At 35.1% G+C, this 60,948-nt stretch overlaps 3 protein-coding genes across 4 annotated transcripts; all 3 read left to right on the top strand.

Annotated features, from left to right (window-relative positions):
• Window positions 1-314: 314 nt before the first annotated feature.
• On the top strand, window positions 315-23,196 carry LOC144551422 (callose synthase 3-like). Its single transcript, XM_078299378.1, has 42 exons — window positions 315-696; window positions 4,865-4,965; window positions 6,367-6,491; window positions 6,887-6,980; window positions 7,060-7,170; window positions 7,285-7,401; window positions 7,511-7,603; window positions 7,757-7,848; window positions 8,364-8,490; window positions 9,033-9,170; window positions 9,291-9,367; window positions 9,447-9,534; window positions 9,820-9,939; window positions 10,086-10,200; window positions 10,591-10,925; window positions 13,072-13,124; window positions 13,217-13,277; window positions 13,401-13,482; window positions 13,685-13,734; window positions 13,811-13,897; window positions 14,351-14,491; window positions 14,584-14,681; window positions 14,770-14,854; window positions 15,243-15,403; window positions 15,965-16,088; window positions 16,341-16,438; window positions 16,588-16,735; window positions 16,868-17,019; window positions 17,130-17,233; window positions 17,384-17,512; window positions 18,304-18,372; window positions 18,471-18,660; window positions 18,898-19,036; window positions 19,249-19,368; window positions 19,477-19,592; window positions 19,677-19,760; window positions 20,003-20,115; window positions 20,400-20,629; window positions 20,718-21,512; window positions 21,606-21,656; window positions 22,087-22,272; window positions 22,740-23,196. Exons 1-42 carry the CDS (start codon window positions 489-491, stop codon window positions 22,989-22,991), a joined length of 5,859 nt encoding a protein of 1,952 aa, XP_078155504.1. The 5' UTR covers window positions 315-488; the 3' UTR covers window positions 22,992-23,196.
• A 12,776-nt stretch (window positions 23,197-35,972) lies between these two features.
• Window positions 35,973-56,837, top strand: GSL10 (glucan synthase-like 10). 2 transcript variants are annotated; one of them, XM_078299373.1, is made up of 52 exons: window positions 35,973-36,165; window positions 36,242-36,452; window positions 36,699-36,796; window positions 37,713-37,876; window positions 38,320-38,443; window positions 38,612-38,722; window positions 38,822-38,947; window positions 39,495-39,584; window positions 40,337-40,434; window positions 40,520-40,637; window positions 41,071-41,202; window positions 41,570-41,646; window positions 41,756-41,837; window positions 42,042-42,158; window positions 42,507-42,609; window positions 42,690-42,813; window positions 42,890-43,067; window positions 43,172-43,224; window positions 43,667-43,727; window positions 43,800-43,881; window positions 44,186-44,235; window positions 44,556-44,642; window positions 47,195-47,280; window positions 47,388-47,412; window positions 47,742-47,836; window positions 48,103-48,184; window positions 48,283-48,452; window positions 48,545-48,665; window positions 49,054-49,151; window positions 49,620-49,710; window positions 49,791-49,951; window positions 50,432-50,541; window positions 50,707-50,841; window positions 51,337-51,405; window positions 51,491-51,668; window positions 51,758-51,872; window positions 52,198-52,317; window positions 52,478-52,593; window positions 52,677-52,760; window positions 52,837-52,949; window positions 53,466-53,518; window positions 53,588-53,764; window positions 53,878-53,925; window positions 54,016-54,174; window positions 54,257-54,370; window positions 54,456-54,544; window positions 54,628-54,786; window positions 54,889-54,991; window positions 55,358-55,474; window positions 55,610-55,660; window positions 55,745-55,927; window positions 56,372-56,837. In XM_078299373.1, exons 2-52 carry the CDS (start codon window positions 36,251-36,253, stop codon window positions 56,606-56,608), a joined length of 5,736 nt encoding a protein of 1,911 aa, XP_078155499.1. In that variant the 5' UTR covers window positions 35,973-36,165; window positions 36,242-36,250; the 3' UTR covers window positions 56,609-56,837. The 2 variants fall into 2 exon arrangements, 1 of the variants encoding a protein (XP_078155499.1); XR_013510817.1 differs by lacking the exon at window positions 54,456-54,544.
• A 667-nt stretch (window positions 56,838-57,504) lies between these two features.
• On the top strand, window positions 57,505-59,101 carry LOC144551417 (pentatricopeptide repeat-containing protein At1g05600-like). The gene has a single exon (XM_078299374.1). The coding sequence runs from the start codon at window positions 57,639-57,641 to the stop codon at window positions 59,040-59,042; it is 1,404 nt and encodes a 467-aa protein (XP_078155500.1). The 5' UTR covers window positions 57,505-57,638; the 3' UTR covers window positions 59,043-59,101.
• The last annotated feature ends 1,847 nt before the right edge of the window (window positions 59,102-60,948 follow it).

The raw sequence follows: 60,948 nt of genomic DNA, 5'->3' as shown, positions 1-60,948 counted from the left end.
AATTTAAATAGAACAACATTATGCGTTATGAAACTTTTGACATTTTTTTTTGTATGATATTGTAGTGTATTTATTATATGAAATAATATAATTAACTTTTTAGAGAAAACTAATTTTATTTTCGTAAGACTAGCTGTCATAGTGTCATCCATCTTGTAACTATCATTTAGTCTACCACATCATGTTACGGTGTTTACCATATGCGCTCTCTTACGCACTAGCTACAAGTCTACAAGACTAAACCATTCATGACTCATCACGAACCAATCAGGTGCCCTGGTTGGTATAGATTAACATTTCAATCTTTTTTAATCCTTCTCCACCAGACTTACGCCACTATAGTACCGCCAACTCTGTCTTTCTCCTTCGCATAGTCTTCTGTACTAATTTCTTCTCAATTCAACTGTCTCACTCCAACTCCAACCAATCATCTCCCCTTTATCCCCTTCTAGCTTCTTCCCTAATCCGATTGTATTTCATAATCTCCAATGGCTTCATCCTCTGGTGGCTTATCTCGCACCGGAACGTTGCGGCCTGCTCCTCGAAGGCTGATTCGTACGCAAACCGCCGGCAATTTGGGAGAGTCAACATTTGATGACCTCAGTGAGGTCGTACCTTCTTCTCTCGCTGATATCACACCCATTCTTCGTGTGGCGAATGAGGTTGAGGCTTCTAATCCCAGAGTTGCCTATCTCTGTGAGTTCTTCTTCTTCTTAATTGTTGCTCTTAATTTATTGAGATTAGATTTAGTATAACTTTGTTTAATTGGGGGAGGGGAGTTACGTATTTGGTTTGACTTCGTTGAATTATGCGCCGATCCCTATGGGGAAATAATAATAATTAAGTTTTTAATGATTGTTTCGATGAGTAAAATACGGGGGAAAAAAAAAAACAGAGAGAGATGGTTGCAGCATGCCAGCATGCTTGCTTGGTGACTTGGTGCTGATCTCATTTTGATCAGGCAGTTTAGTAGAGATTGGAAACTGGAAAGGTTGTTACCAGTTCTTCTTTGCACCTTTCCGTGGAACACTTCGTGTAGTGAGCTGAATGATCAATGGTTTTGTGACTCGTTGGATGAAAGACCTTATAAACTCGTAATTGGGAACTTTCAATTTCGTAAAGAGATAGTGCTGCAAAATGCTTGGTGCATAGGGATTCGAGCGATACAAATCAAAGAAAAGTTATGATTTGGGAACTTTTTGGACGTCAAAAAATAATTCTACTATTGCAAAAAGAAAAATATTACAAAGTTATTTTGTGAGCGCTTTTTCGTATTTCTTATGCCCGCTGACTCTCTGTTTACGGTTCATGCTCTGCAAAACTAATTTAAACTTTGTGATTATATGAAAGAACGTAATTAAAATCCTTAAATTATTATCAAATAAATAAATTAACGACATTATACCGGAGATTCCTCCTTATGATGTTCATGTTATTTATTTTTTTAAATAATAATAATAATATTGTTATCATCATCATCATAATCATCACCATTATTTTATTATTATTATTATTATTATTATTATTATTATTATTATTATTATTATTATTATTATTATTATTATTATTAATAAAGTTTCAAAATGTTGACTTATAGGTCAACAGACCACCCTCTTATTCTTTTTCTCGTTGCTTTCTAGTATTGTTGTTAATATTTTCGCTAATGATCACATCATTTTAAATGGGAGTAAATGGCAATTAAAGGAAAATGACTCATTACTCACCAACGGTGAATAATTTATTCATTAGCAATGGTATAGAAAAATGGGTCACCAGCTATCTATTTTCCGTTGCTTTCAAGTATTGTATTAAATACATATTATTTTCCCTAATGATCCCATCTGCTGGAAATTGGTGGAGTAAATACCATTAACGGAAAATGACTCATTACTAGGGGTGTCAACGGGTACGATACGGGTTGGGTGAAGATATTTTCATACCCGTATGCGTTATGATAACGAAACAAAATCTTTACCTTTACCCGTCCTTTCGAATACGGTACGAGTCGGGTAAACAGATAAAAAAATGTCATTAACATTTCGATTTGTACTTTCGATAAAATATTTTTCAAAATAAGAAAAAAATAATGAATACAACTAATTTGTATTATGAAAATTAAATAAAATACAAAATTTTATTGTATCATGTATCATCTTCGTACAAATATATATCTATATATATAACTTTATTTTAAAATTATCCTATACGAAAACGGGTAAAATAACAGAAAAAAATCATTATCCTTACCCGTACCCGATTAGCTAACGGAAAAAAAAATTTACCCTTACCCGTATTTTCGAATACGATACAGATCAAATAAACGAGTAAAGAGGTGCCATTGACACCCCTACTCATTACTTACCCACGATAAATAATATTGTAATCATTAGCAAACGGTAAGAAAAATTAGTCACCAGACACCAACCTATTTATATTTTATAAAAAGGACTAAATTTTAATGCTTCTTTTATCTAAACCGCATCATCATCACCACCACCACCATCATCCATCTGATATCTTCCTTATTTATTATGAATGAAGAGCTCGTATTTTTTTCATTGCTCTATTCTATCCTCATTTAATAGAGAATGTATGTTTGTATTTCTTTGTGTGAATCTCCTTGAGATTAAATCGTGCTGTTTTTTTTTTATTATATATGTTTGTAGAGTTTGTAAAAAACATTTATGTCTAAACTTTTTTTAACTAATTTTTATTATAAAAATATATATTTTATAGATACTGTTCCTTTAAGAGTAAAGTTCGAAGGATAATTCTAATTATAAATAGATTAGGTAAGAGATGGTCAGTGCATGAAAAAAAAAATTAAATTCTTGATAAATGTTGTCACTCTTCCTCTTATTGTTTTTCAATTTTCTCATCAATTTAAAATAAAGAATAAAATAAAGAATAATTATTAGTCTCCACACTCCAATACTCCAAAATTTCTGCAGCAACATTAGAGGAATAATGTACTATAATCCCACTAATTATATGGTCTCTATTTTTTAGTCTCTGCACTCGTCTCTGTGTCAACTTTTATAGGTATAAATACTTGACAAATAATATATTAATAGTTAAAAAAATAAGATATCAATATTCAATACTTTGATACGTAACTTATTATGATCATTCTTTTTTCAATCCTCCAATTGTTCTCGCGTCAACCTCCTTCTAATGAAGTAGTGGAGACCTTGTATCCCCACATCAGCCTTTTCCAATCATCCCGTTAACATTTCTCTAACAAAAATAGTTGACTTCATAGATATAAATACTTGCAATACTTGATATTAATATTTTCAGGCGTCATCCAGCATCATGTGTAAAAAATACTTGCAAATATAGGTATAAATACTTCTACTACAAGTCCGAAAGTACGTCATCATGGATCTCATTTGAAAGAGAAGACGTTCATGATTTTAGATTCGCAAAATTCCTCACAAATAGTCAGTAATATGGACGAGATTGAATGGAGAAAAAAATTCACCTCTAAAAATATATATGGTCCCTACCATGTAGTTTGAGTGGTTCCCCATAAACATTTGTGGTGAGGGTATGTTTGGAAGATTTGGTTGGAGAAAATTATTTACATAAAAATTATTCACCTCATAGGTAAAAAATACTTTCTTGTATTGATATAAATATTTTTGTGCATATATATAAATACTTTAGAAAAAAAAATTAGTGTTGGAATCTTTGCGAACCCCGAATAGTTATAATAGTTATGGTGCATGAATTTTGTTGATAGTTATCAGCTTCCAAAAATAAAATTCTTGTCTATTGAAATATTTTCCAATAATTAATTTATAAGAACAATTCTAACATACAACTAAATTTTATATTATAGTACATTTAAATCTTATTACATATATTTAAGAAATTATTATTCAAATTACTACAATTAATTATAGATGTGTTTCTCTCTTTCAAAAATTATAGATGTGTTTCTCATTATTTAGTTAGGATGCGTATCAAATTTAGATCGATTTGAAGATGTTTAGCTTTCCATCAAATAATTTGAACCTTTCATTGTATCAAATTTATATTGATTTGAAAGATGTTTAACCTTCCATTAAAATAATTTGAATTTTTCAATGTTGGAGTTGGAAATTATTTTATGATGAATGGTCAATCAAATTTCAAATTGATTCAAATTTAATCAAAGGTTTAGCGGACTAACTAAAAAAACAGCACTATGCTCAAATAGCGCCGCTATAGAGCGTAATAGCGCACTATAGCGCTGATAGCACCATAGCTTTTATAGTCTGAAAACGCTGTGGCGCACTATTTAGAACTTTGAATTAATTTAATACATGCTCGATCTAAATAATTGCCATATTTTTTTTTACTTGAAAAAATATTTAAAAAATATATATGTCATAAATTTTAAAATACTATAAAAAATGAACATATGCTAAAATTATCGAACTTATAAATTGTTATTATAGTTTATCTCCTGGCAGTGCCAGTTCCTTTCTACTAGTGTTCATCTGTTTCTACTTCTTTTCTAGCCCTCCATAGTTTTGTTATCTCTTTATCTACTTATTTCTTTTTTAAGACCTGAGTGCTCTACTGATCTGGTATCATGTCATTTTCAATGAATTGCTCTAACCTCATCCTTTAATAAAAGGAAAAGGAAGGTTGTGCATATCCATGTTTTTGCTTTGCGGGACAACTATTATGTTAATTAATTCAATAACCGTTGGTGTTGCTGTTTATTTTCTTCAATAAGACAATAATTGGATTGCTTATTAATAAAAAATCAAGGGCCATTGTATGAAAATAATTTGTATGTTAAATTTACAACATTTTTTTAACAATTCGCTATTAACTCACTTAGCTTATTTTGGGCTTAATGAATAAATAGGTCGATTCTATGCATTTGAGAAGGCTCATAAATTGGACCCAACATCGAGTGGCCGTGGCGTTCGCCAATTTAAAACGGCGCTACTCCAGAGACTTGAAAGGGTTTGTTTGTTATATATACTCTCTGCATTTGCATATATTGAAATAGAATTTTTTTTTTTTCTGTGCAAAAAGAAAAAAACATCATTTTCTATTTCAATTCCATTTTTGTGCACTTGAGGAAGAAAATAGTTCAAATGAAAAATGAGTAACTCCATGTCAAAGACTTTACCTTTTTTTTTTTCTTTGCATTTCATATAAAGGGGTACTTTGCTTACCTTTGTCAACTACAAAAGAAATAATTAATGTAGTCAAATGTAACGAGTTCTGTAATGACTAATGATACACAATTTTAATCAAAAGGAAAATATACAACCATGGTACCCGAATCTTTTTAGTTACCATTAATATTTTAAATTTTGACCTTATCATCAGTTTATGAAAAAAATCCATTTTGACCATCTACACAGCCTTTGTCTACGCAAAGGAAAGGGGCTCTGTGGAGACAATATGTCATGCTTAACCATTGTCTGCGTAGAGCCCTTGCGCAGATAGAGACGGTGTGAAGCGCGTTAATTTTTTTTTTAAAATGGTAAGTTGTAATGCACAAAACTAGACGCTTGAGTTAATCACCTAAAATCTACATTTAATTCATTAAGTTTGCAACGCACAAAACTTCACTAATAAATATTCTGATAGATTAAAAATACATACAAGTGATATGTTCATTCACATGAGAATCCAGTTATATTGTGTTCTAGCTATCCACGATAATTAATAATTTTTCTGGAACAAGGGTAGGTCCAGTGTATGCGACCCATTCACACTGATTACCATACCATGGAATTGTCCATTCCATTTGTTGATGAGGATCGGTCTAGTCTAAATAAATGTTGCACACAGCCTTTGTCTGTGTAGAGGGAAGGGCTCTACACAGACAATGGATGCACAGAGCATAAAAGTTGCGCAATCATTGTCGGCGCATAGCCCCTTCTCTCTGTGAGACAAAGGCTGCGTAGATGATATAAATGGAATTTTTCAGAAACCAATGATAAGGATAAATTTTTTAAATACTAAGATAGTAATTAAAAATAAATCGGCCATGGTACCTCCTTGTTTTGTTTTCATTTGATCTGTCATAATAGCTTTGTTCTCCAATAAAAATAAAAATGTACTTCAGAATTATTTATTCTCGAAATTTTAATGTTAGTTTGTCTGCCTTGGTGATGGAAACTTAAAACTTTCTAATCTTATAATTTATGATTTTGTTCTTTGTTTTTACCTTCCTCTGAGTTTTTAATAAAATTTGTAGACATTGTAACATTTTTTTTTCCATCTTGATGTCATTTTGGACGGGAAAAAACTCTTATATCATAGGAAAACTCTGATTTAACTTCCTCTCTTTTTTTTTTTGATAAAAAAAAACTCTTTGTTATAACCTATTTGATGAATTCCATTTGTCAGGAGCATGATCCCACCTTAAAGGGAAGGGAACAAAAGAATGATGCAAGAGAAATGAAGAACTTTTACCAGTCGTACTACAAAAAATACATCCAAGCACTTCAAACCCCGGGCGAAAAAGCTGACCGGTGGGTCCCTTATAAACTCACCATCTGAATAAATTAGTTTGCGTGTACCCTTTTTTGTTTCTTTAAAATCACTTGGCGATTACCAACTCATAAGTTTTATTTAATAGAAAGTATTTTGACAAAAGTTTATTTAGATAAAATACAGGGAGAAGAATTCGAAAAAAAAAAAAAATACATGTTGCATACCCTAGTTTTTCTCAGCATTTTTGCATCAATTAAGCTCACTGTAATGGCATTTTTGCATCAAATCAGCTTAGAATCCTCATTGTGAATTTGTACTAGGCATTGAAAAGTTCCACTAGTAAAGATAGTTAAGACAACCAAAATGGTGCTTATTCTGATTGCTTTAATAGTGTTACCTTTCCACTAGTTAATTACATGTGTTATTGGTGCAGCCATCAACTAACAAAGGCATATCAAACAGCTACTGTGCTCTTTGAGGTGTTAAAAGCTGTAAATCTTAATCAAGCTGTTGAAGTAGAACAAGAGGTGAGGTACATCAGTTTTTATATTCCTTAATTTTACATTATTTGGACTAAAATGAATTCTTCTTAAAATTTACTTTTAGATATTGGATACAAAGCAAGAATTAGATAAGAAAACAGAGATCTATGCACCATACAACATTCTACCTCTTGATCCCGACAGTGCAAATCAGGCAATCATGCAATATCCAGAGGTTATTCTCAATCTGTACTAATGTAAATCTAAATGCCATAAGTTTTTTGAAAATTCTATATTGACATCTAATTAAGGGTAATTCCTTTTTTTTTTTTTTTTTTCTATTATCAAGATTCAATCTGCTGCAAATGCTCTTCGAAACATGAGAGGTCTCCCATGGCCAAAGGATCATAAACCAAAGCTCAATGAGGACATCCTTGATTGGCTTCAAGCAATGTTTGGGTTTCAGGTAGCACATCTGTATTCTATCGCATTGTTGAATTTAGCACATTTACGGGTAAAATGCATGTCCATTATGGTGTCTTTGAAATCTCATGCATTTTTTTTTTACCTTGCAGAAGGACAATGTTGCCAACCAAAGAGAGCATTTGATCTTGTTGCTTGCGAATGTACATATACGCAATATTCAACGACCTGAGCAACAGTTTAAGGTCAATTTCTTTTTTCTTTTTATTTTCGTTGTGTATCTTCAAAGGGTTGCCACGGTGGGGTGAGTCTTTGCAAGGTATACCTAACAAGCTGTTTTCTCTCTTTTAAAGGGTCATTACAACTTACCAGTTGGTTCCTTTTCATTTTATTCACAGTTACATGATCGCGCATTGGATATAGTCATGAAAAAGTTATTTAAGAACTACAAAGGATGGTGCAAGTACTTAGGTCGTAAAAGCAGCCTTTGGTAAGCTAGCTTATCTGAGCAATTGATCAATACTAGTATCATTTTGTGTGAGATGAGATATGAGAGTCCTCAAATCACTCCCATGTAGTATGTTTCAAATCTACGATCATTCGGAGGGCCCTTTTTTAGTCAACTTCGATACTATTACATTATTACTTATGACATGATTAGTATCTCATTAAATATATCTTCTCTGCATTATGCTGGTTTGTACTTAATTTTACACTCATTTGAGTACCTTTAGATGATGTCATCTTATCTAGTCAGCACAGAGATTTTAGCCGTGTATATATATAAATCAGCCAGCACCAATTTTATCATTTATGTGGAAATAGTGAAACTCCTGCATTACTATATATAATTATCATCCTAAAAAAATAATGTGCTTAAGATATCTTGGCCTTGTGTAATTCAGAAGTTATGTGATTGAATTTGGATTATGTTTTGAGTTGGCCATTCAGAGCGCATTACATAGCAATTTGCATTTTTTTTTAAAAACAAAATTTCAATGTCAGGATGCCAACTATTCAGCAAGACGTACAGCAGCGTAAATTGCTTTACATGGGCCTGTATCTTCTTATATGGGGTGAAGCAGCTAACTTGAGATTTATGCCAGAGTGTCTTTGCTACATTTACCATCATGTATGTTTCTACATCATAGTCTACATGTTATATATTATTCGTATGATATATATATATATATATATATAGAGTTAGGCTGGGGTGCTATGGATAGCATAGTGGCCTCTATGCTACGGCTCAATATTCGAGTTTTCAAAATCCAAACGGTCGATCCGAACCGTTCATCTTATTTTCCATATTAATATCTTCTTGGAGACCAAATTTTACATTTTTCTGAATTTTTTTACTATTTATTAAGTATTTTACAAAATTGTTGATCCAACGGTGGCTGCACAAAACAGTAAAACCGTTGGATTAGCGATTTTCAAAGTGGCTTAATAAATAGTAAAAAAATTCATAAAATTATAAAATTTGGTTTCCAAGCAGATATTAATATGGAGAATAAGATGAACGGTTCGGATCGACCGTTTGGATTTTGAAAACTCGAATATTGAGCCGTAGCATAGAGGCCACTATGCTATCCATAGCACCCCAGCCTAACTCTATATATATATATATATATTTTTTTTTTTTATTTTCATGTTAATTATTGTACATTGTAGATGGCGTTTGAACTCTACGGCATGCTCATTGGCACTGTTAGTGCCATGACAGGAGAAGCTGTAAAACCAGCCTACGGTGGCGATGAAGAAGCCTTTTTAGAAAAAGTAGTTACGCCAATTTACGAAGTTATAGCCAGAGTAAAATTCCTACCACATTTTGTAATTTCCTGCTATTTATATATGTGTGTGTGTGTGTGTGTGTGTGTGTGTGTGCGCTTTTGTATAATTGACCTTAATTATGTATATGTATACACTCAGGAAGCCAGGAAGAGTAAAACGGAGAGGGCAAAGCATTCTCAATGGAGAAACTATGACGACTTGAATGAATACTTTTGGTATTGAATTTTTTTTAATTCTTTCTATCAATATTCTTCAAGTTTCTTATGGTTTATCTTATAATGGTTCAATGCATAGGTCTGTTAATTGCTTTCGCCTGGGTTGGCCAATGCGAGCAGAAGCTGATTTCTTTCAACAAAGAAAAACTGATATTGAAGAAATTGGAGTAAGCTTTTTAGTTATGCACGTGCTCACACCCAAACACAAACTTCTTAACTAAATCATATTGTTCAATAAAAAAATTGAATAATTTATTGTAAAGTTACATATATACTGTCAATGTCACCAGTAATATGCATCGATTTTAATTCCAAAAAAAAAAATCCTTTAATTTTCACTAAGTTATCATCTGTTTTACATGTGTAAATGATAATTCATCATGACATGAATCGACAATCCTGGTAACTTGCCACATTTGCTTTCCAACATGCTAACTTTCAGTTCTTGCCAGGAGAGGCGACCCACTACAGACAGATGGCCAGGGAAAGTAAATTTCGTGGAGATACGCTCATTTTGGCATATTTTTCGTAGTTTTGATAGAATGTGGAGTTTTCTCATATTATCTCTGCAGGTAACATTCTCTTCTCTTCTTAATGAAGGCTAAGACTTTTGGACCTAAATTATTTGCATACTGTGCTAACTTGGATTGTGGAAAAAGTGATAATAGAATATAACGTCAACTTTATCAATGTTTTATTTTTTGATTTTTTTTTCTAGATAATGATAATTCTTTCTTTCAACGGAGGCTCTCTTGGCGATCTGGTTGATCCTACTATTATTCTGAAAATACTGAGCATCTTCATTACTTCCGCAATATTGAATCTCGGACAATGTAAGACAAATTAGCATTGATATATTAAACAATCATGTCAAAATTGTCATCAGTTATGATTGAACCTGTTGATTAAAGTACTCCTTTGATTTTGGAAGGCTGATCATTACTGAAAAAATAGAACCTTCAAAGTAAAAAAGTACATTATGATATTATATACAAGAAAAGTACATTACACCAAACTAGCCATATTGCGCGCATATGTCAAAAAGGTTATGCTGGATAACAAATAGGCCGTAATGTTTGCATTTTGGTAAGCTATTATTGCTTAAATGCATTTATGTGCCTTTACATGTCTTATATTGTCAACCCAAGTTTTTTCCCTCTGGTTATATCTTAATTATTTTGCTAATACTAAACCTTCTATATACTTCTACTAATTCTTTTTAGCCATCCTACATTTGGTGATGAATGTGAAAGCGAGAAAGAGCATGACATTTGCAGTTCAACTCAGATATGTAATGAAGGTAGTAAGTGCTGTTGCATGGGTGATCATATTACCAGTCACATATGCTTACACGTTGAACAACCCTACGGGATTTGCTAGAACAATCAAAGGCTGGTTTGGAGATGGCAAGAGCCATCCATCACTGTACATAGTTGCTGTGCTCATTTACCTATCACCGCATTTTCTCGCTGCTACTTTGTTCCTTATTCCTTACCTCAGAATTGTCCTCGAGAACTCCAATTTTCGGGTGATTATGGTCATGATGTGGTGGGCTCAGGTAATATATCTTCTTATTTTTCAAAATTCTTTATGTGAAATTAATCTGCTAGACAGCACAACAAAAAAATTCACGCTGCTTGCACAATGTAGTACTTGAGCTTATACAAAATCGTCATTCTATTGACAAATTCCATCCAGCTTCCACCTGTAACCATGTTTTCCAATAGTTAAACGAAGACATGGCCTAGTTCCTTTTAGTGGGTCTACAGTCTACTGCTGGAATGAATGAAATTATGGCTGAAAGCTGAAATTTAACAAAGGATAAGTTTCAAAATCAGGTGTATTTTCTAAAAATTTAGAAAAAAAAAAAAAAAAAAGATACTTGCAGAGGCCTGATGATGCATAAACTTGTGTTGGGTTTTATTCCCAACTTGCTCGGCCCAGCAGGGCCCATTCCTTAGGGGCAGCCTGGTTAGAGAGTCTGCATCCTCTGCATTAACGCACTGTTTGAGTTGAGCTCCCGATCGTTCGATCAGAATCCGACCAATCCGGCCAACGCCTGTGACTGTGATGCCTGAATCCCTTCAATATTCGTGTGTATTTAAATTGGACAGTCCAGATCTAAATTCAAAATTTAAGTTAACTCTAGTCAGAGATACGAATTCCTGGTTAGAGGGGTAAGCGGTGAAAAGAGCAGTCTGACCTAGGGGTGCACAAAAAACTCACAGCTTGAAACTCGATTCAGATTCAACTTGAGTTGAAACTGACTCGGTTGATTTATAAATCAAATTCAAATTATTCCCAAGTTGGTTCGGAATCAACTCGGTTGGACTCACACCAAATCCTAATCCATATATTCCTAATTTTTGTCTCTCCAAATCTTTTATCTGTTTTCCACAATCTGTTTTCCACAATCTACTGTATTACTGCTTGAAACTTAAAAAAAAAATTATCGCTTTTCAAACTACTAAACCTTATATGTTTGATAATTTTCAATTATGTATTATTCTAGTATTTTTTTTGTAATATTTAATTATGTATTGGTCATTATCTCATTATGTATTGTCTTTAATTGTATATTATTTTAATAAATTAGGTAATATTTTTTTTTGTTAGAATCAAATTAGAATGTTTCACTATGTACTACATTATGAGTCACAAGTTGACTTGCATCGACTCAAGTTGTTTACGAATTGATTCCAAATTAGAGTTTCTTATTAGGAACTAGATTAGCAACTCGGACTCAATTTGACTTATGAGTTCGCGAGTTAAATCTAAATTGTCCTTAACTCGGCTCATGAGCGGTCCTAGTCTGACCTCTGCCGACTCCACTCTAGAGTAAGAAAAATGATACGACGAAGTTGACTTTATTATGAAACGGTATAGTTATTGTACAAAACAGCACAGCACATATATTGATTACACGACACATGATTACACGAATCATATTTGAACACAGTGTGACCATTTACGTACTGTGATCATCTTTTGACATTTTGATCACAGCACAATATACTTTTTATACTCTACTCCACTTCAGTACGAGTCTGTGTCCCCCAATACCTGAGATGCAATTTAAAAAAACGGACGGTTGAGATTAATGCTAGCCGGATTAAACTCAATTCGGTGCGATTGAATCTATGGAGTACCGGTTCTGTTCTGAGATTCTTGCCAAGTTAAAACAACAGTCCGGATTTATCACTTACATCTCAGTTACCTTCGGTGGTGATATGGATTCCTCCAGTGCTCCAGTGTATGTGTGTGTGTGTTTTGCGGGGAGCCGGGGGAGGGCAACTAGCGATGAGAAAGAAAAGGAAGGGGACAATTTCGGCAAGGTGATCTTGCCTTATGGTGAACCGCTATGCGACAACTGCCATCCTAATTGTGATGGGCAAGGAGTGACAACTACACGGTGAAACCGCCTATGCATAGGATCATGAGCATCAACTTAAACTTATGGATGGCTATTTATTATCTTTTCCTTTGTTGAGGTTGTATTCGGGAATTATGCGTCTGTGGAGGTTGTATTTTGGGTTGGCTGTACCTGTTAAACAAAAGAGGTGTGTCGAACCCTTTATCGATTGTTATAATAGATGTATAGGTTTATTCTATCCAGTGCACATGAGGAGTTTGATGAAAATCCCAAGTGACATATTCATTGGTTTGATTGGAACCTGACAGTTACTTCTTTGTTAAATTTTCAGCCTCGCCTCTACGTTGGCAGGGGAATGCACGAAAGCCCTTTCGCCCTTTTAATGTAAGGATGTACTAAGAACTTTCTTCTGAAAGAGTTCATTAAAACTACCTTGTCCTATCCAAAGATTTGAAACTTGAATTATCTGAGTGCAGGTACACGGTGTTTTGGGTGATGCTTCTGGCATCGAAGATGGCATTCAGTTATTTTGTAGAGGTGCGATTTCTCTACTGTTTATTTGTTTTTAGTTGTGAGGCGAAAGTCAGCAAGGGACTTCACTACTGTAGTTTACTAGTAAATTTTTGTTTTCATTTGCAATAATATTAGTTCCCATTGCAGATCAAACCTCTTGCTGGACCAACGAAAGCTATCATGAAAACTCCTATCAACACATTCCAATGGCATGAGTTTTTCCCTCATGGTAAGACAGTAGACATGTCAATTCCATTTCACTATAACATGCAATGGAAGCATCAGTAACCGTGGTTACTGCAATTGACATTACCAAATCTGCAATTAAGCAAGTGAACAAGGTCTATAACAGTAGATATTACACAATGTTAACAATACAATGTACAATTCGTCGAATCTCTTGTTGACAAACTTTTGTACTTTCATTTCAGCAAAGAACAATATTGGTGTCGTAGTTGCACTGTGGGCTCCGATAATTTTAGTATGTTCTTGGATTTCTCTTATTTAAAGAACTCAATTTACAACCTGTGAGCTAATACATTTATCTCCATTTCCAGGTTTATTTTATGGATGCACAAATTTGGTATGCAATATATACAACTATATATGGAGGAGTTCATGGTGCTTACAAACGTCTTGGAGAGGTTGGTGAAGTGTATTTCTTCATGAATTTTTCAGTGTATCAAATAGCCATTTTGTATTGTTTGGGCAATCATGCTTTACTAACTATAACCAGGTAATACAATGTTTGTCAGATCTGGAATTGGCATTATAGTGGAACATACCTGTACAGCATTTGTTTATGTATATTTTTGTGGTTAGAATTCATTTACACAATGTAGTAAAGTTTAAAAACAATATAAATGGAAGATTTTGAGTAGTTCTCTAAGATAATAATCAATTTGTAGCTCGATGCCCTTTAAGACAAGATAACTCTTGGTCGTGCTTATTGATAAGAGGTCTAGAAAATGCTTTGAAGTTATCAAGTAGTCAAGTCCTGGTCTTACCTTTGGATCATAAGTTTACTGTTATCAGATAAGAGAGTGAATATTAATATCTAACTATCCACTTTATTTGCATGTCTAAAACACAAACAGATTCGAACTTTACAAATGTTACGGTCCCGATTTGAATCTATACCCGGTGCATTTAGTGATCGGTTAGTTCCGGTGGAGAAAACGGGAGCTCACCGAAAGAAAGGGATCAGGGCATATTTAGCCAACAAGAAGCCTGAAGCGGTTTGCAGCTTTCAAATTTCAAAATGCACATTTATTTCTATATTTCGTTCTATATGTGCATTGCTTGTAAAACTATGTAATCTGCTATTTAGGTATCTGAGGAACAAAAGGAGATAATGGAAGCAAGGTTTGCACAGATGTGGAATGAGATAATTACCAGCTTCCGAGAAGAAGATCTTATAAGTAACAGGTAATTTGCCTATTTTTCTTATTACAAATAATTAACATTACATTTCTTACCAAAAAAAAACTATATGAATTTAATTTGTTTGAATCAGGGAAAAGGAATTGCTTCTAGTGCCATACGTTGCAGACCCAGCTATTAAGCTTATACAATGGCCTCCGTTCCTACTTGTTAGCAAGGTAAAACATACTACTATTAGAAATATAATCTTATATGTCAGCTGGTCTGTGAGTTGAGCTTCCAAAGCAATTAATTGTGTAGGATGTCATAGTGCTAAAGGTCCTGAATTCCAATTCTACAGAACTATTAATAACTGTCAGAGACTGCACATTAAAACTCACAAAAGTCACAGTGTTATTTCAAATTAAAAAGAAAAGTATATGAGAACAAAAGGGTATACTTATTTAAAATAAGTAGCTCTCGTGGTTTGGTGATGGATCATCTTGCATAAACATTATATCGATTATTTAATCTGTATCCACATCAACATGTGCGGTGCTGTTTTAAGAGAATGCTGTTAACATTTTCGATCAATTTCAAGTAAACAGATACTTGTTGCTGTGGCAGGTTCCTATAGCAGTTGACATGGCTGAAAAGAGCAATAAAAGTGACTATGAGCTTAAAAAGAGACTGGATTCTGATTATTATATGTTCTGTGCTGTGTGTGAATGCTATAGATCATTTAAAAGCATCGTCACAGACTTGGTGCTAGGAGAACAAGAGAAAAAGTAAGTCATTTGAGTTCTTTGGAAATAAGGTTTTGCTTGGGTGATCTTAGTTTGAGGCTTGTGTAGAAGAATAATCATGTTTTGTTAAACTTCCGCCATGATGAATTGGATACCATACTGTTTTTCGAGTTGATTATCATATTTTTAAGGGTTGGTTTGTCTCAGTTTAGATTCTTGCTCCAGAAATTCCCAGTTCCTGGTTATTTTGGCTTTGTGGCCGACAAGATTGATCTTTTCTGAATTGCATTCATTTTTTTGTTAAAGTATTGTGTTAAATTCGTATTGGATTGGCTGTGCTTTAGGTTATATTGTTAGTTAGGTTATGCATTGGGCTCGGTGTTCAGTTGTTTAGGTTGGTCAGGTGGGGTTTTAGTCCAATCTGATTATGAGCATTAAACTTTACCAGCTCCAGTTTCACTCAAGGAACTTATTCTTCTAATCCCAGTTAACCTGAATGATACTGTACTTAGAGGTAACTTCAATAAACCAGGCTAACACGTGTGTGTACTCATATAACCTTCGGGTATCAGATATGCAATTTTTTTTACCTTCATTTTGCAGGGTTATAAAGGTTATTTTTGACGAAGTGGATGACCTTATAAAGAATGGTAAACTTATCCAAGAGTTAAACATGGATGCGTTGCCTGTTCTCTGTAAGCAGTTTGCCAGGCTAGTCAAGTATTTGGTACGTACTCTTGACTTGACAAGGAATTTTTTTTATTGGAACCTTTGTATTTTTTTATTAGTTGGGTACTGGTTTACATGATTACATATGGTGATCTCAATCTTCTTAATCTAGAAAATTGGTCTTGTTAATAATATTTTGTTTAGCTGAATTAGCTAACCAGATGCACCGGTGGATTTTGATTTTCCTTGGAACTCATTTAATTGCTTTCCTAGTTTTAGCCTTTGATAGAACAGAGGAATAACTATGCAGATTGATAACAAGGATGAAGATAGAGAGGATGTTGTTTTTTTGTTTCAAGGCATGCTAGAAGTTGTCACAAGGGATATGATGGAAGAACAACCCTCGAGGTATTTTAGCTTAAATTATTTTAATCGTAATGAAACATACCGAGTCATCTTACCAATTTTGTCTTGGCCTCCTCAATGTATGGAGACCAAGACAAATTATGGGGCTTTTTTGTTATGATTTTACAATTTCGTGTTTGCTTTTGGGATAGTCTTTTGGAAGCGAGTAATAATGGGAGATCATATGGGACAAAGGAAAGCTTGGCACCCGAAAATATTCAATACCAGTTGTTCTATCCCACTGGAGCTCTCAAGTTTCCTATACCAAAAACTGATTCTTGGGATGCTTGGATGGAAAAGGTAATAAACTTTTTTTTACAGTTCTCGTATTGAACCTTATATTGTCTGTGATCAGTACTACTTGTGAATCTATAGTTTGACTATGGTTCGGTTGGAATAACATGATGGTTAAAACTTATGAATATGTTTCAGATAAGAAGGCTCGATCTGCTTCTTACTGAGAAGGAATCTGCCATGGATGTACCAACCAATTTAGAAGCCAGAAGGCGTATCACTTTCTTTACAAATTCTTTATTTATGGATATGCCTGATGCTCCCAAAGTTCGTAGCATGCTTTCTTTCTCGTAAGTAACCTATGAATATTATTTCTTGGTTCTTTTTTGTTTTATCTTTTGCTATTTGCTCCAAGTTGATCAATTGTTCTTCTTTTCCATTATCATTATTTTCTTTTCAGAGTGTTGACGCCATACTTCACTGAGGATGTTCTACTGCATGATCTTGAGGAAGAAAATGATGATGGAGTTTCCACTCTTTTCTATCTGCAGAAGATCTTTCCAGGTTATCTTGGCTCCTGCCCCTCAACCTGACCCCTTGCAAAAGAAAATAAAAATAAAAATATACAAACTAAGAATTGAAGCTTATTTTGTGCATTAATTTGCTTTGTCAATTTCATTAGTTCTGTGGCTGAAGGTTTCTCTTTTGTTTTAGATGAATGGAAGAACTTCCTCGAAAGGATTGGATGTAAATCAGATGAAGAGTTTCAGGCCAAAATTGACGAACTTGAAGAGGACCTCTGTCGATGGGCATCATACAGAGGGCAAACCTTAGCTCGAACAGGTATAGTATCAGTAGATATCAATTTTTCTTTCTACTTGCAGTCAGTTAATTTAATGGGAATTATAGTTGCAATATATGGTTACTGATAACTTAATGCAGCCTTTATGTAAGTTTTACTTGAAAAAAAAAATATAGCACCGTTAAAAGGTACATTACATACAAAGATGAAACAATTAATGAGAAGAATTGATTTTGAGAAAAGATAATTTCATTAATTCACCCAATAGGTTATATGGAGTACACTTCTTACACATAGGTCCCTAAAATATTACATAACTCTCAACAAGAAACCACAAAAGTTTGAGCGAAGCTAGTATGAGCTTAAGCTTTCCAACCATGGATTGACTTTAAATGATGTCTTTCTACCATTGATCTTGATCTATTTGACCAACCAAGTATTTGTGTATTAAGATTTTCATTTCTTAGTTCATTATGCATAAGATTTTTCAAAAAAGATGAAATATTTTGGTGTGTTCATTTTTGAACCACTTGGTCTTTACCCAAAAAGGGCTGGAAAGATTAAAAGTTTGACATGAAAATGCTTTTGTCAAGTAGATCAAGATTAAACAGTTCAAATTTGTCATTCAAAACCAACCTGATAGTCTTTAAGTTAAGCTCAAAATTACAGAAGTGATGCTTGTAAAAATACTATAGCGGATCATGTAAAGTTAATGAAAGATTGAAAGAGCTGTTAGATAAAACAAAACATATAACAAGCTTTGGTTAATACTTCTGTTTGATACAAGTCTGGCAAAAAAAAAATATCTAACTTGTTGGATTTCCGTTCGTAGTGAGAGGTATGATGTACTATAGGAAAGCTTTGGAGCTTCAAGCATTTCTTGATATGGCCGAAGATAAAGGTACTTGACTTTCATATCCTCGCGACAGTCCTATAATGTGATTTCCTTCCATTGGTATTGCTAGTCCTTATGACCAAGTTCTTCTTTTCACTGGGCAGATCTAATGAAAGGCTACAAAGTAGCTGAGTCAATCTCTGGTGAAAATTCAAAGTCAGAGAGATCTCTAGGGGCTCAATGCCAAGCTGTGGCAGACATGAAGTTCACGTATGTTGTGTCGTGCCAGCAATATGGAAATCAAAAGAGATCTAGTGATATCCGTGCAAAAGATATTCTAAATCTCATGATAAAGTACGTGTTTTAATTGCCAAATTGGTGGCATAGATTTATTTTCTGCATTCTTTTTGAATTTTTCTATCATTTAACCTTTGTGTCTTCTGACAAGTATGGTTGGGGCCCAATCGGCTACTGTGCCAGAAGCCTGGTGCAAGTTAATAATTATTATTTTTATTTTATTTTGTTTTCCCCTTTGATGTTGCCAAGGCATCAATAAAAGTGAAAAGTGTTTTTTTTTTTTCTCTTTCGAAGGTACCCATCATTACGTGTAGCTTACATTGATGAGGTGGAGTTACCGGGGAAGGAAAAGAAGAAGGTTTACTATTCTACTTTGGTAAAGGCTCCTTTAACTAAGGCTGTAAATTCTTCTGGGGAGGTCCTACTTGATCAGGTATATTTTTGTGATGTAAAAATTCTTCAGAACAAAAATTTACAGTTGTTCATGCTGTCGCTAGTATTACTCAACATGCAATATTTTTTATATAATCACTCTCTAAAGAAATGTTGGGGTTAGTTGTCACAACTTTATGGCCATAGAGGAAATTGTTAGGTCATTTGTGATGACACAAATTATAACCTTTGACTATTAATTTTCTTGAACAGATTATCTACCGAATACGGCTTCCAGGTCTAGCTATTCTGGGGGAAGGAAAGCCAGAAAACCAAAATCATGCTATTATATTTACTCGTGGTGAAGGCCTGCAAACAATAGATATGAACCAAGTACTTCTACCAATTTCTTGCATCTTGATTTTTATATATTTCATTCATTTCTTCAAACCAAATGCTGTTTAATTTCATTTGATTAAATCTTGTAGTACTCACCTTTAGGATAATTATTTGGAAGAAGCACTTAAAATGAGAAACCTGTTGCAAGAGTTTCTGAAAAAACGGGGTGCCAGATACCCATCGATTCTTGGAGTTAGGGAACATATTTTCACAGGAAGGTACTGTACTTTTTGTACTTCAAACACAGTTTTCATGCATTAATAATTTGATCTTGTACATATTAATTTTTTTTTCCTCTGTAGTGTTTCTTCTCTTGCATGGTTTATGTCAAACCAAGAGACGAGTTTCGTTACTATTGGGCAAAGAGTGCTAGCGTACCCTTTGAAGTAAGTTCGTGTATTTTGATTTCTTCCTTTTTTTCCTACTCTTTTTGAAATGATTTTGGCATTAAAAGAAAGCAAACCAATTTCTTCTATTTCTCATGATGGAAGTATACTACCTTTTTTTGACATTTTATTTTTTGCAATATGTTGGTAACTTTAGTATGCTTTGGCAAAATTTTAATCATTTTTTAGTTCTAGGGTTGTGTCATCTTTATCTTTTCACAAGCTTTGGATCATCTTTCCAGGGTTCGATTTCACTATGGTCATCCAGATGTCTTCGACAGACTTTTCCATATAACAAGAGGAGGAGTCAGTAAAGCATCAAAGACCATTCATCTAAGCGAGGACATTTTCGCAGGTTTGACTGTACATTCTCATGGTTATTTTTTTAAAGGTCTGCTGTCTAATGTTCAAAATAATATATTCAAAAGTTTCTCCTAAACATAAGCACACCTTGCATGAATAGACAGCTTTATATCCCCAAAGAGACTGCATCACTTAAATTAAAAAAAATTCAAGTTTTTTAGAAGTAACAGGCGGTTAAAACCTACCTTATTTACCTGAGCGTCGCTGCCTTTTTAATGTTGCTTTAGTGTTCATCTTGTTTTAAGGACTCGCATCCTAAATTGAATTCTCATACAGGCTTTAATTCGACTCTTCGTCAAGGAAGTGTCACACATCACGAGTACGTTCAGGTTGGCAAGGGACGAGATGTTGGGCTAAACCAGATATCCCAATTTGAGGCCAAAGTAGCAAATGGTAATGGAGAGCAAACCCTTAGCCGTGACATATACCGGCTTGGGCACCGTTTTGATTTCTTTCGTATGCTCTCTTGTTACTACACCACAATAGGTTTCTACTTTAGCAATCTGGTATGCCTATTTATTTCCTCTTGAGTTGTAAATTTTTTTCATTAGTGTGATTGTCTCTACTAATGAGTTGTCGGTTTTCTATTCACAGTTGACAGTCCTAACAGTGTATATGTTTCTCTATGGTCGGGTATATCTGGTTCTTAGTGGGCTTGAGGAAGGCCTTACCAGTAAAAAATTTGCTCACAACCGTCCCCTTCAAGTTGCACTTGCTTCACAATCTTTTGTGCAACTAGGGTTTCTCATGGCTCTACCAATGCTCATGGAAATTGGATTAGAGAAAGGATTTGGCAATGCACTCAGCGAGTTCTTGCTAATGAACCTACAACTATCCACTGTCTTTTTTACCTTCTCTCTTGGGACTAAAACTCACTACTATGGCAGAACACTTCTCCATGGAGGGGCCAAGTACAGAAGTACTGGGCGTGGCTTTGTGGTATTTCATGCGAAGTTTGCTGATAATTACAGGCTCTATTCACGCAGTCACTTTGTCAAGGGACTTGAATTGCTGATATTGCTTGTGATATACCAAATTTTTGGGTCATCCTATCAGTCATCAGTCGGGTACCTTTTTATCACTTTCTCCATGTGGTTTATGGTTTTCACATGGCTTTTTTCGCCATTTCTGTTTAACCCGTCAGGGTTTGAGTGGCAAAAGATATCTGATGATTGGAGTGATTGGAATAAGTGGATTAACAACCGTGGTGGTATTGGTGTTCCGGATGAGAAAAGCTGGGAGTCTTGGTGGGAGAGTGAGCATGAACACCTTAGCTACTCAGGTTTTCGTGGGACAGTGGCTGAGATTTTATTATCGCTTAGGTTTTTTCTCTACCAATATGGACTTGTTTATCACCTGAGTTTTACCAAGCACAATCAAAGCATCCTGGTATATTTATTTTTCCCTCATCCTCGAATATTAAATTTTTTAATTGATTTAATTGCTAAAGGTGTGACTAAATTAGTATTTTGTGTTTTCCAGGTTTATTGCATTTCCATTCTTATACTGTTGCTGGTGCTTTTAGCTGTGAAGGTACATAAATTAGAATTTATATATGTCCCCTTCCTTGCGTGTTAAGAATAATTACCTATCTATTGAGTGAAACTGCATTATTGTTAATGATTATTGTACACATTTCTGTAGATTTTGTAACATCATGTATTTTCATTCAACAGAGGTCGTTATCGTCAAATGTGGGTTCATATTAGGGGTGGACACATGAAGTTTTCCTTTCTATATAGAAAATGTAGGATTAATACTAGATAAGAAATAGTAGATTATTATAAGAACTTTGTTTTGATCAATTTAGTATTATTCCAGGCAAACTGATCCAAATATTTTTAGTACACTACTCAATCAGATAACACTCGAGCATTATTTTGTACATTAATTCAACTTTCCAAATATGATGCTAAAATGGCATCGTTTCTGGTTTTCTTTCTTAATTTTTTTTATTTTTCAGATTGTGTCTTTAGGGAGGCGAAGACTTGGAGCCCAAGTACAGCTAGTTTTTCGGTTGATCAAGTTCTTGGTCTTTGTGACCTTGCTTTCCATCTTGATTGTTTTATTTATTGTGGTTCACATAACTGTTTTGGATATTTTTGTGACCTGCTTAGCATTCATTCCGACTGGTTGGGGACTTCTACAGGTTTGCTTGCTGCAATAATTTGATTTCATTAACCTAGCTCTCATTTATAGAGAGCACTGTGTTTTTCTGTTTGACAATAATTCTCTCCCAGTAGTAGGATAAATTCTTGGTTGGCAAAACTAGCTGAAATAAACTGATCAATGACTTTGTAAAATCAATATACCTGTGGTCACCACACCAAACTTGATGAATCAAGATATTTGGACAGAAGAAATTGTCAGAAGCAATAAGAAACTTAATTTGTACTTACATTTACCTAATTTCAACACACCCTTCGTAACCCCCCCCCACCCAAAACCCACCCCACCCCCACCACCGAACTCACCCAACCCGCACACACAAAAGGAAAAAAAAAAAAAAAAATTAGCTTCTTGAGATTCTGCCAACTAGAAAACCTTAAAATGAATATTGAACAGCAGAAATGAGTGGCCTTGTTGCTAAGCACTATGAACTTGTTTTTTTTTTAGATTGCAATAGCTTGTAAGCCACTTGTGAAGAAGAGCCCTAGCCTCTGGAGCTGGATCCGGTCACTTGCGCGTGGCTACGAAATAGTGATAGGAGTTCTTCTATATGTTCCGGTTACGATCTTAGCTTGGTTTCCCTTTGTGTCAGAATTCCAGACACGCATGTTATTCAATCAAGCCTTCAGTAGAGGTTTGCAAATTTCTCGCATTCTTGGTGGTCACCGACGTGATAAGTTGTCTCGGACCAAGGATTAACCTTCTTTTGTGGCGGTATTTGTTTTCTTATTTATAAGCTGATATAATGATAATTTTTAAATTGATTAAATTATATTTTGTTCATGAATGGCTGGATAATAATTATGTGCTTCTTGTTGTCTGTTTTTCCCCTTTTTTAAACTGTTTGTACAAATGTCTACAGAAAACCTTTTGTATATGATCAGATCATAGTTTGTAGTTGACAGGGGAGTTCAGTTGTTGTTTTTTTTTTTTTTTTTTTTACTTTCCGAAATCCAACTTCCAAAGAAGTGCCCAGTTAGTCCTTTCATCAGGATGTTTCACTTGCAAATTGCTTTTGTTGATGTGTCCTCCCTGAATTGTCACTGCATATGTGATATGGGATTTCTCTATGGCAAAGTTTCAATTAGGTTGGGATGGATAAGAAATGTTAATTTAGCAGGTGAAAAGGAAAACTAAAGAAACTTTTTCTTGGTTTAATAATACTTTACATGGGGTTAAGAGTTTTTACCTTTTTGCCTTTCTGGTGTGCCATGCATATAACAATGCTGACAGAGACACAAGCTGACTTCATTTTCTTTTTTGTTTTTCAAGTTACTGCAAATTATGAAATGAGTTCATGAAAAATTTGGCCCTGAATTTAATATGAAGTTTTATCAATTAATGTGACTTCTTTGTATATAATTGGCGACATCTCAAGCATATATTATTAAATTACTAGATTATTTGGATTGTATTGTGCATATTAAAGTTCCAAATAGTAAGGTGATCAACTGAATTAGAACAGATAATGCACAGCATAGCTCTGCCGGAATTTGACCTATTTTATGAATTCTTATTCATTGGCCAAGTGCTTAGATTTTTGTGTATAATTGACGATTTTTTTACCAAATCTCTTGAATTTGCCCTTACTGATCCCAGGTGAAAAATTCCAAGCAGTGTACAGCGTACTATAAAGTAAGCTTACCAACATGTTTTCCTGAAACTGCATGTAAATCAATGTAATGTGGATGTACATGTCAAAGTAAACATTTTCAAATATATCTGTTAATTGTATTGTTAGACACGTATATCTAGCCATAAACTGATTAAAAGCTCCAAAAATGTGAACATTAAATGTTTGTAATTTATAAATTTCCAGGAGGTACGGATAGCTGTCCACACATGTCAAGTGTAAATTTAGGGCATGTTTGGCTGCAGCAACAAAATTACTGACAGGATCGGTCTTGAAGATTTTGGGGCCCGGGGCGGAAGAAATTTTTGAATCCTTTATATATACCCGTGTTGTAAAAAACAGACTTAACGGTCTATTATATGCCTGTTTAATTGTTAATTGTTGTCAAACAGTTATGAATACACTTATCAAAGGTCTATTAGTGAATTTTTTCGATTAATTGGTCGATTATTCCCAATTATTTTGTTTATTCTCATTTGATCGTCCGTTTTTTCCGTTTATTCCCATTTATTTTCGTTTATTCCAGTGATTATTTATTTTTACATTGTTTTTTTTCCTATAACTGTATAATAATAAATTTTATAAACATGTATTGCAATTTTATTTGTGCTTGGCTATACATTCAATTTTTTTATATATGTTTTTTCTTCTTACTTATTTTGAATTAATTGATTAATTCCTTTATTATATATATATCATATATTTTTCTTACTTACTGATGTAATTTTTTCAATTAGTACATCATGTTCATATATTAAATTAAGTTGTTATTACAAACTAACATTAATGATTTTATGTTGGAATGTTTTATGTCTTTCAAATAATATATTGTTAGTGTTTGAAAATGCTTAATTCTCGAATTTATTTTTTAATTAAATAAATGTGTTACTTACACATGTAAAGTGCGTGTGTATTGTTAAGCGTAGTTTCATGTTATAATAATAGAACTAAGTTAAATTAAGTTTATTTGATAAGTTTGATGAGTTAAATAAATTATTTTTTTAATAAATTGTGAATATATACACATAATTTTAATGAAAATACAAAATTGTCCGCATAATTGCTTGACAGTATCCCGTTCATTCGACAAACGCATACCGTTATTTACAATACTGATATACACAATTTTTTATTGATATATAAATAGATCATACCTATTATAGAAAAGTTTGAACCCTTTGAATATTCAAAGTTTGGGCTCTAATATTTTATTTATTTTTATAATATACAGATTAATTTTTTTTAATATATGCAAAATATTTTTGTTTCTTTTGGGGCCCGGGGCGGTCGCCCTGGCTGCCCAGCACCAGGGCCGGCCTTATTACTGTTCACGTGGGGAAAAAAAATTCACTCAGATTGAATTTTTTTTTTCCCACATAAACAGTAATTTTCAGTTCAAAAGTTTTGAAATCTTGTATCCATTCCCTTTCCCCTCATACCGTCGAACAGGCCCTTAATATGTGCCTGTATACAAACTTCTCCATATATATAAACATTGAAATCTAGATGCAAATTAGGAACACTGTGCACTTTGTAAACTCTGCAAGTCTCCTTTGTAAAATCACCCAAGCGATATTGAAGGGGATTCAAGGGCTGCCGTTTTGAGAGTCGCAATATCAGTTCGGCTGCTCCACTCCTCCTCGCCTCCATCACAGAGCATAACTAACGATATTCATGAATGACTCTGTTTAAGGGTTTTGCTGCCCGGTGTCTCGCCCGTCCATCTCTACTTTTCGGGTTCGACTGAGAGTGTTGTATATTCGCTTCCATCGTCGTAGTATCTACTATAACTATATATGTGAATAAGGTACGTGTTTTATAGTTGTTGATGATGACGAAATTGCAAAGAGTTGCCTCCTTCCTCCTCTCTTTCTTCTTCTTCTTTTCCTTCTTCTTCTTCCACCTCTTTGAGTGGTGACTGTCATGAGCCGATTAATTCAGTTCTCAGTCCGGTTTGATTCAGTGCTTCTCGGCTACGAATTCCTCTGGGTGGCGTCAATTTTGGAAAGAAGAAGACGTTTTGTCCTTAAGGAAGGGCTCGATATGGCGTACTCCGCCAACCATGCAACTCGAAAAATTACTGTTGTGTCTACATTCCCAGAGAAGAAAATCAAAAGGCTCACCTACTTACTAATCGGGTGCGAATAGACCAATTCACATTCTTTGGCTTCACGTATTTATTATTTTCTAACATAGCAAATTAGATGATTTTACATGTAACTCAATGTATAGATTTTCATATTTTTTATTTTAATCACAAGAAACCTATGTAATAGCCATCTTGTATATTGTTGGATCAATGCAATCGTCTACGGGCTTTCAACCAAAAAAAAAATCTAGATGCAAATCTGTGGAGCAGGGGTTAAAAAAAAGATACCATGCAAGACATGAGAAGTTTAGTGGAGTTAGGACGTGTTCGTTTGTCATGAGATTACACGGGATGTGATTTGACGGGAATGGAAATCAACTTCCGAAAAATAGAAACTCATGGTATGCATAGGATTAATTATGGAAATGTGTTGAAATAACTGTTCGGTTGTACCGTGGAATTGGTTGTGGGAAATTTTAATTTATTTTAAAAATATGTCTTTCTATTTTAATTTTTAACTTGTTTAAATTAAGAAAAAATTATATAATAATTAATGCACTAACGGGTTGTAAATTTTTTCATATGTTTAAATTTAAATAATTTATAAAAATATGAGATGCAAAAAATAAACAAAATTTTACGAATGGTGTTTTAAGCAAATGAAAATATTTTTTATTTTCAAATTTAGAACTCGTTAAATTTTTGTTTTTTCCGAAAAAGTTGGCAGAGACTCAACAAAATTTTCAACATTGTATTGTTTATTTGTTTATTAGTCTTTATTTATTTATTTTGTAAAGTAGAAGATTAGTTATATGTATTCTGATTTACTGTTTTTTTTCGGAATGAATGAAATTTTCAAATTATGAGCTTCAACACTTAAGTATGCACTGGTCGCGCCGCATATGATCCCAGTGCCCGTAGACCGCGCGCCGCACTCGTGGAACGCCTCTGAACCACGCACGGTACCTGCGGACCGAGCCTGTGCATCTGCTAAAGGCGGGATTCTAGACCGCGCGCCGCACTCGTGGAATGCCTCTGAACCACGCACGGTACTTGCGGACCGAGCCTGTGCATCTGCTAAAGGCGGGATTCGAACCCAGTTGGGTTCTGTTGGTGCCAAAATTCTTACCACTATACTAGAGTTCACATGTGTTATCTTGTCGATAAATATAGTATTTAACTATTTTTCTCTACAAATTTGATTTAAATTATATCTCCTCCTTATTAAGAAGCTTAATAATTTCTACTACATAATTTGCTTCCGTTGCTGTGTACGAACATGATTACTAGTATTCTATTATATTTTTAACGGTACCTCTATCAAGAACAATGAATGCAAGCTTGGATACAAGTTCTAGTTCAACTAGTATAACTGGACACCAAGTCATTTTAATTTACTAATGAGTGTCAAAGTTCCGGACTATTGTTAATCCCAAAAATTCTAGTAAAATTTAAAAGGAAGTCCTTATATATAGATTTGTCATGTGTGTCAGGACCGTGAGGACAGACCGAATTTTTTATTAATAGAAATAAAATAAAATAAATATCAAAATACGGAATTACTTTTGATTATTTTCGAAATATAGGTAGAACGGGTTGTGTAAACCCGTCCACCGGACGGGTCTAATTATCCCGTCCGGGTGACATCCTTGCTTAACCAACTTAATCCACTTCGCCGTATTAAAAAAAAAAAAACCGGACGGGTTTAGAGGTCCCGTCCCGAAAAAAGAAAAAATGCGGATAATATTTGCTAAATGCAATAAGGTGGAAATCGAACATTTATGGCAAGCCAACAGATAATAGCAGACATTTTATTAACTCTCAACCATTTATAAAGCAGCAACCTGAACAAGCATGAATTATTTGCTAAATGCAAATCAATCAGACATGGCACAAGTAACAAATAACATAAAGAACGCACCATGCTCGCTCGGATAATGCACAGCAGTTCCATTGGCAAGCACCTCACCAGCTACATGCACATGAGGGCTGTCAGAGGGATCATGATGCTCAGCCACAAGTATTATAGATGCTGAAGTGTAGCGGAAAAGGTCATTGAGGACAAAATAGCCCTTATCCTGAGGAGCAAGGAAGAAGGTTTGGGTGAATTCACGACGCACGCCATCGTGGCGCCCAGTCAACTGGCTATTGAAGTTTCCAGTACATGTACGCTATGGTGTTATAGCACCAATCAACTGGCACTACATCTCTGAATCTCAAATTTTAAGATTTTGGATGGAGAATATGTGCCACCAATTTGTTGTTCACCCTCAAATGGGGGTAGTGGGCGGATTTTACTATCAAATCCTCAAGCCTTGTCCAGAATTTTAAAAATAATTGGTTTGTCTCCTATCCAAAAGGATAGTAAAAAGTTCTAAAAATATCAGTCCCTTCAAAGATTTTGTTGTGTAGATCACACTTAGCAGTTCGGATCAGCTAATTGAAACTCAGAATTTGAGATTTTGAGCAGCAGCACAGGCTGATCAGTCGCCTTCACCAAACATTGTCATTCATTTTTTAGGGTATAATAAGCCAATGAAAATTGTCACCTTTTCCAATAAAAAATATTATCAAATCTGACTTTTGAGAAGACCACATGTATGCTGCTCCGCAAATAAATTGTCATTTTTTTATTTTTTTTTTGCGTCGGACGGGACGTCTTAACCCGTTCGCATTTTTTTTTTTTTTTTTTTTTCGGAACGGGATCTCTAAACCCGTCCGGTTTTTTTTTTTTTCGGCGAAGTGGATTAAGTTGGTTAAGCAGGAATGTAACCCGGACGGGTTAATTAGACCCGTCCGGTGGACGGGTTTACACAACCCGTTCTACCTATGTTTTGAAAATAATCAAGAGTAATCCCGTATTTCGATATTTATTTTATTTTATTTCTATTAATAAAAAATTCGGTGAGGAGAGATGGCAGAATTTAGGCCACGTGAAGAGATAGCATGAATCAGAAACAATCCAAGTGAAGAGAGAGAGAGGGGAGAGAAGAGTGGGAAACTGGGAACAAAAAAATTGAGTCTAACATGATAATTTTTTTTTCAGAAAAATGAATTGAGATGGGAACGATGGGATATAATTTTGAAAAATAACAAGTCTGTCGAACAACTGTAGGAAATTTTATTCTTACTTTGTCCGAACCCATCAAATTCCCAGCAGGTTTTTTACTGCCAAACATGGCCTTAGTTTTAGTTAAACCATACAAGACTTCTCCATATATAATTAATCAAGGGCTGCTATTAAATATTGGATAGGGAATGTGAAAGAAAGCATCCAAAGAAAGATAACCAGGTGGATGCCTTCTGATGTTGACTCAATACCAATTAGTGTGCCCCCAATGTAATTAATTTATTTCATGATCAATGAAACACTTAAGTCGGCCATAAAAGGGCAAGTTTTATCTGACTTCTTGGCATCACACCCAATACCTTCCGAGATCCGACTCTCCTCTGGGAAATGAAATTTGCTGAAATCCTCAGTACCCTAAAATTTTAAATTCAACCATTTAAGTTTTTTCATACACGAATTTCAAAGTATACATAATTTTATGTACAAATCACAAAATATATAAATAGTTGAATTGGGAATTTCAGGATTCCTGAAATCCCCATAGATTCCAACAGATTTGTTTCCCTCCTCTAGTGTGAATTCCCGAGACAGAGGTAATACACATAAGAGAATAAAATCTTAGTTAGGAAATGTACTTTTAGGACCTGTTCGAATGTCATAGAATTACATGAGATGAGGTTTGATGGAAGTGGAAACTCACTTTTTCAAAAGCGGGAACCCATAAATATAGATACGCGCAGGAATGATTATGGGAATGTGTTAGAATAATTGTTCGTTTGTATCGTAGGATTAATTATGAAAAATAAATTTCTTTCTAAAATGTTTGGTATTATACAATTTTCTTTATTAATAAAATTATCAATAATATAATTAAATTAATTAATTAAATAATAATATAACATTATTTATTAATTATTTTTTATAAAATAGAAACACATTTTTATAATTAAATGAAAAGCAACAAATTAATCAGGATTTCCGTTTCATTTATTCACGCCGTTGTTGTAAATAATGGTATGTGGTTGTCGGACATACAAGATACTACCAAGCAATTAATCGAAAATAATCGGGAATAATTGATCATATTCGGAAATAATCATTCGATTAATCAGAAAATTTCATGACGATTTGATCACTGCCAACGACTAATTGACCGATTAATCGGCCTGAACAGACGTTTTTTACAACACTGATTCACGTATTGAAAATAAGAATAGAAATTTTCAAGACGGGACTATCTGATTCGAAGCCTATATTTCATGTTCCTGCGTATCTAAGTTGTAAATAACAATAATTATGAATTCATTAGAAATTAGGAAATTGATTTTCACACCGGTCAAGTGATGTTTACAAAAAAAAAATTGTTGTCTGGTAATATTCGGTTTATTCGGTTTATTCGGTCGAATATATCTATTCAGTTGTAATTCGAATAGAAAATCTATATTCGGTCCAAATATACGGTTTAGAGCATATTACCGGTTTAGAGTGTATTAACAGTGATTTATACAACATATTACCAGTTTAGAGTATATAATTAACAGTGATAAAAATACCGGTTTAAAGTATATATTACTGGTTTATAGTATATTAACAATGATAAAAATACCAGTTTAGAGTATATTGTTCGCTTACAAAGGTATGCTACAAAGTCTCAGGTACAACAAGTTGTACCAGTTTAAACCTTGAATCTACTCTCGTCTAAGGTTGCAAGTGCACAACCCTATCCGTATAGCATAATAAGGTATCAATCCTCAGGGACAGTTTAATTCGATTCTAAATTTCTACAAATCCGAGTTAAGTACTAGAAGTGTGAAAGGTTTGGTTTGAATTCGTTTCAATTTCTCAATTCAATAACAAAAGATTGCAAAAGAAAGTAAATGTTTGTTTCAGTCAAGTTTAAAAGGATGTTTCCAGGGTTTCAGATTTCATCCTCAGCTTTGCCTCTCTGGACCTTCACTCGACTCGCATCATCTCTGATGCGACCCTAGTGATGCGACCCGCATGGTCTCCCATGCGACTCGCATGTCCATCGAGTGAATGCAGCATTTCACCTGTTTCTGAGTTATTTGATTGTGCAAGGTTCTACTGACCCTACCCACGATTCCTGTGCCTCAACTCTCGTTTATTAGCACCAGTAACCTAGTAGGGAATTGCAATTTCACCTTCTTAGATCTACAACTTTCAACTCTCGTTTATTTGTATTCAATCTAAGTCAATTGATCGGTTTGCTAAAGGTATCCACTATCTCTCAATAAATGGAAATCTCACCTTTCGGTTCAATTGATCTATCTTTTCAGATTTCTAATCTACCTCAAGTGCTTGATTAAATTGCAAGAAAGATCTAGATCAAGATATTAGAAGAGATGAAAGATTCATTCAACAATAGTCAACAAAATGCAATCACACAATCTCAATCAAGCTTTAAAAGAAAGATACACAATCAATTGATCACAAGAACAACTCAAATTCAAGTGAAATACACACAATCAAAGCTTTAGACTACATCAACCCTAGAAACAAAGAAAGATCTACTCAAACAACATCATAAAAGAAAAGAGAAGAGATAGGATCATGATAGAACCAAATGAAGCAATCTTGCAAGGATCTTCACTCCTTCCTCTCTTTCTTGATCAATACTCCAATTCTTGAGGCTTTGAATCTTCAAATTTCGGAACTCCCTCTCTGGTGACCGAGGCGGGCTATTTATAGACTTTTCAAAACATTTGCTTCAATTCTGGGCCCTTATTGGGCCTTTGCTGTCTGCTCTGGAAGCTCGCGATGCGACCCGCATCACCACTGAAGCGACCCGCATCAGAGTGTGATGAATGCGCCTCGCATGCAGTGGTGCTGCGACCTGCTGGTGCGGCTCTGAGTGGTTGATGCGCCTCGCGTCAAGCCTGATGAGGGTCGCATCAATGTCTCTTAACTTCAGTAATTTGCTTGATTTCACCAATTTTCCTGCAATATAAGAATGAAAGCACAGCAATACCAATTCTACGCATAATCATTATAATAGATGTTATTTAATGGCTCAAGATTCATGTTTTGGTACCGAAATTGGTCAAAACAATAGGTCGGATATAGCAATATCATATATTAATAGTGATTTATACCACATATTATCGTATACTTGTTTATATATATGAATTCTCATTTAAAATCCGCATATGCGGTAAACGATCGCTTTCCCATACTGCATATAAACCGAATATTAAAACACTGAATATAATATACTAGACTAATTATATATACACCAAAGAGTTAATTTGTTGTTGCGGACTAAATGAAAAACGTGAATAGAATATCACAAAGAGAGAGTAAGTAGGAAAATGAAAAAGTTTTCTCACAAATTTACACTGGACCGGGAATTTGTGTAGGAAATAAAATGGAAAAAGTTTCCCACTAATTTCCAATTCCCATTGGACATCTGAAAGGGCTTTATGGTGCGTTATCAATACGACTTACCAAAATAATGCAGTTAAACAATAAGGGCGTGTTCGGCGAAACAAAGGAAATGAGAATAGGAATGTAAAATTTTTGAACTGAAATTTACTGTTCACGTGGGAAAAAAACAAATTCAGTCTGAGTGAATTTTTTTTTCCCACATAAACAGTAGCTTGCATTTTGCTGCCGAACATGACCTAAATGTCTTTATTATTCCATTTAAAGGCTTAAAGCTTTGCTTGTTTTAACAAAATAAGTTCGTTCTTAAATTCATTTTCACAAAGACTGCAATAGTTATGAACCCAGAAGGCCGTGGTGGAATAAAATAAAATAAGGAACGGCCAATTGCGAATTATTAACGCAACCCATTTGTAACAACAAATAAATCTCAAGGATGGCTGGATGGGTCATGATAAGATGGACTTGGCTACGGTGCTATGGGTAGCTAAGAGGCCTCCCGTGCTACGGCTCAATATTTGACTTTTCAAAATTCTAACGGTCGATCCGAACCGTTCATCTTGTTCTCCATATTAATATGTGCTTGGAGACCAAATTTTACATTTTTTGGAAATTTTTTACTATTTTTTTAGATTTATTGAAAATCGTTGTTTTTCAGACAAATCTGGACCATAAAAAACAGCGATATTCAATAAATCTAAAAAAATAGTAAAAAATTTCCAAAAAATGTAAAATTTGGTCTCCAAATACATATTAATATGGAGAACAAGATGAACGGTTCGGATCGACCGTTAGGATTTTGAAAAGTCGAATATTGAGCCGTAGCACGGGAGGCCTCTTAGCTACCCATAGCATATTAGCCAAATCCATGATAAGATACTTAAAATTATGAAACCTGTAAATTAAGTCGATGAAAAAGAGGCGCAACTATTGGCCTTCAAAAGATCTCTCATGTCTTCTATATCATCCTCGTGTTCTTCTTCTTCAAGCTAATATGGCTATCCAGTTCGTTTTCACCCCTGCACAACCGAATTCACATTCCCTCAAGTTACCTGACTGAGTACAATTGAATCGGACGGTATGAAATTAGAATTTTTAACTTGACACGAATCTCAAAGCACAAATAATACTTGCTCCCAATGCCATTCCGAGCCCCCACTGGCTAAAATTAAATCTGAACCGTCCATTTCAACTGTGTTGAGTCAAGGTACCTGGGAGGATACGAATCCTGCGCAACCCCTCATTTGGCTATTTACAATGGTCGAATATACACACGTGGATGAAACATTTGGTGTGTGAAATACGACCTTATTGGCTGTTGTAGAATTTTTGCTTTGTATAAATACATGTAAAAAATTGATACAGAAAAATTGAATACTAAAGCTAAGTTAATTCTTATGCACTTCCTTTAGAAATTGAATACTGAGTCAATTCTTCAAAATCATAAATGATTACTTTTATGTAAAAATTGAATATGTTTTCACCCTTACTCATGCTAGTGTTGCATATTGTGGCTTTATCATCAATCTTTAGTAGATTGTTATGGTTTCTCTTGGCTCTATAACTCAGCATAGAAATAATAAATCAAATTCCATTTGAATGATACACGTAATACATATAGGATCAGGTTATGAATCTAGGGGTGAAACTAGAAAATTTTGATAAGAGTGGCTGAAAATTAAAATGCAAAATTGTGGTGAGTAAGATTTGAACTCAAGACATCTCAACTATAAAATAGTGCTTTAACCACTAGGTTACAATTGAACATTTATTGTTTATTGAAGGTATATTATATAGAAAGTTTTAAAAAATAAAATTCAATTAAATTTCTATACGTATTATTATAATTTTGAAATCACACGAGTGACCTAGCCATTTTTGACTAAGTCTTAGATCCGTCCATCTATAAATCTTGGACAGAACATAATCTAATAACCATCATAGAAAACTGGTCAGAATACTCACAATTGGACCATAAAATAGAATTTCATAGTTCGAAGCTCGCATTTCACCTTTGCATGTTAGAGATAGAAGCGCAAAATATAGAGCAGTGTTTTATGTCGGAGGAAGAAGTAATGAGAAAAGGCACCGAAAGAGAAGGAACCAGAGACCAATAATCAACGAAAGAAAGAGAAAAAAAAAGTAAAGGACAAAAATATCATATTATTTTTGTATTAATATTAATAACTTTTTTCATTGATTAAATTAAGAAAGAGGAGAGTTTCAATGCCTCATGTCTATCATATTTCATATTTATATTTTCATTTTTAAAGTCCAAATTGTTGATTCAAACCGTTCAACGTGATATATATACTAAAATGTGACTAGAGATGAAATTTTAAAATTTTTGAATTTTTTTACTATTTTTTAAGATGGGTAGAAAATCACTTTTTTTAAACGGTTTAAAAACAATGATTTTGTACCTATCTTAAAAAATAGTAAAAAAAATTCAAAAAATATAAAATTTAATCTCTATGCATATTTTAGTATAAATATTATCTTAAACGACTCGGATCAACAATTTGGACTTTGAATCGACAATTTGAACTTTAAAAACGAAAATATAAAATATGAGGTATGATGAGATATGAAAAAGATGAGGCATTGTAACCCTCCTCATTAAGAAATAAGAATATTAATAATTTAAATGAGTTTGGACTAATTTTAGAATTTTAATGAGTAAATACCTAAATGATGAAGTTACAATGGATATATATCTAAATTTCTCTTCTATATTCACTATTTTCTTAACGATCCAAATCTACCATATGAATATGCTTTTAAGATAATCTACCATATGCAACTCATTCTAAGTTTTGATCAGCTCCGAACCTTCTAGTTTTCTCAGATTTCCAAAATTAATCTCTTCTCTTTGTACTGGTTGAATTTTGTCGTGTTCGTTATTTAATTAAAAAAAGAAAAATAAAATAAAAATCAGATGAACGATCCGATTCTACCTAATATATACAGGGTAAAATCAGAGTAAGAATTCATTTTCGACCCAATCTGCATTAACTCAGAATGCAGAATAAATTCACTGTCCGATCCGAATTAGCATAAATAGAGACATTTTGTGCATTTTATTTCAGATCGAATTAATTCAAATTTTAATTAAACGGCTGAAATACATTAACTCAAATTCTGTTTATGCAGGAGTAACGTGTTCGGACTATATCTTCAGATCAAGCCGGATCGAATCCATCCGGGTCAAGTCTTCGACGCGTCTATCGGGAGAACAAATGATAACGCGGCACACCACATGTCAAAAGAGAGGCTAAAAGGCCCCATTTCCTTCCAATTGCTGTCTTTCGACTCTTTTCACTACCCAAATTTCAAATTAAGACCCCTTCCACCTTCAAACCCGGCGGGGCCCAAAACGCAGGTTAATTTAGCTAAATTAGATGTCAGTGTCATAGACCGGGACCAAGAAACAATTTTTCTCCAACTCTTCTCTGTTCATATTCGATATGATTATTTTTGTCTAGCATAGTTAATATTTCTTAGTCCGATGGTGAAAATCCCCATTTTCAAAGGAAACCAAGTCCAGCGGGAAAACACTTCCCAGCTTCGTACACTCGGATTTCTTTTGTTCGTTTGATTCCGACCAATTTTAACCGTTCTCCTCCGCCGCCGCTCTACATTTATAAAAAAATTCGATCTGCGAGCGTGGCTCTTCGAGGTAGTTTTCTACTTTATTAGGGTTGGTAATTCTGTGACTTCTTTATTTTTGTCTAAGATCTCGATTTTTGTGTCAGGTTTAGAGGATGGAGAGAGCGGAAACCAACTGGGAGCGACTGGTGCGAGCCGCTCTCAGGAGCGATCGAGGCAGAGCTGGTGCTTATGGCCATCCCGTTACTGGAATAGCCGGTGCAGTGCCTACTTCTCTCGGAAATAATGTGCACATCGAAGAGATTCTTAGAGCAGCTGATGAGATCCAAGACGAGGATCCTAGTATCGCTCGAATTTGTAAGTCATTTTTCCTCTGTGAATTGTTTCTGGTGCCTGTTTTCAAGTAGAATGTCGCAGGAACCAGTGAACAAGGGACAAAAACTGATCAGTACTGGACATCGGACTGTTATCAGGCTAGTGCACGCTGTTATGAACAGTGAAATTTTCTCTAAAAGAGTGATGTTTATTTGTACATAGTTTTTACTGCCTTATATTCTTCTTTTGAGATGAATTTATCTGTTTACTTTAATATATGATGTGCAGTGTGTGAGCATGCCTACTTCCTTGCCCAGAAATTGGACCCAAACAGTGAAGGCAGAGGTGTGCTACAGTTTAAGACAGGGTTAATGTCTGTCATAAGGGTACGTCTCTTATTTCGATTTATTGCTGTTATCTTCAGTGGAGTACATAGAACAAAGGATTCAGTACTTTATTTACAATCAAGGCAAATTGATGCTGAATAGAGTAAAAGTTCATATTAATTTACGTACTAATGTGCGAATGAAATGGATGCGGAACGTCGTAAAAGATTTTTTTTTTTAAATTGGGTGCAAAACTGAGGATATTGGATAATTTCAAGAAGTTCATGCTTTAGTAAGTCTTATCTGAGTCTCAGTTAAATATAATAGGGTCTAATTGGCTATTAGGCTAATTTTGAGAGCATGGTATCCAGGGGCGGATCTAGGATTCTCGTCAGGGGGGACAAAAAATTATTGAATTGGGTTTAAATCCATTAACTAATTGGGTACTTGATAAAAAAACAATGCTTTTGACTTATATTTTCCAATACTATGACTTGTAATGTCTGATGCCAACTTATAATTCTAATTACCAACCATAATTCAAGAAAATATTTTGATTTTAACCCTAAATTTAACTTGAATTACAAATTAAACATCCAGAGGGGGGCAAAAAATTTCCCGGGGGGGGGGGGAGTCGATCGGAACCGATAAATCACCACTAAAACTGAAAATCCAGGGGGGGCGGCTGTCCCCCCTTGGCTCCACATGGGTCCACCCCTGCTGGTTGCTTACTGTGGAGATGCTGAAATTGTACCAACAGCTTTGACACTGCTAAATAAACCTTAATTTTGTATTTGGAGCAAGCAACAGAGGTTTTCTCAAGCGCTCATCAAACTCTAACTTGCTCCGGAATCAAATTTTACATAATCAAACCACAGATGTTCACAAAACCATTTTGTAGAGTTGACAGCTATCCTGATTAATAGTATTTTGGTTTGCCTTGGCATGTCTTATCATTTTCTTTAAAAAAATTCAGCAAAAGTTGGCTAAGAAGGAGGTTGGAGCCATAGATCGAAGCCAGGATATTGCCCGTTTGCTAGAGTTCTACAAGAGGTACAGAGGAAAGAACAAAGTTGATGAACTACGTGAGGAAGAAAAGAGGCTCAGGGAATCTGCTATTTACACCGGCAACCTTGGAGAGTATGTCTCTTTACCCTGCTTTTTGCTTGAACCATTTTGGACTTGGGTTTTTATTTAACATTGTTAGACCGGCATACATTTTAACATGCTAATTTTAATTGGAAGATTTTTACTGGCGCACAACTGTACTATATTTGCTGGAGTATCATACGTTATGCTCCTTTTTATAGTGTTATTTGTTACCATGTCAAGCAACCCAATTGAGGTTCAGTTAATCAACTCAACAAAAAAGAAAAAGAAAAAATAATTTGCCAAACTGCTTTGCAGTGGACCATTATGGACTAGAAATATAGACCCTGTGTACTGGTGCTGGTAAGAAGGCCATTATGGCAATTTGCAATATCTTATACATACATCTTTCTGTTAACTTATGGCCATACTTCCCTGAAAGAAACATCAAGGATTTTAATTAACCATTGTACCACCTGTTTTTTACTTAATAGGCTGGAGCGCAAATCTATCTTGAGAAAGCGAGTACAAGCAACTCTCAGGGTTCTAGGGACAGTTGTACAGGACCTTACGAAAGAGTTATCCCCAGATGCAGCAAGTGGTCTTATATCTGAAGAGGTACTTAGTTTTCTCCTCTTAGTTCATAAAAATACTTAATTCTTGCTCGAGTGGCAAAAGAACTTTAATTTAATTTAAAACACACCAAATGGAAACACTTTTTACCCTTTAAGTTCTAATTTTCTTTTTATCTGAAATTCAATTTCATTTTCTGTTTTGGATCCTTAGGAGAAAAGAATGATGGAAAAGGATGCTGAAATGACCGAGGATGTGGTTGCTTATAATATAATTCCAATTGATTGTCCTACAACCACAAATGATATTGTTTCGTTCTCAGAGGTTAACACGATTTTGAGTTTTACTACAATAAACATAAATACAAATTTTTTTTTAAGTTACCAAAAAAACGTATTTGTTTTCATTTTCTGTTGATATCAGGTAAGAGCAGCAATCTCAGCTCTCCAGTACTTTAGGGGTCTTCCTAGGCTCCCAAGCAGTGTTACTATCCCTGAGGCAAGGAATGCAGATATGATGGACTTTTTGCAGTATGTCTTCGGGTTTCAGGTTCAGGCTTAACATCATATTTTAATATTTCTATTACCTACTTAATTTACATGCATTCCTCTCACTGCAGGCTAATATGCCTTGTCAAAATGGCATGTTGTGTATGTGGTTATTTTACCTTTGGAACCAATGTTTTTGAATTAACTTCAGTTTCTTTGGAATAACCTGTACAATTTTCTATCACAAGTTATCTATGCTAAACATACAAATGCTTAGTCAGAAGTAAGAAAATGAATGCCTGTAACTTTAAAATTTTGGCTTTCTTTTTCTTCTAACCCACGTGTTACTCCCGTTTTAGTAGTTTACTGCTAGACTTGTTTTCTGCATTCTTTTTGTTTGTCTTTGCTTTATCTCCTCAATCTCTTGTCCAAGAGTTCTTGTTTGTATGTAATATATTAGTGGGCTTATTTTAGTGACGTGTTTAGATATTTTTCCTTCCACTCCATAGGGTTGGAAGTTTTATATTCTTTTATCTTGTGCCTTGTGCTCCCCTTAAATAGATATTGCGTTGCTGAAAGTTTGATGTTTTTTTGTCATCACATTGCAGAAAGATAGTGTGTCAAACCAAAGGGAGAATGTCGTACACCTTCTTGCAAACGAGCAGTCCCGGCTTGGTAAACCATCTGAAAATGAACCAGTAAGTGTGCTTTAGTTCAGTATAGTTCACTTTATGAGTGTATTCATAATTGAACAGTGAGTGCAAGTTAAAGAATCCTGATTTGATAAGTGTTTATGTTAAAATGTTCATAAAAGATTTTATGTATCTGGTTTTGAACTACTTTTGTGATACAATGCTATTTAAATTTAGAAGGGTTCAAATACCTCAAGCTTTTCATGCATCATTGTGCCTCACATTCTATATCTCCGTTTTCAAAGTCCAAACTATCGATCCAAACTGCCCAAAATGAAATTCAATTAAAATATGCTTGGAGGCCCAATTTTATATTTTTTGGAACTTTTTTACTATTTTATTAGATTGGTACAAAATCAATGTTTCTGTTGATTTTGTACCTATCTAAAAAAATAGTACAAAATTTCCAAAAAATATAAAATTTGGTCTCCAGGCACATTTTAATATGGATATCATATTGATCGGTTCGGAACGACCGTTTGGACATTGAAAAACAGAGATAGGATATGAGGCACGGTGAGGCATGAGGCATTTGAACCCTCATTTAAATTATCTTGGGTATTTTATTTTAATATTAGAGAGTTCTTACCTGTCAAAATTATTTTATGAGAATGATTTTGTATCTTCTATAATTGTAATTTTTTTTTCTTTAAAGACTCACTCTTTTATGTAATAAATACTTGAATGCTTTAGGATTTTTTTTTGTCTGCCAAAACCTGAAATGCTCCCATTTTATGTTTGATCTTCTCTTGTGGCAGAAAATTGACGACCATGCTGTTCGTAGTGTCTTCCTCAAATCTCTGGATAATTATATTAAGTGGTGTGAATACTTGCCGATTCGCCCTGTTTGGAGCAGGTATGCAACTTTTTTTGTCTATGTTGTATGTAAATTTGTTATGGCATCGATAAATTTCCTTTACTTTAATTTTCTGTTCATGTAGCACAAATGACTTGGGGAAAGAAAGAATGCTGCTTTATGTCTGCCTATATTTTCTCATCTGGGGTGAAGGTGCGAATGTGCGATTCCTTCCTGAGTGTATATGCTACATTTTTCATCACGTAAGTATTTTAGCTCTTTATTCCTCAAAAAGGTATCAACTATTTTCAATTATAGTTTCTTTTTCTTATGCCATTTGAAAAACTACTGTAGCTTGGAGCCTCCATGAAACCAATGAAATGTCAATAGCATTACTTGTAGTTTCCTTACAGATAAAAAATTAGAATATTTGACATTTGCTAAAGTAGTGCATAAGAATGTTCCGGTTCGGACAGTTACGTGATTCTTACTTACGTCATAATTAATGTTTGATCATGCTTTTTGTGCCATGCAAGGTGCTTGTAGAAACACACCTGTAACTAAAGTTTTTTTGTATAAGTATGCCTTGCTTCTAAAATAATGCCCCCCCCCCTCCCCCGAATTTTTGCTTTGCCGTACCCTCTATGCTTGCTCTGCCCCTGTGCACTTATGACCTCCTTTTGCTTTTATTATTAGATGGCTAGAGAGATGGATGAAATAATGCGTGAGCAGACGGCAAAACGGGCTGCAAGCTGTGTGGTAACAGCAACTGGTGAAGCATCATTTCTTGATCAAGTTGTTTCTCCTTTGTATGGTATTGTAGCAGCTGTAAGTACCCAGTTAGCTTATTTATGCATGTGGATACATGGAAATCTTGTCTGTAAATTAACTTCTTCTAAAATGAAGTAAAAAAAGGGGCGTTTTGTACTTAGTGAAATATTTTCTTTTTTTGGAGTCTTTTATATAATATGTGGTACTTAAAACATTTAGATTAGATTTTTTATTCATGCGGGAATATATCGGATCTAATTTTGATTAATTCACTATATCTAGCTGATGTTGCTGGAAGTATTTTTGTCATATTTCTAGCAAGTCTGCAGTCGGCTGTATGTCATCTTTGCGATAAACAGACTTTGTCTGATGGTGAAATTTTTTAATTTATAATCTATTTGTTATGTCTTTTGCATTGTTGCAGGAAGCAAACAACAATGATGGTGGGCGTTCACCTCATTCAGCATGGAGAAACTATGATGACTTCAATGAATATTTTTGGTAGTTGTGCATGTCTGATTTTTCCACCTTCCTTGTTTTGGTGCTTTTTTTATTGTTTGTTTATTGTGCATGTCTGATTTTTCCACCCTCCTTGTTTTACCCTTTACAGGTCGCGTCACTGCTTTGATGAGCTAAGCTGGCCTTGGAAGCTTACTCATGGCTTTTTCATGAAGCCTGTCAAGCCAGGAAAGGTTTGCTTTTCTCATTAGAGTTTCTATTTATTAGGTCCCTACTTCCTAGTGACATTCTAGGGCCTATAACCTTCAGTATCAGAAGAAAAAAACAATTTATTATTAGAGTGCAATTACAAGTCATTGCTTTTCTGTTGTTGTTTTGTATTTTATGATTTAGCACAATGTTCTGTATATGAGTTTTTTTTTTGTTTACTTTTCTAGGGACTTGGAAGTAGGGGCAAGCATTATGGCAAAACCTCCTTTGTGGAGCATAGGACATTCCTTCATCTTTACCATAGTTTCCACCGTCTATGGATGTTTCTGATTATGATGTTTCAGGTTTCCTTTAATAACTTAATATTCATGAATGAGTTTCATATGTTATGCTAGCATGACTAGGACTTTGGCATTTCAGGCACTGCAACATACTAGAATTGTAACCTAAGCTATTTTTTGTTGGCTTGTTGCCACTCAAGATTGTAATGTGAAACTAATGTCATGCTTATTTTTATGTAAGCTAGACATGTAAATCAAGTAGAAGCACAAGCAAATCTCATGCTTCAATAATATTTTTTTTATAATACTTCATAACATATTTATCACATGTAGGTATGTTTTGTTAGTTGAAACCATTATTATACACTTCTTAATTTTTTACAATATCATTATTGTTTCTGACTTTTCAAGGCTTTGACGATCATTGCCTTCAATGATGACAAAATCGATATGGATACTATAAAGGAGGTTCTCAGTATTGGTCCCACATATGTTGTGATGAAGTTTATAGAAAGTAAGTAGCAAGTTACTATTTGAATCAGGATGCTTCTATTTTCAATGTTGTGAACATAATTTTCTTTGCAAATTTTGTAGGTGTGCTGGATATTCTTATGATGTATGGGGCATTTTCCACATCTCGCCGTTCTGCTATTTGGAGAAATCTTTATCGACTCTTATGGTTTACAGCTGCCTCGTTTGTCATATGCTACCTGTATATGTAAGTTTGACTGATCTATATTCAACAATTTTTAATTGTCATGACGCCATGAATTTACTAGTTGAAATGGTTCCAGCAAAGCTCTTCAGGATGGGACAGACTCAGCTGTATTCAAGATTTATGTTTTCGTAGTTGGGGCATATGCGGCTGCCAAGATATTTATTAATTTTCTCACAAGAGTACCCCTATGCCACCGCTTGACCCAGCCGTGCTACCGCTGGTCGGTTATACGTCTCATAAAGTGGATGCACCAGGTTCTTATTTTGTATAACTTGTTTTTATCTCTTTTCCATTTTTTATTAGTCATGTTAATGTTATTATCTTGCGAATAACCACTTTTCTGTTGATTTTGATGAAGGAGCATAACTATGTCGGACGTGGGATGTATGAGAGGACTCTGGATTATATCAAGTAAATATCTTTGCCCAGTATCTAGATGTTTCTTTCCAATTGTCTTGGGTAAATGCAAGGATTGCTGTCTTTGTTCCGGGTTCTTAGCGGATAGGTTTTGTACCTAGCTGTACTTCTCTGGCATTAATAAGAGCTCCATAGATATTCTCTATTTTCATTGCTTGATTTGCTTTGCGTTGGATTTCATAGTGAGTGTCGATTTCATTGAGAAATTTAAGACCAATAAATGGTTTTGACTTCAATGGAAAATTGATCTTAGCCATCCTTTATCCAACTGAAATGTGAGATCCAGGTTTGCAGTTACTAAAATAATATAAATTAGTGACCACACTATCACATTTGGTAGAAATCAAGAGCCAAGCATTCTTTAATTACTGTTACCTAGGTGCATTTATTTATTTATTCATCTCGTTATAACAAAAGTGGACCTCATTTATTGCAGATATGTGCTCTTTTGGCTTGTGATATTGGGTGCAAAGTTTTGTTTTACATTTTTTCTTCAGGTAAGTGAAACTACAGGGCCAGTTCATCCTCTTTCTGTAGTGCTTTGCAATTTTGACATATTTCTTATGCAGATTCGACCATTGGTGAAACCAACAAGGGCCATTGTGAACTTCACTGACTTGAAGTACTCCTGGCACGACTTAGTATCTAAGGGTGAGAAAGCTTTTCAAGCTTGTAACTTCCTTTCGTGTGTAATTTCTGTCACATAATTTTATCTTCTATTAGTAAGTACCAAGAGTCCGGAGTCTGGAGTGTATTTTAGTTCAAATATTTGAGAGTAAACAGTTCCCTTAACATGATTTACAACCAACAGAAAAGACTACTGTTTGAATGACTTTGATCTCTAAGCAGAAACACAATTATATAGAAAAAAATCCTATATTGTGAGTAACTTTGGAAATCTTAGCAGCTTTTAATTTCTTCTCATATTATTCTTCGACTTGTTTGATGTTTGCAGGTAACCATAATGCATTAACTATTCTCAGTATCTGGGCACCTGTGGTTGCGGTAAGCTTTACCTTTTATTTCAAAAGGATATGTATCTGCCATAATATGACTGATTGTGTAGTTTTACTCCTATACAAATATTCTAGATGACACAAACACAATAAAAATTACTTTGGTATAGTTATTGTAGAGCCTGTACTTTTGGAATTGGGTAATTAATGGTTGGATTTTTCTGAGCATGTTAAAATGTACTTGATGAACCAAAACCACTTTTTCCAGCCATGGAAAGTTTTACTGTGATGTATATTTGCTATATCATGCATTCATCATACCCCCTCATGTTCAGTGGACTCAATTTATGGCCTACTAATATATCTCAGATTTATCTACTGGATATCTATATTTTCTACACCTTGCTGTCTGCTGTTTATGGCTTCCTAATTGGTGCAAGTGACCGTTTGGGAGAGGTACTCTCTCTCTCTCTCTCTCTCTCTTTTTTAAAAAACTTGACAGTGGCTGTCAAGGTTGTATTAGAATAAGCAAGAGTTTGTTACATCAATCAAAACTAGCAACTAGATAAATACAAACAGCAGCACAACTTGAATTGACAAAAAAGACCAGTATGCATGGCGCTTGTAGCCACCTACCTGCCTCCACTGCCATATGTGCACCTGCAATATAATTTACATCTCCCTAACAATATTTTCTCCACATCCCTCCTTCATGCGCTATTCTTTCTGTGAGGATCCTAGCTGCAAAATGTTCCTTCCAAACACCAACCCATTCCTTTGCTTTCAAATTGACCAAAAACAACACAAGAAAGCGAAGCCCAAACAGACCCTTTGATTTTGCCTTCCATCTTTATTGCCCGATTAGAACCCTCCCATACCTCTTGCACAGAAGTGCTTGGTTTCATGATACAACAGCTTGCCAAGGAGGATGTCCTCCACCATTCCTCAACTGCGTAAGGACAGAGAAAGAAAAGGTGAATGGCCGACTCCACCGGGAAACTCGAGCACATCACGCATCTCATACCAAGCGTCTCTCTCTCTCTCTCTCTCTCTCTGAAAAACCTGGCAGGGGCTGCCAACTGTTGCATTAATTAATAAGAAAGTTTACAAAGCCAAATTACGGTCTTGATATACCTAGGATGCAGCACAGTACATCATACTTCAGTACCTAGTCAAAAACATAATTAACCCTGACCTATTCCTAAACAAAAAGCTTTGTACCAAGAATATTCAGATGTGGTACCATCCCTTTAAACATCCAACTTACAGGACCTGAGCCTCATATCACCCTCATGAATGATATCCCTCGCTAGCACATCTGCCGGTTTGAGCGAACCACTAAAGACGACGTTATTGCGCTTCTTCCACAGTAACCAGCATGTGACAACAAATCTGACAGCCCAAGTTCTCATGGGCATTGCTTGTTGTTGCATGCGGCCCCTTTTCCAAGAGGCAATGTTGTACAGAGAGGTCGGGGACCGTGATTTTCTGCCCAACTAGGTGAAAAATCTGAACCCAAACAGATACTGCATAGGGGCATATAGAATACAGTTGTATTTAAACCTTAGCAGTTGTTGCTAAGTATTATGATTAATCAAAAGTTGACAATTTACATATAATATACAATTTCAGACTTCAGAGACTGTCATGTCCATAATCTCAATCAAGTAAATCAAGAAGAAAAACATGATTCAATCAAACAGGAAGGAAGAATTTTATTAAACTGGAAGAAAAAGATACAAATTTGGCTAAGCCAAGTTGAGAGACGAATCTCAGTTTCTATTGCAAAATAAATCCAAAGTAAATGGTTTTTTTTTCTATATATAGATGAAATCACCCAGACAAAAAGCATCCAATTCTATTATTCCTATCGCTCAATTCAGTGAGCATTTGGCACCTCCACTTCCATGTCAGAAGGACCACTGAGTGGCGTAACAATCTTTTGACCAAATGATTATTCCTTCTCCTTTCTCTTTGATATCGCGATTGCACTCTCCAGTCCTGTCAGCTTGGGCCCCAATGCACAGAGGTTCAATTCTCCAACGATTGCTATGGTCACGGGGATGTCGAGTTTGAATGGGGGTTCCACTTGCAGTGACCTGTGCTCTTCCGATTCTCTGACCAGTTCTGTGACCGTTGAGCCCGTCCCTTTTACCTCTTCTTCTCCTTTTCCTTTGACTGAGTCAAAATTGAACTCAAATCTTCCTCAATTCATTCGCCGTTCATGACAGAGACCATCAAATACCCACACAAAAACATCAACAGTGCTGGAAACACAACAAACCGCGCAAGAATCCTGGAATTGTGCTTGGCCCATAGGACCCACAAGGTCTTGATGAAATACAAACTCACACTTGTGTATATGAAGGTTGCTTGCCAGCAGTTGAGGGTGCTACAGGAGGAAGGTCTTAATGAAATACGCCCCCCTTGCTGTTGTTTTTTCACAAATTATAGGGGAGTGTTGTGCTTGGTTTGTATTTCTTATGACCTGCTATGTGTACCCTTAGGTGTCTGATCCATATGATGAATTTCTTGAATTTTTTTGGCAACTTTCGGTACCTGTTTTCCTCCTCCACAGGTTCCCTCTATTCTGAAATGCCTCAAAAGCTCTATGATTTCTTTGATCACCTCTTTGTCTCCGGATATTGCCGGTGCCATATTGACAGCAAGCTTGCCGGGTCCATTCCTCTACATATTTTCCTGAAGGCTTGAAACTAATAGGCACAACAGCATCATCAATATCTATCCAACGAGGTAGCTTTGCAGAACCTACAGTATTTGTTCGTTCTAGGAGAGGAAGAGGAAGCCACAGAGTGTTCACCTGGTCTAACCACCTTGGTAGCATAGTAGCTCCAAGGAATCTTTCCCACAGCATGCACCCACCTCTACGTCTCTCTCTCTCTCACACACACACACTGAGTTGTCAGTCTTGATTAAACATTTATCTAGGGACTCCATTAACTTCACTTAGATGCTTACCTTATTAATTGTCCTTCAATTTTTTTTAGATACGATCTGTTGAGACACTTCACAGATTTTTTGAGAAGTTCCCTGAAGCATTTATGAATAATCTTCACTGTGATGTTCCAAAAAGGTAATCTCCTTTCATTTTGTTGATTGAGGCCAAAGATTGTTATTTTGTTGTTAGTTTTTTTTCTTTATTGAAGATAGTCTAATTTTCTATTGTTTATTCATGTACAGGAAGCAGCTGAGATCTTCCGGTCAGGTAAATATACCTTAATATTGAGCCATGTTTTTGTTTTAAAGTAAGCTGTTCATGTTCTCTATCAGAGTTTATGCTAAGTGGTCAACTTATAAGTTCATGCTTATTTTTTGAATTGTGGAAACAAAAGCTTTTATCCTTTTGAAGTTAATGTATTACATAAGCTCTAAATATAGGTATGTTATTTTATTGGCAAAATTAGTCTTAGTGTAGTAGTATGCTTCTCTGTTAATTTGATCGTGTTTTTTTGAGTTTTTTAGTGTTCAATTTTTCTCAACCATTATATTAGATTTTTTTGTCTGGAAGTTCGGTTGATCATATGAAATTTAAAGGTTGTGGAGTTGCACAAGCTTGAAGCTTCTAGGTTTGCTCCTTTCTGGAATGAAATTATAAAGAATCTGCGTGAAGAGGATTACATTTCAAACCTGTAAGTTGCAATTTATTTTGTGTAAAGCAGCTACGTTGTTTTGGCAAGTTTGTACTGTCTTGTTTTTATTTGAGGTATCAAATGGGCTTAAAATGAGAAATTTAAGGATGTTATACTGAATTTTATGCTTAGTGCCGTTACTAAACACTCACATTTTTTTTGGTTAAATTAGGAATGTTAATGTGATCTCTATTTTAAGATTTGTTTCCAATGTTTGGGTGTACATGATACCGTGCTATGATCTCTTATTTGTTCTCTTAACACAGTGAAATGGAGCTGCTTTATATGCCCAAGAACTCCAATGAATTGTCAATAATTCAGTGGCCCCTGTTTCTGCTTGCCAGCAAGGTTGGATGCTTCAACCAGCCTATTTCTGTTTTCTCCTTGAAATTAGTTATTCCTCTTGTTATAAATTATATAAAAAAAATCATCTTTTGCTTTGTTAGGTATTTATTGCAAAAGATATTGCGGTGGATAGCGTTGAGTCCAAGACTTCCCAGGATGATCTGTGGACCAAAATTACTAGAGATGAGTATATGCAATATGCTGTCCAAGAAGTCTTCTACAGCATTCGCTATATTCTGACCTATATACTTGAAGATGAGGGGAGGAAATGGTAAGTTTTTATATCTTCACCCATCAAATTGTTTTTTTTGCATGTGTTGTTTTTTCATCTTTCCAATGTCAGCATTTGTTGATGCAATATAGGGTGAACTTGATATACAAAGAAATTGATGAAATCTTTGCAAAAAAAGAGGCCTCAAACAGCATTCATTTCAGCAAGCTTCAAAATGCCATTTCTAGAGTCACAGCAATTACTGGCATTCTGGTAATACCTACCTTCCATGCTTTTTTGACCTCTACTTGATGTTAATGTTGGGAACTTATGATCATAAATTAACTAACTAGATAAAATTTATGATTCAAATCTGATTGGTATTTGTTATTTTTTTTCTTTTTTGACTTTGCGTGTTTGCACATGCATAGGGGGGATTGGGGTCACAATTAAAAGTTTGGTGAGATGAGGGTGGGTTTGCAGGCAACCACTTTTTTCTTTTTATTTGTGTATTTGTTGTTTTTTTTGTGGGGTGTGCGATTGGAGTGGCCAATAGCTTGTGGGTATTTGTGGTATTATTCTTTTAATATCTGTCTATGCAATTATAAGCTGTATGTGGCTTTAACATCTGATGAAAGATACCACTCTCTTGTTTTTACAGAAAAAGGATGAAACCTCTGATTTAAAATCTGGGGTAATCAAAGCCATTCAAGATTTCTGTGAAGTTGTTCACCATGAAGTTCTTGCAATAAATATGAGGTTTCATCTTTCTCTAATCTGTTCTTAGCTCTGTTATATTTGTATGAGCATTATTGTTGTATCAGTTGAGCAGCATGTATTATAAATATCCCACAGTGAGCATTGAAGAAGAGCTGGCATGTTTACCCAAATTCGTGCTTTTGTCTTGTCATCTGCTCTCTAGGTGCAAATGTGTAGGAAACATGTAATAACAAAACATAAACAAGTGGCAAATTCAAAATCTACAATAAAGCGGGAAAGGCAAGAAAATAATTTCTGTCTGATACCAGTAATGTATTAATTCCTTTGTTCTCATACAAGCCTATATAGGCGTTACATCTTTCATTCAAGTCCCTAAACTATTCTATAATCCTTTTTACCAAAAGGACCCTACAAAACCCAAAATACCAAAAACATACAATAAATCTCAACAGTAACAATATGAGCATTTTGTTTATTTTTCTTCTTGTTGCTTCCCTTATATTTCAGTGAAAACTTTACTGAATGGGATGAAATACGTCAATCTAGAGCCAACGGGCAGCTGTTTGCAAATATTAGGTGGCCGAAGGAACCTCATATGGTATAGCTTCTGAAATTTATGTAAAGGCATTAGTTATCGTTATGGATATATAAAGTGCTAAACTTGTATGATTGGTGCAGATTGAGATGATCAAAAGATTGCACTCTCTTCTCACTATTAAGGAATCAGCAGCCAGTGTTCCTAAGAACCTTGAAGCCAGGCGCAGGCTACAGTTCTTCACAAATTCTCTCTTTATGCGCATGCCTGCTGCCAAGCCAGTCTCTGAGATGTTGTCCTTTAGGTGAAGTGTAAAACCTTGCTTTTATTTGCTGATATCCTAAACAAGGTTTCTTGGAAGATTATGATATTGGTTATTCAATGGACTTCTTGTACTGCTCTGTCCAGACATGGATTAGGTGCCTTCTAAGCATCTAGCTATGTTACTAATAATTAAGTTCTTCTTTTTTACTTTGTTTTGATTCTTTGGAACAACTTGATGAATTTAGTAGATCCTTTTAGGAGGCCGGCCTTTAATGACCATAGATCGAACCTATCCAATTTCTACAGTACGATGGTTGGCTGTTCACAGATTAACTGTACCTACCGTTTCTTTTTTAGGGTCAATATCAGCAATGCAGTTCATCCAACGATAAACCTAATTCCAATTATAGAGCTATGACACAATCAAACCCGAATGAACAAAATGTTGAATTGAATCGTACCAGTCTATACTGGGGAAGTTGTGTTCTTTCTGTAATTCTAAAATTTGCTTCTATTTCAGTGTCTTCACTCCGTATTACTCTGAGACGGTACTTTATACTCTATCTGAACTCCAGGTGAAAAATGAGGATGGGATATCTCTTTTGTTCTATCTTCAAAAAATATTTCCAGGTTTGTATTTACTTGGGAGGAACCTTGCATTGTTAGCTCCAAGTACCTTTAGAGAGATTTATGTAATTATCTCCTTTTTTATCATTCACGATGACTGGTTGCTAATTTGTCTCTCAAGTTTCTTTAATTTTGTATTAATAATTGGTTATTTAAATTTGTGGTTAGATGAGTGGAAGAACTTCCTCTATCGTATTGGGAGGGATGAAAATTCAGAAGATTCTGAACTCTTTAATAGTCCGAATGATATATTAGAACTTCGCTTTTGGGCATCATATCGTGGTCAGACATTAGCAAGGACCGGTAAGTTCATTCTTCCTTTCCTACATCTTTATTCCTACTAATAAAATGCAAGTTACAAATGTCAAAGTTGTGTTCTGTCAATTTGTACCCACGATTGTTTTTTTCTGTTAATTTTTCTGCATTAACTTATTTTTCCTGCATCAACTCTTTTTGGTTATTTAAATGCAAGTTGTTTTTTCTGTCAATTTTGGGTTTCTTTACGCTGAGTTTGCTTTTTATTTGTTTGTTTTGGGCTGAAATCAGTCTTTCACAGAATTTCGAGTATGAATTATTACAATTAATAAAAGAAGTGTGTTTGCTTCATAACTTCCACTTTTTCTCTGCATATTGCCCACCCAAAATTTGTTCCTTTATATGTCATCATAAATTCTTTATATCCATTAGTGTTTCTGATGTAAACTTTGGTACATTCTTTGTTACCTGACACCTGCTGCACTATATGCTTGTACGTGATTAACTTGACTCATATTTACCTGTGCTATTTAAAAATTATAGTCCGGGGGATGATGTACTACAGGAAGGCACTGATGCTCCAGAGTTACATTGAGAAAATCCAATCTGAAGGTGCTTCCAACAAAAGCTAGCTTAACATTTTTGAGATACAGCACAAATTGTTGCATGTCATCTTTAACTTTTTAATTTGTGTCAGATCCTGGAGCTGCATTGAATGGAAATGCTACAACCGAAACACAGTTATTTGAGCTATCACCTTATGCCCGTGCACAGGCTGACCTGAAGTTTACTTATGTCGTGACATGTCAGATATATGGAAAACAGAAGGCTGAAGGAAAGCCTCAAGCTGCTGACATCGCATTGTTGATGCAGAGGTATTTATTTGATTACTAATTATCAAAGCATCTGTTTATGACCATCTTGGTTTCATTTTTAGTGCATAATTTTACTTGGATGGTTTCAGAAATGAAGCTTTTAGGGTTGCCTTCATTGACGAGGTCGAGACAATTAAGAATGGTAAAACTACCACAGAGTATTACTCTAAGCTGGTGAAAGCTGATTTCCATGGAAAGGACAAGGTGAGTTCCTTCACTACTTGTACACTGCTCTTACCTTATTACACTAAGCACAGGAATAACAATATTTGATGACATGCTTATAATAAACTTAAAACTGTTATTTGTGAATGATGAATGACCTTCCAAATGAATCTTATATAAACAAATTTGGGACTGATAAGTTGTATATCAAGGAATTTTGCAATTGGAATTCAATTGATTTTCGATTTTACCAGCAGCCGCTGCAGTTCCCAACTCTTAGCTGCTTATTATTAATGTACATGCTTCTGTCGGAGAGGTGTTTTCTTTCTTCTTTCTTATGGGCATCTTTATTCTCTTTTTTTAGGAAATATACTCCATAAAGCTGCCAGGCCAACCAAAGCTTGGTGAGGGTAAACCTGAAAATCAAAATCATGCAATAGTATTTACTCGTGGAAACGCTGTACAGACCATTGACATGAATCAGGTACAACACAAATATTCCTGCAATGCATTTGAGTCCTTACAATTATGCTTAAAGATTCATTGGTGCAAGTAACTTTTTCTCACTTTGACTAGTTTGCAGAACAAATTTTCTGATTATATCACTTTGCAGTTTGAATTGTGATTTTCTTTATTTTGTGAAGGATAATTACTTTGAAGAAGCTCTCAAAATGAGGAACCTTCTAGAGGAGTTCCATGGGAATTATGGTTTGCACAAGGTCAGCATTCTTGGTGTCAGAGAGCATGTCTTCACTGGAAGGTACACGAGGACAACCATTAATTTCTTACCATGTTGAATCCAAAAATTCTCAATAGCTCAATTTGAATTTCTTGTGTTTTCAGTGTTTCCTCTTTGGCTTCGTTCATGTCGAACCAAGAAACAAGTTTTGTGACTCTAGGCCAGCGTGTTCTTTCTAATCCCCTGAAGTAAGTGCTTGACTCCTGGTCATTGCTTATTAGTTTCCTTTATTTACATTTTTTATAAACAGTACTTGTCTTTCAGGGTCCGAATGCATTATGGACACCCGGATGTGTTTGATAGGATTTTCCACATAACAAGGGGTGGGATAAGTAAGGCTTCCCGGGTCATAAACATCAGTGAAGACATCTATGCTGGTAGGAGCAGTGTTATGTTCCTTTTATACTTTTGTGCAGTGTTATAAAATGCGGTTTCTATGCGGTATGCGGAAGGCCACCGCATACCGCATATACAGTATACGGCCGCATATGCGGATTTTTATGCGGATTTATATATGCGGATTTTAAAATAAGAATACACATTTGTAGAACTATTTTATATCCAATATTCTCTAATATAAAAGCAGCATATATATATAAGAATACACAACACCAAGATAATAAAAGCATATATATTTTAAAATCCACTGATTTAAAAATCTCGCAACAAGAATTTTATGCGGATCATATGCGGTATGCGGTATACGGATCATATGCGGTATGCGGTCAAATATGCGGAACCGCATATTAGACCGCATATTAATTTTCTATGCGGTTCAGAACTGCATACGCATATGCGGCCGTATATGCGGCCGCATAGGCCGCATTTTATTACACTGCTTTTGTGACTCAGAACTTTCTTATGATGATATTCATGACATATCTATCCTTCAGGGTTCAACTCAACACTGCGCCAAGGCAACATCACTCATCATGAGTATATCCAGGTTTGATTTTAACCTTATCATCTGTTGTCTAACTTTCTAGTCTTGTAGCTGAAGGGGGTGTTATTTCAGGTTGGTAAAGGAAGAGATGTCGGCCTTAACCAGATTGCTTTGTTCGAAGGGAAAGTTGCAGGCGGTAATGGAGAGCAAGTGCTTAGCAGAGATGTGTATAGGCTCGGGCAGCTTTTCGACTTCTTCAGGATGATGTCTTTCTATGTTACTACTGTTGGATTCTATTTTTGTACCATGGTATGTTTATTTATTAATTTGTCTTGTCCTATATTTAACTTGAAGGCTCGAAATATTTGCTGAACTAACCAGACAATGATCCTATCTGGTTGACATGTCCTCTGATTTTGCAGCTTACGGTGTTGACTGTGTACATTTTTCTCTATGGGAAGACTTACTTGGTGAGTTGATTTTTTTTCTGGTACTCACTTTTTCTCATAATTTTTTTGGTTCTTTGCCCTGGAAATAAATGTGAGGTTCCATTTGTGCAGGCTTTATCAGGCATCGGTGAATCAATTCAGAACAGGGCTAACATCTTAGGCAACACGGCCTTAACTGCAGCCTTAAACACTCAGTTCCTTTTTCAGATTGGCATGTTCACTGCTGTTCCCATGATTTTGGGGTTCATTTTGGAGCAAGGCTTCCTTTCGGTAATTCTCTCCTATACTTGTTATTAGATTGCTCTTTAACACAAGACTTATGGAGATCTGAACTTATTGTGCTTAATTATAGGCTGTGGTGAGCTTTACGACAATGCAGATGCAACTTTGCTCTGTATTCTTCACCTTTTCTTTAGGAACCAGGACCCACTACTTTGGTCGAACCATACTTCATGGGGGTGCAAAGGTAATTCATAAATCAATGTTGTTCAAATCCTTTACAAAAATGTTTATGACATATGTCTAATATGTTTTGTTGGACATTTAAACAGTACCGTGCAACTGGTAGAGGCTTTGTTGTGCAGCACATACAATTTGCTGAGAACTACAGGCTGTACTCTAGAAGTCATTTTGTGAAAGGGTGCTAAACCTCGTTTTTCTATGTTATATATTTTTGTGGAATCTGTTCTTTGTGCATGTGTTGATGATTAGAGTATTTTACAGAATGGAGGTTATAATACTACTGGTGGTGATCCTTGCATATGGATACAACGACGGTGGAGCAATTGGATACATATTACTTTCTATCAGTAGTTGGTTCATGGGCTTATCTTGGCTGTTTGCTCCTTATGTCTTCAATCCCTCTGGATTTGAGTGGCAAAAGTCAGTGCTTTTGGCTTTTTCTTTATGAATGCAGTGGTTGAATTAATTAGTGCAACTGGTGCTTAATATTCGTGATGTATATGCTGTGACTTGTCTTTGCAGAACGGTAGAGGATTTCAAGGACTGGACAAACTGGCTGTTTTACAGAGGTGGCATCGGTGTGAAGGGAGAAGAGAGCTGGGAAGCATGGTGGGATGAAGAACTGGTATGTACATTCTCTATGTGAAGGATATATCTTTTTAAAATCAAACTTCTCATTCAATAATTTAATGCTTCTCACTCTAGAATGAGTATGCCTTGATCTGTTGTGGTACAAGTATTTTGATTCTTCACACAGAACCAGATCATTTTAGGGTTTTTGGTGCTGAATGAATTATGATGGTCTGTTGAATTCATCTGGTATTTCCACTTCACTGACTGGCAATCTTTGTTGATTAAAGCTGTACTATTATTTATTTCTTTTTGGTCGAGTGGACAAATGATCAAGGGCTTAAAAAAGTGAATTTATTTCGTTGTCCTATTTGGTTCTGTTGCTATCTAATCAGTCCTTTTTAAAATTTTGCATGTGTAGTCACATATTCACACCTTGAGGGGACGAATATTGGAGACCATTCTGAGTTTGAGATTTTTTATCTTCCAATATGGTATTGTGTACAAGTTGGATGTGAGCAGGAGTACGTCACTGACGGTATGACTACTTTTCTGTGTGTTTGAATTTGCAAAAATTAGAATATGGGATTGTTTTGTTTCCTCCATAAGAACAAGCCTCATCTTGTGATACTCATTTTTCATTGGCATGATTTTAAATAACTTGATATTGTAGGTCTATGGTGCATCCTGGGCTGTTCTAGCGGTACTCTTACTCCTATTCCTGGTACGAAAAATATGCTTTTCCTGTCCTAAATCTTGTTGTTCTATCAAAGCTAGAATTTTTGCATAATGATTGTGCCTTGATCAGGTATTTGGCTTAAATCCAAAAGCCATGGTGCACTTCCAGCTGCTGCTTCGTCTTCTCAAAGCCTCTGTGTTCTTGCTTGTATTAGCTGCCATAGCTGTTGCAGTTGCAGTTACTTCTCTATCAATTGTGGACCTTTTCGCATGCATTTTGGCATTTATTCCTACTGGCTGGGGAATTCTCTCAGTAAGTTCTAACTTATGTTTTTCTTTTTTTCTTCTTGTCTCGTTGATAGCTGCTATCCTAGCTATATATGCTATTACTCCATATTTCAATGTTATGATTTTTGGCATGCGTGCTTTGTTGTTCACATAACTGATTAAGAAATTGATCTTCTTGATTTCTGATCTCCCTAAAGGAGACGATCATGCATGCTGATTTTGCTATAATCAGGAACCTATCATTATTTTGGTAAAGAGGAAAAATATTACAAAGACAATGGCACAATTACATTAAAAGCACAGAAGCACAAATGCTTTACAAGTTACAGCACTATTCTCAGCGCTCCTTTGGCCTGCCAAATTTTTTTGCTTCCTCATGCATGACCTTTTTCATTTGCTTGGAAGTTTGCCTTGAGCATTTACCCCCCTTGTATTAACTATTAACATGTATAACATTGCACATACTCAGATTTTAGTGGCATGGAAGCCAGCAGTGAAGAAAATCGGGTTGTGGCAGATGGTGCGTTCCCTTGCTCGGCTATATGATGCAGCAATGGGAATGTTCATATTTGTGCCTCTAGCCATATTTTCATGGTTCCCGTTCCTGTCTACTTTCCAAACCCGTCTCTTGTTCAACCAAGCATTCAGCAGGGGTCTGGAGATTTCTCTTATCCTTGCTGGAAACAACCCTAACCCTGGTCTATGAGGCAGTTGCTCCTGTATATATTTTGTCCCTTTTTTGTAGTAGTCTAGGCTTTAGCTATTTTATGATATATTTATTTGAAGTACTTTTTGTGTTGGATAGAGGGCACTTTTAGATTATTTGTTAAGAGGTAGTAAACTTGAAGCTGGGCATTTTCATGTATTATACGGGAGGTTTAGCACCATTCTGTTTTTGATCATTTGTTTATGCTTGGGCATTATTGGCATTGAGATATGATCAATAGGTTTTGTTCAGTTAACTCATCGCATCTGCTATTCAAAAAGTGATAAATGAGAGGATTCTTACTCAATCGCAGAGAGCCTTAAATCTTATCTTGTCTTTGAGCTCTGTTGACCGATCAGAGCTCAGAAGTTATGGTCTTGACTGTATGGACATCCAAAGGAAATAGATATTGGTTTAAACCAGACTTGTAATGCAAGAGTACGAATCTAGCATCAATATTAGCAGGGGTTTAGGTCTTAACATAAAGAGGGTGGAGTTTGAACAACTATCATAACTGTAGCACTTATTGGTAAAAGCTTTCACAAATACTGCTTTGGGAACTGGATAGCCACAATTCGAATATACTGCAATGGTATTGCTTGTAGTTTAAAATTGGGGAATGATCTGGCTCAGTATGTTGCTACGAATTTTGATGGACACAAAAAATGAATAATGTACATTCAAAGGGTCATATGCACGGATTTTAAAGTAAAAAAAAAGAGGATAAATCTTGTAGAATGGGAGAAAGACAGATTTTTTACAATCTAATATGATATTGAAAACCTGTTATGGATTCAATACGTGATATTAATATAAACATATACTAAATGTGTTGTAAGTCATTTCAAGAGGTATAGAAAAAAAAAAAATACAATGGCTGGTGTTTCATAAATATTCCATGTATATTTTAATTATTGATTCCGACGCAGTCTCTCCGAACTGAAAGCCCACGGGCCCATTAGTTGTCACTTCCGATTCGGCGATTCTTCCCCCCAACTCTTCCCTGTGGGTGACTCCCGGCTCTTCCTAAATGCATCTCAGGTTGCCACCAAAGCACCTCTCCTCTCCCGCAATCGCTCTGTTTCGACGCTCCAATCCACCCAAGTCTCTCCACTTTCCATTCCCCTGTTGTTCTCCTTCACGCATCCCAAACTCCGATCCACTTCTCACAACTTCCGCCAGTAGAGCTCCTTCCCTCTTTCGCTTACTTCTTCACTCTCCTTGTAGAAATTTCTCATCGCTAAGCGGTTCCCAGATGCCTCAAAGAAAAAGGGGTAAATTGCTGAGCGTAGACCCGGATGGTAATGCAGTTGATTTTGGCGAGATGACTAGATTAATCCGAGAAGACGCCAGTGGATTAGAGGCTCAGTTACATCAGAAGAATTTGATGATTTCTCCATCTTTTGTAATGGGGGTTCTATGTGTTTTGAACAAGGAAGGGATTCCGGCATTGCGGTTTTTCAATTGGGTGTTGAATTACTGCCCCAGTTTCGTGCCCAGTGCAAAGATTTATAATCAGCTTGTGAATAACCTTGGAATAGTGAATGATTATGAAAACATGATTAATTTGTTAACCAAGCTTTCGTCTAGAGGGTTTTGCCTAACTGAAAAGGCATTTGCTTTTCTCACTCCAACAAGGTCTGATGACCTTGAGAGTTCAGTTGCAAGAATTACTGATGTTTTAAATGGTGTGGGATCTTGTAGAGGTTCTGGAATCTTCTCTCTCATCAGGTATCTTTGTTCTATAAATGCCTTTGATCTAGCAATCTCCGTAATGGAGAAAACTTCAAGAAAGACTCGTTACTACAATGCATTGATAGCAGCTAAGTGTAAAAATGGGGACTTTCAAGGTGCCCGGGACGTGCTTGATGAATTGCCACAGTCAAATTGTGAGCCAGATATGAACTCTTTCAACTACATACTTGGTTGCCTATTGAAGTATAACAAAGTTAACGAGGCCTGTTGTTTATTAGAGGTAATGGAACGGTTAGGGTTTACATCTAATGAGTTAACTTACGAGTTGCTTGCATTTCATGCATGTAAGGCCAATCGGATTGATTCAGCAATTCAATTTTTGGAAAGGATGTTTGTTGAAGGCCTTAGGCCACGGTTTAAAACCCATGCTGCATTTATTAAGGGGTACTTTTCATTAGGAAGGGAAGCAGATGCTTGTAAATATGTGGTAGATATGAGTGTAAGGGATAAATGCTCGGTTAATGTGAATTATAGTATGCTTAGTAGCCTCTTTTACAATTCAAAGAGAGTTTTGGAAGCTGGTCGGGTCCTTTTTGAGATGATGGAGAAAGGTTTCAGACCCAATCAGAGTATTTATATCAGAGTTGTAAAGATGTTGCTCGTGGCGGGTAGAGTAGACATGGCTTCACAACTGAGAATTATGTTCGGGAAATTTAAATTGCAGAAAAATTCGCATTGAAATTTTGTATTTGCACAATTTTGATAGATAACGGAAGAGTAGAATTTCAGTTAAGGTTTTTGAGGATTAGTTTTTTCTGGGTGAGAATTACTGATAACGGATTAACTTGTTGATAATTTTGACAGCCGTCAAATTAACTTAACATTTTAGAACTCAATTCTTCTGATATGGTCTGTATTTTAGGCATATCATACACAGAATTCGAGATTGGATGGATGACATCCTGTCCCAAACCAACAAGTCTAGGATGCAATCAATGTTTGTAAAAAAACGGCCATCAGGAGGGCATTTTGCGGTTTTGAATTATCAGTCGGTTGTCACAATCAATTAGTCTGATGTCAAACCGATTAATTGATTGTCAATTAATTTTTTAAGACTGCACAATGTTACTAATTCGGGTCATATCTTCCTTATTCAAACTCCAATTTTGATGATGTTAATCTGTAGAAATTGACTTTATAAACCTCTATTTGGTATTACTTTTAGTCATTTAGACATTCTTAATTATTTCGATCATTTTTTGAATTGAACTGATTCTTTTGTACTGTAACTACTTCATAACAGCTGATTGTGAAAAGCAGTACTTCAATTATATTTTGTTCTAATTTTTCGTAACAGCAGATTGTGAATTTTTTTTATATTTTTGAATATCCTAATGATCTTTTTGAAAGTAATTCTTTTTTTATCATGTGCAATATGTTTAATTGGCTGCTTAGGAAAAAATTTCAATCTTAAAATGTGATTGATTATTTTTTTGACTATAGAGAGTAATTATTTTGTTATCTTTATTATCCTGGAATATGAATTTTTAAAAACTATTATCTAGATTAAAAAGAAAAGAAAAAAATTGCTGACTTAATTGGATGTTTAGGGGTATTTTTTTCCCCCAAAATCGCAAAAAAATCTTTAGTCAAAGTGACAAATTTTTGTTTTGTCCTTAAATCGGTATACAAAACGTAGGTGCATAAAGGATTTCCATAGTTACTCATCTGATATTTGGTTTGCTTGGTATTTGTCAAAATCATGTGCAAACTGAGTCTCAATTAAGAGAATCCGCATCCTTTGCAATAACGTATTATTTGAGTTGATTTTCAAAAGTGAGCAATGTGAATTCAGATCAATTCGGCTCACACCTATAATGCAAGGACTATTTAATATTAGTGTGGATTTAAATCGGACAGTCCAAATCTTAGCTCAAAATACGAGTTCCAATTAAGATCGTGAAGAATATTTGCGCTCTTTGGTGAGGGCATGCACTCAACTTTAAACCAACAATGTTTTTCTAGAATGTGAAATTTTTTTTTTTTATGAGAGAAAAGTAGGGGTGAAAACGGAGCGGATATGGAGCGGATAATGCTGATACTATATCCGCATCTGTCGGATAATGAGCGGATACGAATATGGATACGGATAGTAAACGGATATCAAAATTCAAAACCAAATCTGCCTTAAACGGATACAGAGTGGATAATCTACGGATACGGATTCGAATACGGATACAAAATAAATAATTGTCAGATAATCGAGTCATATGACTTGCTCATACAAAAAAATAATTCACATCCAAAGCGGGTGGAGCAATAAAAAAAAGTTAAATTCACGTTCAAATTTAATTTAATTAGTTATTTGAATTAAGCTGCAATGGTCACTAACTGAATTAAACTTTTTACAGTTCTATCAGACTACTTATAACATATGTCATGGGGCTTTTCTTTATTAGATTAATAATTTTTTTTTTTGGTAAAAGATTAATAAATTTGATATAATGAAAAAGCCTCTTAATACGCTACTCATGGCATTAATTACGCTGTGAAAATATATGGCAGCCATGGACCCGCCTTTTAGCCATTTTACTACTATTCTTTTATTTAATTAAATTTAATGATCAATGTAACAGAATTTTCGA

This window comes from Carex rostrata, chromosome 3, assembly GCF_964058835.1.
Source record: "Carex rostrata chromosome 3, lpCarRost1.2, whole genome shotgun sequence".
In the NCBI taxonomy this organism is placed as follows: Eukaryota; Viridiplantae; Streptophyta; class Magnoliopsida; order Poales; family Cyperaceae; genus Carex; species Carex rostrata.
The sequence above is the reverse complement of the archived record's forward strand: the minus strand, read 5'-3'. Positions and strand labels throughout refer to the sequence as shown.

Bases quoted from the DNA above. Each gene is read 5' to 3' on its own strand.
- LOC144551417 (XM_078299374.1), top strand. From the start codon at position 57,639: ATGCATCTCAGGTTGCCACCAAAGCACCTCTCCTCTCCCGCAATCGCT.
- GSL10 (XM_078299373.1), top strand. From the start codon at position 36,251: ATGGAGAGAGCGGAAACCAACTGGGAGCGACTGGTGCGAGCCGCTCTC. The intron at 41,838-42,041 runs GTTTGCTTTTCT...TTACTTTTCTAG, and splicing joins AGCCTGTCAAGCCAGGAAAG to GGACTTGGAAGTAGGGGCAA. The intron at 52,594-52,676 runs GTACACGAGGAC...TTGTGTTTTCAG, and splicing joins GAGCATGTCTTCACTGGAAG to TGTTTCCTCTTTGGCTTCGT.
- LOC144551422 (XM_078299378.1), top strand. From the start codon at position 489: ATGGCTTCATCCTCTGGTGGCTTATCTCGCACCGGAACGTTGCGGCCT. The intron at 7,171-7,284 runs GTTATTCTCAAT...TCTATTATCAAG, and splicing joins CAATCATGCAATATCCAGAG to ATTCAATCTGCTGCAAATGC. The intron at 20,116-20,399 runs GTTTGACTGTAC...ATTCTCATACAG, and splicing joins AAGCGAGGACATTTTCGCAG to GCTTTAATTCGACTCTTCGT.